The sequence below is a fragment of the Carcharodon carcharias genome, chromosome 3, assembly GCF_017639515.1.
Source record: "Carcharodon carcharias isolate sCarCar2 chromosome 3, sCarCar2.pri, whole genome shotgun sequence".
Lineage (NCBI taxonomy): Eukaryota > Metazoa > Chordata > Chondrichthyes > Lamniformes > Lamnidae > Carcharodon > Carcharodon carcharias.
In genome coordinates, this window is record NC_054469.1 from 111,500,946 (window position 1) to 111,561,893 (window position 60,948).

General features: G+C 39.3%; 1 protein-coding gene across 2 annotated transcripts; it reads left to right on the top strand.

The window, feature by feature from the left end:
- Positions 1-7,094: 7,094 nt before the first annotated feature.
- On the top strand, positions 7,095-60,472 carry col1a2 (collagen, type I, alpha 2). Of its 2 annotated transcripts, none has more exons than XM_041184438.1 (52): positions 7,095-7,285; positions 11,388-11,404; positions 11,511-11,531; positions 14,973-15,017; positions 15,312-15,389; positions 16,975-17,025; positions 19,348-19,392; positions 19,550-19,603; positions 19,711-19,764; positions 22,208-22,261; positions 22,432-22,485; positions 22,598-22,651; positions 25,866-25,910; positions 26,059-26,112; positions 26,561-26,605; positions 30,913-30,966; positions 32,292-32,390; positions 32,494-32,538; positions 32,647-32,745; positions 32,879-32,932; positions 33,039-33,146; positions 33,678-33,731; positions 33,887-33,985; positions 34,550-34,603; positions 35,957-36,055; positions 36,933-36,986; positions 39,599-39,652; positions 40,152-40,205; positions 41,361-41,414; positions 42,614-42,658; positions 42,755-42,853; positions 45,347-45,454; positions 46,567-46,620; positions 46,751-46,804; positions 47,020-47,073; positions 47,293-47,346; positions 47,454-47,561; positions 49,577-49,630; positions 49,804-49,857; positions 51,031-51,192; positions 51,312-51,419; positions 53,626-53,733; positions 53,849-53,902; positions 54,012-54,119; positions 54,233-54,286; positions 54,895-55,002; positions 55,116-55,169; positions 55,272-55,379; positions 56,706-56,955; positions 58,307-58,497; positions 58,625-58,864; positions 60,307-60,472. In XM_041184438.1, the coding sequence occupies exons 1-52, from the start codon at positions 7,204-7,206 to the stop codon at positions 60,451-60,453; spliced, it is 4,110 nt and encodes a 1,369-aa protein (XP_041040372.1). In that variant the 5' UTR covers positions 7,095-7,203; the 3' UTR covers positions 60,454-60,472. The 2 variants fall into 2 exon arrangements, with proteins under 2 accessions (XP_041040372.1, XP_041040371.1); XM_041184437.1 differs by lacking the exon at positions 34,550-34,603 and adding an exon at positions 34,644-34,697.
- The last annotated feature ends 476 nt before the right edge of the window (positions 60,473-60,948 follow it).

Here is a 60,948-nt window from a genome sequence, read left to right on the forward strand (position 1 = left end):
CATTCATTCAGATTAATAGTCATGCGATTCCCTGTAAAACAGGTGCTGCACGATTCAATTTCTAGACGCATTCAGTCTTGCCAACCCTGAATTGAAGTTCTTGTTAATGAGGGACTTGATTCTGTTAAGCAGTCAGAGCTAGCCCTGGAATCAAAGATGGTGGGAGATTTGTGGATTCAGATGTTGTCAGCAATGTCATGTAGATGAAAATTAAATAAATGGGTTCAGGAGGGAGCTTTTTGATAAACCCAAGATTACTATACAGGGCTAGGAGAATTAAACGATTGCAGGAAAAGTAGGAGGTGCTCACAGGGGAAAGAAAAAGAAATGATTAGTTAACTTAAAGCCACAAGAAGTGAAGGAGGATGAGAATGGATATTGTGGCAAGGTAGAAAAAGATTGAATGGTTTTGAAGGGGAGTAATGGGAGAAGTGGGCATGAAGTTGGGCGGTAATTCACAGACTTTAGGGAGGAAAGAAAGGTTGGAAATGAAACGATAATGAGTTGACAGAAAGACAGATGATGATTGCCAAGAAGAAGGTTGATATAAGAAGTCTTAAGACAGAACCTGAGGAGACAAAGCTATTGATGATATCAATGAGTGTTCAGCCAAGAGCAGTAATTATGTGATCAAAATTTGTGTTGGTGGAAACTGAAGGGTGCAGGAGGTAGACAAGGACCAATGAGGAGATGAGTGAGAAGCTGCAGAATGATATGGGGTTAGGGCAAGTAGATTGAAAAGACAGAAAGGAATCCAGAAAAGTGTGGGGGAAGGTTTGGGAAATGTTGCACTGAAGTGTCAGTCTAGACAATGGTTCTGGGGATGAAGATTTTTACATTGGGGTAGGCTGGAGATTGGCAGAGCCAGGAATGTCTGACAAATATTAGAAAAGTGCCCTGGCGTAAATTGCGTTCAGCTTCAGGACTTGGTGGAAAAACAGCTGGACTCACACTGGCAGCTACAAAGAAGTGGCAGGGTTCGAATGTGATGAAGTCACCCATCTTAAATTCCACAGCCTTCAGCTTTCCATCCATCTTGTATTGTGTGCCACTATTTAAAAGATAAAGTTTGCCCAGAGCTGCTCATTAAGGCAGGAGTACTTGGCTGAAGGGGCACCATGATTGTGATGACTTTAGGTCATATCTTGGGACTCACAGCAGATGTTGCAAAGGTAATTTCACTCATACTTAGGAAAGCTTCCATTACGTTTTGAAGCATCCTTAGAAAGCAATCCATTTTAACACAACTGCTGATTTAGGCAACGAGAGCTGCATAACAGTATTCCCACTTTAGATAATCTATATACTGGAGGAAGCAGAGCAGCAGTAGATTAATCAGATAACAAGAGAGGAGAACCAGACCATTCCAGAAATACCCATTCAGCAGAATCTATGGTTCAAGGAGTTTTGTTAGGGGGCTGCACTTCAGTTAGGATGCTTTGGAGGAGCTCTGTTCATTGCTGCATCTCGATCTGTAAACAAATCCACAGCACAGCATGCTCATATGGCAGCGAAAGAGACCAGTGCCCTCAACTTTTACACCATGAACTCACTCCTGGGAGACACAAGGGTAAGCAGATTCACCAGGATTGTTGGGATTATACTCAAACAGCATTATGTGCCGTTAATGTTTCTCAATTACCTCTATTCCATAAATGAGCAGCTCTTTTGAAATGACATGCAAACATTCTCATGTGTGAATTTACAACACGTTGGCAGCTGTCATCATGCTTTTACGTTTTTCCTGTCCAGTGTCTCAATTCAACAGCAATGGGTAAGGGCAGGAAGGCAGCTGGGCGCCAAAGAACATCTGCAACTTCCTTGGCATATGGGACCTCTTTGAAGGAAGTGCCAGTCCAATGAAGCACACATAAAGACAAGATTGCACAATAAGAAGTTTTAGTATCTGGATAGCAACAACTTGTATTTATCTAGATTTCTTAATGTAATAAAACGGATGCTCCATAGGAGCATTATAAAACAAAATTTGACACCAAACAATATAAGGAGATATTAGACCAAATGACCCAAAACTTTGTCAATGAGGCAGGTTTAATGAGTGTATCGAAGGAAGAAAGGCGGGTCAAGAGGCAGAGAAGTTTAGTGAGGGAATTCCAGAACTTAGGGCCCAGGCGCCTGAAGGCATGACCAGCAGGAGTGGGGTGATTAAATTTGGGGATGACGAAGAGGCCAGGGGCAAGGATTATAGGATCACAGACATCTCAGATGGTTTGGGGGCTGAAGGAGGTGGGAAGAGATGAGGTCGTGGACAGATTTGAAAACAAGGACAATTTTTTTAAATCAAGGTGTTGCTTAACTGGGATCCAAAGGAGGTCAGCAAACGTAGGTCGAATATGACTTACTGTGCATTAGGACATGAGCAGCAAAAATTTGAATGACCTTAAGTTTATGGAGGATAGAACATGGAAAACGTGAATGAGGGCTTCAGCAGGAGATGAGCTGAGGGAGGGATAGAATCAGGCTATATTACAGATATTAAGCTATATTGGTGATGGTGTGTTTTTGTGGTCAAAAGCTTGTTGCAGGGTCAAATATGGCCAAGGCTACAAGCAGTCAGGTTCGGCTACAGACAGTTGCCAGGAGAAGGATGAATTGGTTGGATAAAGAGCAGAGATTATGGCAGGGATCAAAGATGGGAAATATTTAGTTGGAGGAAATTTCTGTTCTCAAGCAGATCAAGAAGTCTCGCATAACCCTCTCTTCTAAATTGCGGTGTCATGTTGTGTGCTTCACTACTTTGCAATCAGGGAAAGACAAATGGTAAATGCTCAAGAATAACACTGTTAATAAAGAACTGAAAACAGATGTGTTGGTGCCAGCTACTGTGCTGTCAAGATGGATTCATTCAGCACACCTTTGCTAAGGGATAGAGTGTTATTAATTGGAAGATGCGACCCATAAAAAATCTGTCATCTCTCAGCAAGCTGCCTATGGCTTTCACGGTGCCAGCCTCTCTCCTGGTGACAGGTCATGTGACCTTTCTAGCCAGCTTCTTTGGTGCCTGTTCATTTATGTATATTGGACAGGCTCCCCTAGCACCTAGAGTGGGGAAGTAGTTTGCTGAAAAGTCCCCTCAGCACTCAGTAGTCCTGTGACAAGACCCAGATCCCTTGGTTCCATGGGAGTCACAGTACCATAGCGCAGCTAAGCACCATTGACATGCCTAGAACTAAGGTATTACTTAGGCACAGCCCTCGGATAGGTGTAAGAACAACACAGGCAGGTACAATGGGTAGGCTCAGTTGTAAGAGAAAGTATTTTCTGTAAGTATCACTGTACACAATAAAATCACGGCACTATGAAGGCCAATTTTGGTGCTTCCTGAATTGGGCTGCCCACAGATCAGTGAAAGGACAGATCTGATAATATCCATTAGGTCCTACAGATGTTGACATCAACTTGAAGATTTCAAGGTTACTTTACATTGTTTTCTTCAAACGGTCCTCCAAGATCTGAGATAGAGTATTCACTATCAAGGGATTGACTGGGGTCAGCAGAGACTTGATACAGAAGCCAAAAGAGAAAATGTTGGAAATGTTCAGCAGGTCTGGTAGCTGTGGACAGAGAAACAGAGTTAGTGGACGGAATTTTACAGCCCTGGCCTGGCTTGGCTGGAGTGGGGCCGAAAAATGTGACGAGCTACTCAAAACTCCATTGACTTCGGCGGGAACAGAAGATCCCGCTGGCTGGAGGGGCAGTAAAATTCTGCCCAATGTTTCAGGTCATGACCTTTCACCAGAACTGGGAGAAATTAGAAAGGTAGTTGGTGAACTGAAAAAAAAATCAAAAGGGAAGATGTGTGATAGGGCAGAAGACGGGACACATTAAAAGACAGAAGAATTGGAGATGCACGGCCAATTGGAACAAAAATGAGACAGGTGAAGAAAGAAAAGATGTGTCCAGAGGAGATGAGAATGGCAAAATAATGATCAGCTGCTGTCTGAAAGCAAAAAAGGGAAAATAATAAGCGTAAGGCTGACCCATGTAAAGGAAAGGAAGCAAAATGGGGGAGCAGAGATTATGGCCTGAAGTCACTGAACACAATGTTGAGTCCAGAAGGCTGCAAAAGATGAAGCGCTGTTCCTGGAGCTTTGGGCTTCATTGGAACATCAGAGAAGTCAACATGAGAGCCAGGTGGAGGATTAAAATGGCAACCCAGTGGAAGCTGGCAGGATGGGGTTTTTACTGTTTGTGAATGTTTTACACCAAGTAGAATTCGACCCCTTTTCAGCATTGATCTTGAGCCAGTGTTAAGATACATTCGATTAACGTGATGTAATAAAATGTATATGCTACCATTAAATTCAGAATCGTTGACAGTGGCACACTTACAAATGTCACTGTTAACAATAGGACAAATCAAAAATAGGCTTGTTGAAGTTCTTATTGATCAGAATTTTGCATCCAAGATCTGTTCGACTTTCAAGAGTATTTACATAATACGATCACCAACAGTCTTAGCTTCATCACGTTCTTCTTCAAGTCAACTGATGTTTTTGAAATGAGCTGTTTCATGCAAAATGGAAGTCGCTTCCTTGTATTTTTTTGCGGAGAGCGGTAGGAGAGGTAGCTTGTCTTTCCCTGTGGATCATAGTCATTTTAAAAGCATGTCCAGATGTGCATAAAGAATGAAATGCTGACTCGGGTACGACTGAAAAAAAACAGCCGATATTCCCATTGTCTCCAGGATTCGAGCACATTACACCGTCTATTTAAGAAATAACCGTAATTAAAACAATGTGATCTTGCTGTCGGTTAAAGTTGAAATCAGTGAAAGCGAATATGCCTCCACGACCCAATTTCACATCTGGCTAACATCTCTGCATTTCTTTTCAGAAGTGATAAGAAACCTGCTCTGCAAGAAGAGGTGTTGGGGCCGTCTGCTGCTTCTTTATTTGTCTGGACATGACTTTTCTTGTCCTGTTTCTCCTTTTTTTAAGTGAAATAAGAGCACAGATTTTTTTGTTCCCTTTAGGCGCTAGTCTGTGTTAAGAATTGGCTGATAATACCGGGCATCTCCAAATCAAAGCCACCCTGCTTTCCTCCAACTGAGAAAGTTTCTAAAGCCAATTATAGATTTTGTAGCACTTTTATCTCTTTCTTGTCGCAATTCGAATTAGAAACGTCGTTCCGGAGATGTACAAAATGGTATCGATACATAATGTGCTATTGTAAAATTACTAAGTTATTCGGTTACGCAGCATTTTTGTTTGACGTGTGAGTGCTTTGCCTGACTTACGTACAATTCAATAGACACAAAAGGAATTTGAATATGTGGCATCTTTCGCAGCCTTTAGCTCCAGATAAGAGGGCAGTGTCTGGTCATCTGGGGAGAACCTCAGCCACGATTACAGCTAACACTGCAGTTTAAATTTAGCCCCCATGCCAAACAGTTCGCAGTGTCATTAGTGGCTTTCTGCAGAATATATGTGACATTATGAAATGAATTTACATAGCTAAAGAAATCAGCACGAAGTAAGCAGTGGACAGGGTACATGTTTATATAATTTTGGACATTCGCTATCTTCAGAAAATATATGAAAACCTGTTGTAATACAGCACCACCCCCGCCCACCCTTCCCCCTCACCAGTACAATTGCCTTCATATGATGAAACTTGAATTTGGAACTGTAATGACAATTCCATCATTTTTTTAAAGAAACTGACACAATTAAATGCATTTCCGCTAAGCCACGAGTACAGTTTAGATGAAGCCTGGTGGGTTCTGATGCGAACGAAAATCTTTTGGTTTACGAATGATAAGACTTGCAATATCACTATAGCGAGGCCAGCTCTGAATGGCGTTAAGTTTCGAATGAAAAGGATGAACCAACAAGTTTAACATTGTGTTAAAAGTTTTGTCAGCTTTTCAGAAGACATTTGTAGTGAAGCTTACTGAATGAATCGTTTCGTTTACAGAGGCAGTGTTACTTAATCGTTTGACGTTAATAACATTTCGTACGGGGGCGGGGGAACGAAATGTTTCTCATTCCTATTGTAGCTGATGGGGGCACTTAATGTTCATTTTGTGTCTGTTCATTACTGTCGTGTGTAATCTTACCATTGGATTGCTGCAAATCATGATAAAATGACATGGATGTAAATTAAATGCAGATTCAAACAAAAATATTCGTGTGTGTATTTTTATAACAGATGGTACCATGCATGTTTAATTCTGTCACATTTGGTTTATTGTAAAGGGATACACTTATTTTGATGTCCCATATCCTTCAGAATGGCTCTCAAGTTATATCCTTTGTGATAGTGAGCGAAGGAGTGCATCTGTCTCTACGGTGCATCTAAATAAATCTTTAGGTTGGTGGCTGCTTTGCAATGGGTTGATCTGTAATTTTCAGCTCCTGCCGTTAAACAGTTTGTATGCAATCGTTATTGATAAGCAGCTAATGAAAACGTTTAGGAAATAAAACAGGCAGAGTGCTGTTAAAGCTGCGTGGGTTGAGACAGCGGAGCAGCGTGAACTCTTGGGGAAAGGGCGTGGAGCTCAAATTGTCATCCTCTGATTTCGCTGTACTTTCCTCCCATTGAAATCAGTGTCGAAGCTCCGACTAAATCCACTGGAATTTAATGATTGCCAAGCAGTTACCACAAATACTCGTTCTTTCCGATGCAAGTTACTGAGACGATCGTTAGGCTTTGCTGCTGAAAAGATCTAATTTGTGCCCAAAGGAAACTATTGAAATGCTCTGTTCCTCGAGTTCGCAGACAAACTTGCACTTTTTCTCCCTCTAATCCTGCTTTGTTAGTGTTAGCACTTTGCTGACACGATAGCCATCAAAGTGGGGCACATATTAAATACCCCAGCCAGTTCGCGAAGACTGACCCGACAAAGCAGAGGGCTGGATTTAATTAAGTGTTTCTGGATTCGTCATTGCGATGATGCTGTGCCAGTATTCCTCTGGCGCAGGCTGGGCGCATTGGAACATGCTCCTCCAATGGACCTGTTGGGGTTGAAAGCATTGGGCCGTAGGGTTTCTATTGGTTAAGGGGATGTCCTGACACGCAGACAGGGATCCTCCTGTACTATAAGAAGGGTACATCACGCTGAAGATACGGCAGGAGGGTTCTGTAAAGTCTGGAGCTATCATCACCTCTGTTTTATGCTTGCTGGGTAAAAAGGCTGGGCTATTTTTCACAAGGAGTCTGCATGTCTAACATTTAGACATGCTCAGCTTTGTGGATACACGGATTTTGTTGCTGCTTGCAGTAACGACGTTCGTTGCAAGAGGCCAATATGAAGATGAATGTAAGTGCCCCTTTTAAATCTGACAATGTGATGTATATGTTTGTTTGGACGCTGCAGCCCAGTAAGATAAGGCATGCCAGATTCTTTCAGAAACCCTAAGTTCAAACGTATGGAAAAGTATAGCAGCGAAACAAGAAAATAAAGTATAAATCATATTTTGTGACCCGTTATAAATCCAGTAATTTCTTTAAACAAGTAAGGCAATACAATAGCAATCGCACCTTGCTTATTTGGTAAAATATATACATATCTATTTGCTTAAAATTACTGTGTATTTAACTACTTAAAAGGGTGTGATCGCACAAGCGTTGAACTTTTAGCGAAAACTAGTGCGGGTGAATTTAATACGTTCCATCTGTAAATTGGGCGCCAGTTTAAACTATCCTGTTTCATTAAGCACAGATGATACAATAATCCGTGGTCAACCTTCAGATACAAAAATAACAATAAATAGGAAAGTATCTAGTCTGGGAGGGGGATCTTGTGTAAATTGATTTAAGTTATGTTTTCCATCACAATGCTGGGCAGGGCGGAGAGGGGGTGGCGAGTACTTTGCGATGTCGCCACCTTGCGGTAGCGCTTCCACTTTAACTCGGCGCTTTACCTTATTGTTCTGTCGAGGCAGACTTTAGTAAAGACCAATTTACTATATTCTATAAATAGTTTTTAAGGATATCTGTTCCGATTTCTGATATCCTTGCTTTCACTGGAGAGTCGACAAGGGGTTCTAAGTGCTAATTTCACAAATAAGTGAATGTTTCGCACGCCTGGGTTTTTTTAATACCCACCTAATGTGCTCTTTGGAGAAAATGCAGTGCAACTTAGAAGGTGCCCACATGAAGGGCAGTTTCTGAAACCTTAAGTTTACTTATGTTAAACCCAAAGAAGGCGTGGTCTTTTTGAGCAGGGGAGTTGGGGAAAATGTGGGAGAGATCAGCAGGATGGATCATTGGCAGGAATGAGGATACATCTGCAGAATCTCGGTACAGCCCCAAAAGAATTCCCACAAGTAACAAACTGGGAACATATGTGGTGACGTTAATAACAAATGCGTTTCGGATCATTTAACGTATTTGACGGATTGTATACATCGCCTACAAAGTGATTTAGTTATACATATATATGTCTGCAATGTACACGTACATAGACCACACCTCTCTATACCTTCACGCATACAAGCATATGTAGATCTGAAACCAACACAAGAACTGTGGAGCCCCCTACTGCTAATTCGAAGTAGGTGCCGATTTGACCATGGCGAAACCTGGGTTTGGAGAGATTAGTCTTCATTTCCGCAAAAGGAAAGTAGCTAGTACAGCTAGGACACAGATACAACATTACAATTTAAATTGATTTTTGACATTTTTCACGCAATCATTCTTTCCATTTTATTTTGTTTAAGGAGTTTCTTACACGGCAGTTATAATTTTTGGGCCTTTTTTGAGGTGCTGCAAGGCGGCTGGATTGTTTTGCACATCACAAAGTGATATTATTAAATCACATTATTATCACTTATTAAAGTGATATTAATTTGCATCTACTGGAAGTTCAAAACTTAGCTGTGCCTAACTTGTACTCATGTAAGGGCATATTGTTAATTAAGTAATTTCTATCTATTTGTAACGCGCCCAGTATTATAAATATCACGGGTTGACGTTTCGAGTCCTCATGACCCTTCGACAGAACTGTTCTGTCGAAGTTCTGTCGAAGGGTCATGAGGACTCGAAACGTCAACTCTTCTTCTCTGCCGATGCTGCCAGACCTGCTGAGTTTTTCCAGGTAATTCTGTTTTTGTTTTTGTTTTGGATTTCCAGCATCCGCAGTTTTTTTGTTTTTATAAATATCACGCATCATCATAAACATGGGAAAAATACTTTTAAATATCACCCGTCTGCCGTGATACAAGTGTATAATCTTATACTCAAATAGCATTGCCACCAACAAGCTAGCAAACGTTGACTTTAAAATGCCAAGTAAGCTTGTACTGTTAAGCTTTTTTTGTGAATAACTTTGTTTCAGTGCATTGAAAGCATTTGTGTGAATATATATATATATATGACTTGTGGTTTGTGGCTCCTTGCCATCATCTCCTTGTTGCAGCAGGTCTAGCTAACGGTGTAGGGTGAATCAAAGTACAGGAAATTAAGAGCAAGGAGGTGTTGAAACCTCAGCCTGGTTGGCCAGTTTTGTGTGACAGCAGCCTGATGACATCATTGGAGAGTAGGCAAGGTGGCTGCAAAGTCATGGGGGAGGAAATGTCGTCTTAGTGTCAACCTTGATCCTAACACCACTAGCCTTAGTTGGTCCTCCAGACCACACACTTTTCTCTGTTCTGCTTTCATCTGAGTCATTGGACAATTAATGTTAATATATAACAGGACTCCAAACTGAAAGCTGATAAGATAATTATCTACATTAAAGAGATTTACATACTGTTCTTAATGTATAAATACTATGAAACAATTCTGCAAATCTAATTAAACCGCAATTAATAAGGATAATGAATGATTATGACATCAATTTAAAATTCCTTCGCATTTTTATAATAAATATTTGAAGATTAATGCACACTGACCAATATAAAACATTTGCATCACTAAAATTGGCATTTGAGAGAATTTTTAAAACAAGTACAACATCTTAAAACATTTCTTTGTGTATTTCCAAAAGTAGAGGCCTCGTGACAGTTTTAAAGTGAAGAGTTTTTACTTTATATTCATTAATTTCAAGACCAAGTTAGTATGTAACTAATTGCTGATAAATAAATGGATTAGATAGGAATTTTTTTAAATGTTTAAATTCTAAAAAAACTCTGCAAATGTGGTACAAAGCATACCCATCGATTGGTACAGTGACAACAATGGACATCTGCTTCATTCCCCTTTAGCTGAATATGAGTTTTTCTTCTAACTTAAAGGGGTCATCACTATTTGTGACAGATCTGGATCCTATATTAATAAAAAAACTAACAGAAAACTGTTGAGCAGTAAGTCCAGTTCAGTTGAGGAAGGGGATAAATAAGACCTACTTTTAGCTGGTACAGGTGGTTGAGCATTATGAATTCCTAAAACAGCCCAAAGAACAATCACTACATGTGATTGTACAGTGACATGCATTTTTGTTCTTAAATCCACATGACATGATAGGATAAATTGTTTTTAGTTCAATTAGCAGTAAGAATTCTATGTGATCTTAGTTTGGATAGTCTCCACCTTGTTGTCAGAATGCAAAGAGCACAATTGTTGTATTTTTCCAATAAATGGCAACCTTGCTTATCAAAGTCTCAAGCAAAATGAGCTATAGACGATGAGGATTCATTTCTTACAGTGGGTGTTGGGATTCAGCCACATTGTTGCTGTACATCCAGCTCTGATGTGCCTGACCTGGGAGAACTTGATGCTGGGTGCCTGAAATGAGAATGTGTTCTATTTGTCTATGAATACAAAATTCAACATAAAAAAGCAATATCACATTTCTGAAAAATTACATATGATTCAAAGAAATCATTTATCACAATTATGAAGTGTATTAGTTACTAAGAGTTAAATTTACTTTAGTCATATTTTGCTTTGTAAGCTCCTGGGAAAAGTCTTGGGACATTTTATTACGTTAAAGACGCTATATAAATATAAGCTGTCATCATTATTGTTGTCCAAATCACAGCTGGAAATTCACGCACTGCCCATTGCGGTTTATTTATTGCTGAAAAATATTTAAGGTGTTAAATGTCCTGACCAATGGAAAAAAAGACATTTTTATTTACTGAGCCTGAATCCTCATCTTTATTTTATACATTTCGAAAAACATCACAGACACCCTTTCAAATATGGGAGAACATTTTATTGTTATTTTTAGCAAAATCACAAATCAGGTGTAGAATGCCATTACAATTTCACTACAAATAGTGAACAGACAAAACATTCTGCCATTTTCACTGTATATATTGACTATTACTTACTGAATCAAACAGGAAAGGTTTACACCAGTTTACAATGTTGTTTTATATGTGGAATGTTGTGTATGCACAATGTATTGTTAACTCTACAGTTACATATATAGTAAATTCATAACTAATATCTTATTTTCTGCTCTTTTTCCACAGACGCATATGAAACCGAAGTAAGTATTGACAGTCATTATGCTGTTACTGTTAGAAATTCCATTGTATTTTGTTTTTGTCTAGATAAGATAATTAAATAATTTTGTCTTCTCTTGCTTGTTGCAGGCCTACCAAGATGAATTAACAGTATGTAAAATTATATTATTTTTTTCTTTGTGTGACTGTGGGCTCTGCGGCATGGGGTATTTCTACATACTACTGAAATTAAAAATACAGTGAGACAACCTGGAATAGTCCCAACCCATTCCCAGAAGACATTTGACCACAGTTTAATGCTAATTGGACAAAGCCCCTCAGACACTATAAGAACATTTCACATATCCATTGGAAATTGCCACATCAATGCATAATATAAATATGATTCACAGGTGACGCTCATGGTAACACCATACCTAATGTAATCTGTGTCACTCCTGAGTTACACACGTCCACACTCACATGGCATACATAACATTCCTTAGGTTTTATAGCTTGTTGCCTGCATTGTGTGTCCACCAACTTGATAAAAAACAAAGATACAACAAAAAATAAAATGATAATAAGTCAGCATCCTTATAGACACGAATGTTGGTGGCCCACTAATGTTTGAGGTGTGCTGCAGGTGAGATGAGACAGTTGAGTTCAGTTTGTCCCATTTCTCCCTTCCTGTTCCATTTCACACTCCTTACCCTTTTTGTATTCATTCATATGGGATGTGGGCATTATCCGTAAGGCCAGCATTTATTGCACATCCTTAATTGTGCTTGAGAGGGTGGTTGTAAGCCACCTTCTTGAATACAATTAAGTGTTTGCTGGACCATTTCAGAGGACAGTTAAGAACCAACCTCGTTTTGAAAGCTGACCCATGGTATCAGCCGCACTGGACTTCTGTTCAATGAAAGATTTAAAGTGTGATTTTTAAATGCTTTTATTTGCTGGCTTTTGCCTCTTCACATTTCCTATGGAACCTCTCTCTGTGGGCAGCTGCCATCACACTTCCTTCTCCAGTTTTGATTTCAAGATGAAAGCAAAATACTGTGAATGCTGGAAATCTGAAGCAAAAATAAAAAAATTGCTGGAAAATCTCAATAGGTCTGACAGCATCTGTGGAGAGGAAGACAGATTTAACATTTCAAATCTGTATGACTCTAATTCAGAACTAAAGAGAAGTAGAAATGTGGCAAAATATATACTGTTTAAGGGGAGTGGGACAGGTGAAGCTGGATAGAAGGCCAGTGGTACGTGGAGGCAAAGGTGAGATTGCAAAAGATGTCGTATCTCTACTTTGCCTCCACCTACTACTGGCCTTCTATCCAGCTTCACCTGTCCCACCCCCTTTAAACAGTATTTCACCACATTTCTACTCCCCTTTAGCTCTGAAGAATCATATGGGCTCAAAACGTTAACTCTGTCTTTCTCTCCAAAGATGCTGTCAGACCTGCTGAGTTTTTCCAGCAATTTTTGTTTTTGTTTGATTTCAGGATGGTCTGAAGCACAGATATTTGCATGAATGCCTTGCAGGGGTTGCAGACCAACTGGATGATGTTACTTTGTTTTCCTGCATCCGTGAAATAAAACTCCTTGTTTAAATATAATGTTTTATTGAGCAGCTTGGCTGAGCACCGACAGCTCACCAAATCAAAGAGGCTCTGAAACAGAATTTAGGTGATGGATCAAGCTGATATGCTGCATACTCCTTCTCTATTCCTTCTACATGTGTTGTGTAGTAAGCAAGCAGCAGTATCAAGCAGCCCTGAATAAACATTTGGCTGCGATGCTACTGTGAAGCACGCATACAAAGAACTACATTATCACACTTATCCTATTTGCTTACCTTTTAATTAGGCAGCTTTTCATTCTCTCACTTGTCACAGTATCTTCATACACTGACTGGGAGAGACAAGGGGCAAAGTTGAAAAGGGAGATTGGAAGCAGCATTCTGTTGTAAAGTATGTGCTTTTTTTATATAGGTGAAGGAAACAAGTTTGCATAAAAATTGCATTGTCTTTGAATGTCTTTCAACATGCGACATTTTCAGTGCATACAGTGAGAGCTTCACATGTATACATTCTAAAATAATGATCCATCCTTGATTTAAAAATATTGATGTTAATTCTCTTTTCCCAGACTCTCTGAGCAAGCCCTTTGCAAATTACTTTTGTTTCAGCCTTGGTTCAGTGGTAGCATTTTTGCCTCCAAAGCAGAAGGCTGTAAATTAAAGCTCCACTCCAGGGCCTCAATTTTTAGGATAGCGGGGTCTTGTTTCCTACCACCTGAGCTGTCACATTCCCACAGACTCCAACTGCCCCGCAACCAATTTGCGCTCCAGTGAACATTAAGTGGCTACAGACGGGACTTCCGCTCCTCATTCGGGAAGAAGTCCTGCCTTAGAGAGCTGCCGGCCAATCTAATTGGCCAGCTGCTCTCCAGCCCTTGCAGTGGGGACTAAGGCCGGAATTTTCCAGCCTCTCACACCGGCTGGATCTTCCATTCCTGTCGATGGGAATGGAGATTTCAATGGCTCGCCAGCCCTGCTGTGGAGGGGCTGGAAAATTCTGGCGTAAATCCAGGAACTGGAGGCCCAAGTAAGTTCAGGGGATCCCATGACGGGGAGGGTTGGGAAGGCCTGAGGGGAGGGTGCGTGTAGGGGTTGCGATCAGGGTCTTGGGGGAGGGGATGGAGATCCAGAGGCCACCAGGCAAGTGGGGGGCACCTGACTTCAGAAGGGGGCTTCTGATGGAGGCGATCCTCCCCCACCACCTGCCCTGGCTGTAACTTTGATGTGTTTCGGGCATCACCCACGCGGAGGTTCAATCATTCGCCAGCCTGAAAATTGAAGCTGGATGGGAAATGGCCCTTAAGTGGCCACTAATTGGCCACTTAAGGGCTTCAATTAGGGCAAGGGCAGGCTTCCTGCCCAAGACCTTGCCCACCCCAACATAAAATTGCTGTGTGGTCGAGGCAGATGGAAACCCAGAGGGAATCCTTTCCCTTCAATTTCACGCTCCCCGCCCGCCACCTAAAAACCCGCTGATGGGGGGTAACACAAAATTCGGGTCCAGAGGTTTTAGCACATGATCCAAGCTGGAACTTCAGAGGTGGATCGAAGGAGTGATGGACTGTCAGAGATGCTGTCTTCTGAATATTGTTAAACTTAGGCCCACCTGCCTTCCCAAATGAACATAAAGGATACTATGGCATTATTCAAAGAAAATCTGAGGAATTTCCCAAGTGTCCTTGCCAACATTTATCCCTCAAATAATATTATCAAAAATAGATTGCCTGATCATTTATCTCGCTGTTGCTTGTGGGAGCTTTCTATGACTGCCATGTTTCCCTAATTACGACAGTAAAGCACTTCATTGTTAGGGATGTCCTGAGATTATGAAAGGTCGCTATTATAAATATAAATACTTCTTTCCATCTATCTTCTTAAACTTACCTATGATAAGATCTTTTCACACATTAGTCTAGAGGCAGTGTGAAATATCAATCTTGTAATCATTTGGTAGTTTCATATAAACTGGAACATTTGGAATTATGTTACAGCTTTGTATATCTAACCTAATTCAAATATTTATGTCTTAGGGACCACAAGGACCCCCTGGCAATCGAGGTCCATCAGGAGACAGGGTATTTATGTTTGAATTGGATGAGTTTACACAAACTAGACTTTTTTTATAATTAAAACTTTAAGTTAACCTGTTTTGGTGAAAATGTTGCTGCCATAGAATATTGTCTAATTTTTCTAGCATTGCTTTGTTTATAATATTGAATTGATTAATTTATATGAATTTAAACTAATATTAAAATGGGTAGTCACATTGTCTATCTATTATATTGATTGAAGTATCAAACCTAAATATTTCCATTTTTTTAAAAATTGCCCATGGTGCATAGTCACAATCGATATTTTTTCTATCATAGGGCCCTCCAGGACAAGACGGTAATGATGGATCACCAGGCACACCAGGCCTTCCAGGACCACCAGGCTCACCTGGCATTGTAAGTTATCAATGCAAACTTAGCTGATGCTGTTAGTTATTAGACCAGTAATTTACACCAATCTCAGCTGCCACTAATTAATATATGTAAAGAGCACCAAGTAACAATAAGCATTTAGTCCATCTCTCATTGTTCTCCCTTCTACCAATAGCAATAAAAAATATACTTAGTATATTCACCCCTGCAGTTGTTGTTCCCGTACAGTTAGCTTAGTAAAATTACATGGTTTAAATCAGAACCTATTGATAACAAAAAAAAACTGGGGTATACTTACTATTATCCAGTGCTTTATCCAGGCCCTAACTCTTCTATCTTCTAAAGACAGTGTCAGAAGGATAATGCAAAATAGGAACATCACAGCCAAACCTAACCCTGCCTTCACCCAGTATTCGTACAGGCATATCTTTATATCTGGAGGGGGTGGCCATGCAAGCAGTGGAGTTGGGGGAAGTGAGGTGGGAGGGTGCAGACAGAAGCTACTGAAAAGGAGCTAGAGTCTAATTGATTTGTTTTCTCTTGATTAATTTGTGGACTCTAGAACTAGTTTGTGTGCTCCCCCATATTCGCCTTAACTGAGTTCAACAGAGTCCAGGAATTGATGGGACTGGGATTTTTTTGGTCCCACCAGTGGTGAGACTGGAAATTCCCACCAGAAGTCAGTGGAATTTTGGCTGCCTCACCAGATTTTCTGCCCCAACCGCAACAGGTTCCACCGCAGATGGGACGAAAAACCCCGGCGTGGGATTTTCCTACTCCATGTAGCAACAATATGGAATAATTTTCAGAGAAGCCTGTTTTATTTTATTTTGAATGATAGCTATTGAATATGTAAAGATTAACTATAAGAAAAATAAGAACAGTGAAGAATGTAAAAATATAGTTTAATATTTCTGTCCTTTTTCATTACCTCATTCCCACTCCTGTCTTTGTAGACAACTGGTCAACAGGGATGTTAGCTTTACACTGTAAAAGAGTTTTGTGTAGGTTTTATTTTATTCTTTTATGGGGTGTGGGCATCGCTGGCTAGATCAGCATTTATTGCCCATTCCTAATTGCCCTTGAGAAGGTTGTGGTGAGCTACCTTCTCGAACTGCTGCAGTCCATGTGGTGCAGGTACACCCACAGAGCTTTTAGGGAGGGAGCTCCAGGGTTTTGATCCAGAAACAGTGATGGAACAGTGAAGGAACAGTGATATATTTCCAATTCAGGATGTTTTGTGGCTTGGAGGAAAACTTGCAGATGGTGGTGTTTGCATGTGTCTGCTGCTCTGGTCCTTCAAGTTGGTAGATGGAAGGTGCTGTTGAAGGAGCCTTGGTAAGTTGTTGCAGTGCATCTTGTAGATGGTGCACACTGCTGCCACTGATGCTGGTAGAGGGAGTGAATGAAGGAGGTTACTATAATTTATCTATCTATTAACATGGCTCTTAACATGAACAAACTGTACATACATGCGTGTGTTTGCAAAATTCTTCAATCAGTGTACCATTGGTGCTTTTAAGATAACAAATATTTCCACGACTACATATAAGTTAATAAGCAGTTAAGGCCTCTCTTAAAGTAAAAATGTGTCTTTTTCTTTCCTCAGAGCTTTGCTGCTCAGTACGTTAAACAGGATGAGATGGCGCCAGGAATTGTGGTATGCATTTAGGATCCCTTTCTCAATCATTTCACAACACAGTAGGGTAAATTTCAAGATCCAATCCCCCCCAGCACGGAAGCCACATTTGAAGAGATTGTGCAGCTTAAAGTTGCAAGATTGTAGCTATGATTATTCAGTTTACATTCCCAGCAAATGTGGCTGATCACTTGGATTGTGGGATTACAGAAATAGCCTTTATATAATGTTGTTTCTGAATGTTCTTATTTTATTTGAATGTCCTGAAAATAAACCAGATATTATTTGAAAGCAATCCTTTAAAAAAACTGAAACCGTACGCTACCTTTAAAATGTGCAAATGATATAAATTTGTTTTTATAAGAAAGAGTTAGAAACCCCAAAATATATATAAAAGAAGAATATAGGTGAAAGAGTGAACTTAAGCCTTTGAAGCTGTTAAACTACCTTGTAATTACAAAGATCATAGTTGCCCCATGTTGTATCTAGGAACTATTTCTGTGCCGGATGTTCCATATAACTAAGTCACTTTATACTTAATCTTTAGATGTTGTTTTAATGTAAGGGAACATTTCAGGATTAACTATTCCCCAGGCTATTTATTTCAAGGCATGAAGTAAAGGTCTTTGGAAGATGCCACCATTCTTACTCCTGTATCTTCCCAGCATGCATATCCACCATTTTGATCTCTACTCGTATTGAGTGCCTCTCCATATAGTTAGTCCAATGATATGGGTTACAGATATTTCCAATCCATATAAGTGTTCCAATGATATGGGTTACAGATGTCACCAAACAGCTCAATAATATGATACAGAATTCAGAGTTTGAAACGAGTTGGATACTACTTCAGCGGTACCTGAGCAAAGGGAATACTGGATTTTCACAGCTCTGAATACAAGAAGAAATCCAAATTTCAAGTTTCCACTAACTGAAAATATAATAATAATCTATATAGAAATTCCCATTTTTTTGAAATTATATCGGTGCTGACGGTGTATTGCTAAATCTCTCCAATTACCTATAACATGACAAACCCTGTAATTCCCCTCCAAAATAAAACAGAAGACAATGGCCAATAAAAAAAAATTGAGTACTTTCACTTTTTCTGTTTTTCTCCAGTAAGGTTAGTTTAGGAGAATGACATAATTTAAATCAACACTTGTCAATGGTAAAGAATTCACTGGCAAAATAAAGATAAATAAGGTGACTATGAATGAAAATATCTCATGTAGCTTGTTCTCTAATTGTTAGCAGAAGATTTTGCTTCTATTCTAATCAGCAACTCTTATTGCAACAGTGAAAGAATTTTTGATCATTATAATTAGAGAACAGCTGAAAACGTTTTCCTTTTTCACTTTATTTTGGGCAGTTCCTTTCTCAAATGAACATTTATTTTGATATACACTTACCATTGTGAGCTTGGGTTAGTTGGCAGCTGCCTCTGTCAGAATGCCTGAGATCCATTCCAGTATTTCAGCAAAAATCTATGCTCAGACTTGGTGCAGTACTGATGGAATGCTATATTGCTGAAGATGCTGCGCTTCAGATGACCCATCTGCATGTTTCTTTGGTTCAGTCAGGTGTTAAAATTGCATGGCACTATTTAAAGAAGAACAGAGTGCCCTTCCAGTTACCTGAACAACATTTTCTTTCAACCAACACCATCAAAAACAGATAAACTGGTTATTCATCTCACTTTTTGGTGAGAATAATTGGCTGTGACTTTTCTCCATATAAAAACTCATTGCACTTCAAAGTAATTTATTGTGAGGCTCCTTGCGACACTTGTGAAGCATGATAAAATCATATATAAATCCAAATTTTCATATTTACCTTTAATTGGTAGAGAATTAAATATGTAAACAGATTAAATTGTTTGAAACATGAACAGGTTAACCTATTATTAACATAAAAGCAAAATACTGTGGATGCTGGAAATCTGAACTAAAAGCAGAAAATGGTAGACTTAGCAGGCCTGGCAGCAACCATGGAGAGAGAAACAAAGTTAACGTTTCAAGTCTGTGACCTTCCATAAGAATCCATATCCGCTAGGATACTTTCAATTTAGTTATATGATCATCTAAATTCACATTCACTTATAGTTTAGAGTTTGTGGATTAATTTTTTGTTAGGTGCCATCTGTTTATAAAGTCTAAGCCTAAAGACAGTCAAAAACATACCGTTGTGGATTATTTGCAAGTGAATTATATCATCAGTCACTCCAATCTTATCTGCCTTGTCTCCAGCTGTACTGTATTTATGTTTCAAAAGATTGTTTTGCTGCTTTGATAATGATTAGCATTTTGTGCACTAATTCCAGTTTGATCTATTTTTCTTCAGGGACCAATGGGACCAAAAGGCCCACAAGGAGCCTCTGGTGCTCCTGTAAGTTTTACAGTTTTTTGATATTTTGCACTTGCCCATTTATAATTGAAACTATGCAACACATTGTACTACCTCCATTTGAACTTGCCATGTTTAACAATTATTTTAGATACCTCAGACTTAAAAACTTGAGTCAAATGCGTGTGTTTATTTTCAGGGTTCCCCTGGCCCCTCAGGAATTCCAGGCATTGGAGGTGAATCTGGTGCAACTGTAAGTACACTTAAAATCAGCAGTTTCATTTTGTGGCAAAATTAAGTAATTGTGTATCTTTTTTATTTCACATTGATTTTCATTATCTTTCTGTCTCTATTCATTAGGGTCCACTCGGTCCTCGTGGTCCCCAAGGTGTACCTGGAAAACCTGGTGAAGATGTAAGTATAGATTATGGAGGAATAAAATAGGAACCATGACAATATTTTTAAATGTTGTCAGTTCCTTGAATCATAATAACTATATGTATCAAACAGATAATATCCCTCATTGGGATGTTTCACGTTGTACCTCACCCTATCTGAAACTGATTGTCAATTACTCTTTATTGCCAAGCAAAAGCAAAGTCTAGAGAAAATAAATTAGAGTTAAGTTCTGAATAATTGAAAGTAATGTCTACAAACTAGAGCTAGGTATTTGGATAATTCTTAACTGCAAATTGAGAATGTCATATAGCTCCTCACTATGCTAAGGTATTTGTTGAGCTCCAAGTCCAAAATTGAGGTGAGTGAATATATAGGGTGAAGATATTTCAGAACCATCAGAGTTCAGAAATTAGTCCTATCACAGTGCCTTTTCTTTATAATAAATTGCATACTTCAAAGAATTATCTAGTTTTCAAGTTGCCCTCGGTTTTTGGCTTGTTCCATAAATAGCCATCATCAACCTCTAGTGTGTCCTTTTCTCTTTTGTGCCAAAGATAAAGAGCTTGCACTGGAATACAAGGAAGGATCAAGGTGACTCATAGGAAGATAAATTGACAGTATTACTAATACATAGGGCAGAATTTTCCATTCGGCGTGTGGGTGCGCACCTGACACACCAGAGCGTTAAATGACACACGTTGATGTTGGGCGTGCATCCTGACGTCATCGCGAAGTTGCGTGGTATCCCGTTCAGTGGGCGCGTGCCAGAGTCGGTTGCACACCTGCCAATAATTGATAGGCCTATTAAGGCCATTAACTAGGTAATGAACTTGAATTTTACGCTGCCCATCCAACCTTACAGCTGGCGGGCAGGTAAAAAGGCCGAGCTTTACGTTTTTTAGGAAACCTCGCCCACCAGCAGGATGAGGTTTGCTAAAGCTTTTACAAATTGAATAAAAGCTTTTTTTTGAAAATAAAAACATGTCCCATTTCATGTGACACAATCACATAAGGGGACATGTTTCATTAAATTTTTATTGCATTTATTTTTTTTTAAAAAGCGCTTCAATCCCCCGAGGCAGCTCCTTGCCTCAGGGAGATTGAAGCGCTCTTTTACGCGCATGCATGGAGGAGCGCTGGACCCGACTCTGCCTCCTCCCCCTGCCCACACAGGTAGCGCTACCACTCCCAATCCACACAGGGCAGCTCTTAATTGGCCTGCCCACGTGAAATCGCATGCGGAGCCCCTGCTCGCTTCCTCCGAGCCTGCGCGATAAATGGAAAATCCTAGCCATATATAATTTTTTCCCTTTTGTGATTGACAAGCATCTGACTTCTTAGAATCTGATTAAATACTTCCCATGATAGTCAGAACGAACATCCTTGATCGCCTTTTGACTGTTAAATGCTATTGGGTCCTATCCTTTGTGAAACAATTACCTTGCTGTAATTTGTGTCTCTGGGTGTTTTAAGATCAAATCCAATTTCAGCTATTACTTCAAAACACAGGTGGAATTTTACGCTGGTGGGATTTTACAGTATTTATGGACTTTTGAACGGCCCGCCACATTTTAGGGCCCCAGCCCTGCCGTGATGGGACCATAAAATTCCGCCCACAATGTGAATTGTGTATTCAGTGGCAGAAGCTGTTAAATACGTCAATGGCAATGCATAAAGCCTCACTGGTATCGCCATTGGAAAACTTAGAACAACGTGCCAACATGCATATCTAACTCTTCAAATTTTTACTCAGTTGAACAAATAATGCCATAGATATGAACTAAAGAAGAATGCTATGTATTTCATAATGTAATATGAATTGCTAGTCTAAAACGAACACCAATAATGATGGGAAAACCCTGGATTTTTGTCCACGTTCCGAAGAAAGACTTTGCTCATGTTACCCTGACCAAGACAATAGCTAATCACCTGTTCCCAGTTCCTGTTGGTTTCTGTAAGCAGCATAATGCTCATGGGCACATGATGAATTCAAGTCAACTTTCCCATTACAGGGAAACAACTTTAGTTCTTCTCTGCAAATGAATCAGGGTGAAATCAGAAATAACATAGTGTTAATCTGAGCTCTATCTGGCCAGGGTATAGTTTTAGCAATCTACCCCATTGTGCCTCCAGAAAAAGATAAATTCAGCTATCATTTGATTTGGAGACCAGTATGCATTTGAATCTGCCATGTTGGATTTTGGTATACTGTACTGAAAATCTATTCACCTTATGGATATTAAACAGTTTGGAAATGTTGTATGCATGAACATCCTACTTACGTTAATAATTTTTAATGTATCAGAAGTAAATACATTAATGATATAATTTAGCAGGTAGAAGAATAGAGCATGTCTCACATACCTGAATAATAATATAATCTATCTTATATCATCAATATTTGTGCATCTCTTTAATTAATGCTCTATTTGTACTAAGTATGATTTTTCTTTAATAGGGTAGCAATGGCAAACCTGGCAAACCTGGTGACCGTGGTATTGTTGGACCTCAGGTAAGAGATGTTATACTAACATCTGGTTTTGTGCTATCTAACTTGAATGCACCAATCTTTCAGCTGAATGCAAATATTTATTTTATACTTTCTTTATAAAGCAGCCATAACAACAATGCCAAATCTTTCCATTTTGCTGATTCAGTTGTGTTTCTGCTTCCTTTTCATAGGGTACTCGTGGTTTCCCTGGAACTCCTGGTCTCTCTGGCAGGAAAGGACACCGAGTGAGTTAGACATTTTATTTTTGACACTTTTGATCTATTTTTTCTGCTGCAGTAAGTAATTAGGGCTATACTGTTTAACTGACATTATTTATTATCTTTTATTTCATAATAGGGTTTCAATGGCTTGGATGGTGTAAAGGGAGAGCCGGGTGCTGGTGGTGAAAAGGTAAGACATACAGCAGTGATCTGAAGACTGAACTGTTAAACATTAGTTTGGGGGGTATATTATATATGCAGTAAATAAAAGAAAATTTTTGTATCTACTGCTACTTTTCAACTTATAAGCAATATACTTAGGTTTCATACCAGAAAATTAAATAGAAACCTTTAACGTTTTCTAATTATGTTCAGATTTAGAGAACTTCAAATTTTTCTGTGTTAAGCATGTTTTGCCATTTGCTTGTTTTAGGTGTCATTTCTGAATATTAGAATTTTAATGAAAACCACACATGAGTACAAAACTGAATTTGCCATATCGTACTCATCCTGGGGAAAGATTTCACTGGGAAATTGGAATGTCCAGGACCGGAAAATACAATTGCAATCCATGTAAGGGATCCCTGAGATCCCTTGTAAAATGTAGGTTTAGAATTCTGTTACGTACACCAACAATGGAAATCTTCCTGCACTCACCTTTCAGCTAAAACCGTCAAAGACAGTTTCCATGTCATTTTAATCTCATTGTGCCTGCATTGTTCACAGCAGCCCTCTTCCACATCATAATACTGACACATCTACACCTATGTTGCTGTATGGATTTTCCTGGAAATCAAAGCTCTTAGTTTAGGCCTTTTAAGTGATTCTTTCTCCTATATGTCTGAGATATATCTTTTTAGTCAATATAGTTAGCATTGCTATTGTACTATGACCAGCTAGCCTCTCGTAAACCACAGCAAGCTATGAAGCAACAGCAGTGTCCCATTAAATGTGTGTCATACTGAATTATGCCATAAAATAATGAAAGTCAGAAGCAGTCACTTGCAGCTAACATCATCACAAAGTTCATAAAGCACCTGATTTAGCAGATTTGCTCTTTACATTCCAGGCCAGTTCTGGAATTAAAGAATGCATAGTTCTCACATGTAACGAAGCCCATGAGGGCTATATAAGACTGATTATTATCAAGCTATTGTCATGCAAATGAAACAGGGATAAATAACTATGATTTTGCCTAATATTTTTATCTCTCAGGAATTGGAGCCTGGTTGGAGGATTTCAGAAACAATGTGCATACAAAAAAAATAGTTAGAATGAAATATTATGTGGCTGTGACACGTACAAAAGAATACAGTACCAAGTGTGCTCAGAAGCTGCTGAGGCTGTTCAGTTACTCACCACAGTTGTGAGTTGATATGCCAAATGTTCTTGATCCAGACCATATATAAAAATTTACATCGTTTCATGAGGGCAATGACTCATTCTTTGTCAAAAATAAACACGTTTTAGCTTCATAGCTATGCATACCCCTGTACAGAAATGAGAAATAGATTTATAACTTTAGTGCCATTAATTGTTTCCATGGCAAAACATGATAAAATATAGAAACAAATGTTAAGTGTTTCATCATATCTTTAAGAGAAGAAAAGCTGCTTTGGGGTTTTGAAACTGCAGTAAACAGTCAAGTGCCAGACTTCCTTGCAAAGTACCTGGACACATTTTAAGTAGATATTCAAGTTCACCATAAAACAGCCAAAACAGTTCTCCAACAGACATGCCAGATGTTGTTTCCAACATAACTCTCTGGGGGAGTCTTCCCAGCCCTACAGATTTGGGTTACCTGTCAGCCAATTTGGGGGAAAGGTGATGGCACTCCCCTCCCAACCCACCACCACCTGGTTTCTTACCAGTGGCGGATGGGCCCCCCATTGAGGTCAGAGCCCATAATTGAACTCGAGACGGTAAAAGCCATTGAAGCCTCCTCTCAATCGCCCCAGCACAAAGGGGCTCCCTCTGCACAATGTCAGCCTGACAGTTGTGTAATTGCATGATTTTTAATGTTTCATAATGCTCCATTAGAGGCACCCTCAAGGTCTCCTGTCTGCCTCAGCAACACCTACCTGTTCCATTGTGGCTACCGGCGAGACATTATTGCAGGCCTCCTGATTGAACCTTCCACTTCCCTGGTCTGTCCACCATCCTTAATTGGATGGGGCTTCCAAAAGTGTCTTCTTAATTGCTTTCCTCCAGGAAGATTGTGACCAATGTCCTGCTGCAGTCGCTTCTAGATTCTTGATCCCAAATTGAGGCTGACTTTAGCATTGTGAACAAACCAGAAAAAATCATCCCTCTGTATTTAATGATTTATTTTAGATAAATTGATGTTATACAAATAGGAACATTCCACAAGAGCCAGAAATGCTTATTTTCCATTGTAAGCACATCTCAGAACAGGTTCAAAATTTGCATTTCATGATTCCATTGAACAATCCTTAGAGATTGGAGGTTTATCAAAGATCATGGCAGACAACGAGGATCTGTTATTATTTTTGCACTGAATCATGTTTCTGACAATCTGAAGAGGCAAGTGATTACTAAAACAACATCCAAGTATACCCTATATACTTTTTCTCTTTTGCTTGATAAGGGCAAATCTTCTGTTTCTCTCCCACCCTTATTTTTATCAGGCCTTATTGGTTAAGCCCAGAGTAACACATGGAAAAATTGGCACAATAGAGACAGGCCAGAGAAACTCACATCCATATACTCAAGTTTTCTAAAGATGATAGTATACACATTATGCAAAGTGAAAGTAGCAAATTGCATGTCAGACTTCTCTACTCCATTATATCCTGCTGTAATATTGCAGCAGATGTAAATTAAAGAATATTATTACCATTTAACATCACCTTGAGGAAATGATGTACAGTCCTACTCATTTTGATTTAAAGTTTCTTGATTTAAATAAAATGCCAATTCAGTTTTTAGTGCTAAATTTATAATTTACTGTGCTATTTACATCACTGTGTTCAAATTATTAGACATTTTGAACTTTTCCATCAAAAAAATGACTGACTTTGTCAGGATTGCAGTGTAAATGGACTACCTCTGCTACTAAACATGAGGAACATTGAGCTATCTTTAAGCTATAAACAGAGCTTATATTATTCATTACTAGAGTAGTTTTTCCACTACTTTCAGAACAGTGAGCAAGTGCATGTTTCAATGTCCAGAAGGAAGTACAGAGCAAAACCATTTGCTTTAAGCTAGCCAGGCATCAAGCAATAAAATATTTTGCACAAATTAAGCAATAGGATCTTCGTTATGAGGTAAGGTTAGAAAGCATCATTCATTCAGGTTTCATTGTTTCATGTGCTTCCTTGTGTTATTAATATTGTAAAAGGCAACAAATAAAATAAATATTGCTTTCATTTTTTTTCCAGGGTGAAACTGGTAACCCAGGATCAAACGGTAGCCCTGGACTCGCGGTACGTGTTTCATCATTCAATATTGAAAAATAGTTCTAATCACATACTGCATAATCCTTAATGATAATTTTGTAAACCATATCATATGCAACTTTTAATAATACATTCATTGAGCATAAGTAAACATACCTTTTTCTTTTGCTAACAGGGCCTTCGTGGTAGTCCAGGTGAGAGAGGCCGTGGTGGAGCTGCTGGCACAGCTGTAAGTTTCAAGCTTTTAATATTTTCTCAGTTCCACTTGTTAGCGCTCCCAGCATAGAACCTCACTCAACTCAAGAGGCAGACCAGACAATTCGGCTTGATGGTCAGTACATCTAATTCACAACCCTCCTAATTCTTCACTTATTAATTGGCAAAACTGCCTTCGCAATGAATGAAATCCTGCTTTCAGGTCAGCAATAATATTTTTGAACATTATAAAATATATGCCATTAAATGTAGATCTCTAAGATAATTTTTAAAATATTGAGAATGATTAAATGCGCTTTGCCTCTTTGTAATGTTATATTGTAATCCATTCTAACATTTTCATAACAGCTTTTATTTCAATATTTACGCTGATGATCAATTTGATGCCTATTGATAGTTTGTCTTGTAAGATTCTTAGATTTTGGTAATTGTACTAATACAACTTTTTTGCTTCCTTTAAGGGACCCCGAGGCAGTGATGGTCTGACTGGACCTGTCGGACCTCCTGTAAGTATGCCATTTGCATATTATTAATTGAAACTTCCATCATTTAATTGGAAAATGTGCAATTATTCACAAGTTTGAGTGATTCTGAAATCCCTCAGTGGACAGTCACAGTCTCTGGCAAAGCAAAGAGTAGCTACTGAGCAACACTGATAATATGGCTGATGACTCCAGTGCACAACCCAAATACTTGTTTGCAGTATCCATACAATGAAAGCCATGCTGTTATGCAAAATGTAATAGAGCAAATTTTCACTGCTGGACCACTCTGAAAAAGCCCTAGAGCCCTTGACAAAACTGTTTCAAAACTTGTGATAGTCTGCTGCATGCTGCACAACCTTGCCATGATGAGGGCACAAACCTTGCCACCAGCTACTGGCAGCCAGTTGAGGAGCAGAGCGATAAAGAGGAGGACCGGGAAAATGAGAAAGAAAAAGAAAAGGAAGGAGTAACGCAGTCATTTGCTGCTCAGGCTGTCATTGACTTATCTGAGTGCAATAATAGTAACTGCAGCCCAGTTCCCCATTCACCAACTATACCTTCTCTCTATCAATGACCATCACAGTGTCCACTGACCGCAATGATGGAATAAAAGTCATAGAATATATAAATAAATAGAGTCATAGAGATCTGCAGCACAGAAAAAGGCCCTTCAGCCCATCGAGTCTGTCATCACAATAAAAAGACAAATTTATATGTGAAATGACATAGCATACAAGTCAACTAATCTTCCTTGTGCCTTAGTGCCTGTCTTCTGTGTGTCTTTGCCTCTCCTAGGGCAAAATCTTTCCCCCATCAAGGGGGGAAGACCGGGAGCAGGTGTGAGCAGGTGGGTTCCCAATCGCCGCCTCCAGTTGGGGGCGCGCCGCCATTTTGGGTGGGCGGACTAATTAAGGCCCACCCAGCATGACGTCCGCCGGATAGCATGCGCTTCCTGTGCAGGCAGGAGAGTGATTCCCTTAGTCAGGAGTGCACCCTTTCATGCATACGCACGGAATAGCGCACAGATCTCCCTAAGGCTAAGTGCTGCCTCAAGAAAGCTCAGATTTTCAACTTTTAATAAAGGAGTTCAAAAATTTTCTTGCAATGTCCCCTCATGTGACACTGTCACATGAGTTGGGACACGTCCATAACTTTTATTTAAACCTTTCATTAAAATTTAAATACCCTCATGAAACCTCATCCCGCCAGTGAATGAGATTTCATGTTTCTTCACAAGCCCGCCTGGGCTCCTGGCCTGCCTGCCAACCTTAAGGGCAGGTCCATTAATGAGCTGAATTGGATTTCTAATGGCCTCAATAGGCTGTTGACAGGTTGGCGGGTATGCATCCAACTCGGCTATGACCCCTCCAACCTGAAAATGGAAATGATGCGAAGTGACATCGGGAGTTTCACCCGACATCACCCCAGATCATTTCATTCATCGCCGAGTGGGCCCTGCCCCCACTCGCCGACCAAAAGATCCTGCCCCTAGTGTTCCTACACAGTACTATCTCAATGGCTGCAGCATAGCTAGTGAAAGGCAACTGACAGACTGCACATGGCCTTACAGGACACCCTCGAGCAGCTCTGAGCCTTGAGAGCCTAGCTGCGGACTGCAACATCTTAGATGGATGGCATCAGTCTGGGCTGGCTGGCTGACTGGTAACAGGAAGGGCACTGGTGGTGTGTTGGAAATGAGACTGTCTTCCTGCGCGAGGAGACCAGGTTTATCCTTCTTGAAGCCACTGCCACTCTCCCGTGCCAATGCCTCAGTAATCCTAGTAATATGTTAGAGAACAGATTGCTGGACTTCTGTGAGATTCTGAAAACTCCTTTGAACATTATAGTCCATGAACATGATAGCAGCAAGCTGACCTTATATTACAGCAAGCTGAGCTTTCACTGCAACATCCAGACATTGAGTTCCTGTTGCTTCTTCTGGGAAGTTATGACATCAGCTATCAGATGCTGCATCATGGTTGCATCCACAAGCATTCTCATGGAGTTGGCACCACTTCCATGTTGGAAATGATTGGCTCCAAGCTCTGTGTAAAGCCCTGTGCCAAATTAGTGCCGGACTCCTTCATGCTTCTTGACATTGGCCACAGGGCTTCTAATAGACTTACAATGCACCAAGAATTTTGTTGTGTATGCCCATTCAGCATCCATCTATAGACTGCCCCATTGAAATACTCATCTGAGTCTTAGGCAGCAGAACTTGCCTACACCTCAGCCTTTGGTGAGCTGGCATGTGTGGTCTCCTTGTTCCCTCCCCTCTGCAGGTTACTCATGCCTAGTGTCATACCACATTCAGATCTCACCCCTATATTACTCTTTTGTTGCTGTCCTTTCAATGCCTGGTCAAGCTGAACTTCTTGGATAACTGATAGGAGAAAGACAGAATTGTAGAATTATTGTTCAGGTTTGGGGAAAAGTCTTTTTATATGTGGCTCCACCATCTTAGGTTATAGATCAGGAAAGAGTGTGGAATGATGAGGAGGATTGTGAGAGAAGGTGGATTAGGTATGAGGCTACTTTCATCTTCAATAGTTTCACCCCACCACTGGCCACGGCCACAGCAATCACTATTCCCATAATAGCCAGCATTACCTCCCCCATGGGGGTTAGGACAAGCAGGCCTACCTGTCCCTGCCTAGTTAACTCCTGCTGCCTCCAATTATCCGCTAGCTTGTCTTGCAAGGGAAAGGGAAGTGTGTCAATGAATGTGGTACAATCTATTTGGATAATGTAGCTGCCAGTGTATGAAAGGTGTGAGATCTGGTTTTGAAGCTTGCAACAGTGCTAAGTGTATGAAAGTGCAGTGGCACATGGGAATGTTGGGTATGAGTCCTGATTGATATAAATTGTTGATAGGAGAAGATTAGCCATGGTAAGTTAAGCAGTGTGAGAGGCTAGTGAGGAGTTGATGGGACATGGCATTTGAAGATGTATCCACTGACCTTGATCATTCATGAGAAGTCATTAAACTTCTTGCAGCACTGTATTCATATCCTAAGAGCTTGACTCCAGCCACTGACCTCTGTGGCTACCAGCTCCCACAGCCTTCTGTGAGTTGGTCTGGGGGACCACCTGGCCCTCTGTGGATAGATGACATCTCTCCTCTTCTGCACCTCCTTGACCAAGGCCTCCAATGCAGCCTTAAATCTTGCAGCCGCATTATTCTCCAATGTTCCCCAAGTCAGATCATTCCCTGCATGACTAACACTATCTGCCCCGGCCTTAAGACAGCTCTACTTTAAGAAGCACAAGATAGGTTTCAGCACTGCTGGCTAGCTTTAAGTGATGCTAGCCACTCATGATACTGGCCCCGCTGATGTATCCAGGCAACCAGTAGCATAATTTAGGTTGGCTGAATGGAGAAAGCATTGAAATGATCAGGTAGCACTGCACTGCGATCAACAGGTGCAGGTTAATCACCCATCAGGATCCCTATGTCTGTTTAGCTGCTATTAAATTGAACCTCCAATATCATCAGTGTATCAGTATATATTTTTGTACATTACTGCTAGTCTGGTACTACACATTAATAATGTGAAAAAATAATAAGTTAATTTATATTACATAACATAACATAACAACTAGGGGCAGGAGTAGGTAATTCAGCCCCTCAAGCCTGCCCTGCCATTCAATACCATCATGGCTGATCTCATTTTGGCCTCAACTCCAATTTCCTGCCCTTTCCCCATAACCTTTCAACCCGTCACTAATTAAAAATCTGTCTACCTCCTCCTTAAATTTATTCAGTGTCCTGGCATCCACTGCACTCTGAGGTAGTGAATTCCACAGATTCACGACCCTTTGAGAAAAGTAATTCCCCCTCATCTCTGATTTAAATCTACCACCCCTTAGCCTAAAACTGTGGCCTCTCATTCTAGAAAGCCCCACAAGGGGAAACATCCACTCCATGTCTACTTTGTCTGTCCCCTTTAACATCTTATATACCTCAATTTGATTTCTTCTCATCCTTCTAAACTCTAGCGAGTATAGTTCTAAACTGTTCAATCTCTTCATGACCTCCATGAAAGTTACTGTGTATGGTAGTACTCCTGTAAAGGTGGTATAATTTAACATTGGTAGACAGGTACAATACTACAATAGTATCTCTCCAGGTACTGATGCCTAATTTGTAATAAGCAGGTCCACTCTGATAACATTGAATTGATTTGGGTGGTGGTTTTTAACTATTTCCCCATTTAGTACAGTCTTCATTAGCATTAACATAAAAGTTGCCCCTGCAGGCTTTGATAAAGCACAGAAACACATGGTAAAAAGCAAACCATTAACATTTGCAATTTCTTTCTTCATAGGGACCCATAGGTGCAAATGGTCCCCCAGGCTTCCCAGGCAGCCCTGGATTCAAGGTAAGGTTTGTCATTTTTAATAACAAAATGTGAATGCAGTACAATATGAACAAGGTGAACATGTATTATCATAAAAATATCATTTTCAGTGTGGGATATTCTTGTATTTTTATGACCTTTTGTCTCTAACCATTAGGAATTATGAGAATGCTCTAAATAAGCTATTTACCAATTCATTGTAACCTGTCACAATTTATTATCACTAATTTTAAAATGCTTAAAGTACAACAATGACTCCCATTCACAAACCCGAGTTGTAACACAGGTGTTTCACAACCAATTGCAACAATTGTTTAGTTGTTTGAACATAATTCTACACAGGCCAAAATTTAACTTGTTGTTACACAAATGCCAAACTTATTGTATTCAACACTGTATCAAAGTAAATATTGTATTATCCTGTGAAATTACAGAAGTAAAAAAGTTCTGCAACTCTTATCAGGTCAAATTCTAGATAAAGCAGTGCAAACAAGAACAATCATTGAGTTCATTTTATCATTATTGAAGCCTCAAAGGGACTATTTTGACTTAGCCTCCACAAACCTAAGCATATGAGAGTTGGTAACTGTCACTAGGCATTTATTTATTAACTGGATTTCTTAACTGTATCCTATTATTTTTTTTTGTGCTTCTATTTGGACACTTCCAACATCACTAGAATTCAGAAACCCAGTGATATTAAAGGCACAAAACTCAAAATTTTACAACATACCTGAGAAAAAGGCGGGCAGAAATATGTTTATTATTCAAACTAAAATTATGCTGAGTTTTAATAACTAAGTTAATTGTCATGGCTATCTTAAGACATTCTGCCTACCAGAAGAATGTTGCATCCATAACTTATTTCAGACAGTAAAATAATTTACCATCAAAACCTCTCAGTTTGTTGGTTAAAAGCCTAAAAGATTCTCCAAAAGCCGAAAGTAAATCAGAACAATGAAGTTATAATTTATGTATTCCAGGAACCAAAAGGTTTTAAATTAAATATCCTCTCTTTGCTGTACCTCAATTGAAATTATTCAATAGTATTTGATTATTTTAGATAGGATCTACTCCAGCCTCCATTCCATTTGTCTGTGTCCTCATGGAAACAACAGAATTAAAAATAATTTGAATTAAAATAGTCCATGGCTAAACAGAATTAGACTTTCTCAGTTTGTAATGTCCAGTAATCATGTGTTGGTCAAGAAGATTATAAAGAAAGTTAGTTTGTACTAGATGTGCTTAGTACTGAGTTTTTAGTACCTTAATAAGTGCAACATATATGTGATAACAACCCATATTGAATAAATAATTTGATTTTCTTTTCCCCCTGTATAACATAGGGTGAGCTTGGACCGGTTGGTGCTCGTGGTCCATCTGGTGCTCAGGGCGCTAGAGGTGAGCCAGGTGCTGTAGGTCCAATTGGACCTGTGGGTCTTCCTGTAAGTACTTGTGGTGACAATATCATTATTGCATCTTGAGAAATGATTTTACCTAACTGGAAAAATTGCATCTACTATATTCATTATTTTATTCTAATCCTAGGGTAATGCAGGTGTAAACGGCCTTAATGGAGCAAAGGGTGCAATTGTAAGTATATATGGCACACCTATTCAGTGCTTTCAGAAACAGCCTCATAGATAAATCCACTTGTATTTTAAAATATCAAATGTTTGTCTTGTGTTTTTTTTCACATAGGGTGCTCCAGGTGTTGCTGGTGCTCCTGGTTTTCCAGGACCACGTGGTCTTGCTGGCCAACATGGAGCAATTGGTCCTGCGGGTCTCCGGGGGCTCTCTGTAAGTAAAAAATATAATCCTATAGTAAAGCAATTGCTAGAAATAATCCCCTCATCGGTTGCAACAACAGCATTTTACCAAAGTTATGACTAAAATTCTAATAATATTTTCCTTTTGTAAACTTTCCACACAGGGTGATCCAGGTGTTCAAGGTGTCAAGGGTGAGACCGGTCCCAAAGGCGAGCGTGTAAGTAATTTGTAATAGATGTGCATTTTATGTTTTAATTGTGTAATTTCTTTCCTATTTTTGATTACCTTTGCCCATGTCTTCACCTTTTTTGTTCCAAAACCAGGGTGATCCTGGCCCAACAGGTGTCACTGGTCCATCTGGTGAAGAAGGCAAGAAAGGGCCTCGTGGTGAATCTGGTGTTCAGGGACTTGCTGGGACTCCTGGTGAGAGGGTAAGATTAATTTTAAATGGTAAAAATTACATTGATATATTACTGAATTATATAGAGAGACCTTCAAATTTAAAAGAATAACTAATGGTAATATTTAGAGACATTACATGAAATACTTAGTTTCTAATTCTAAAGACCTAGCATGATAGTTCTGACTTAATGAATCTCAAATTATTAAGAGACTCAGTATACTCGCAAATTAATTTGTGTCTGAATACTATTCATCATTTAAACTTATTTGGATCATTTTCAACACATTCTAATGTGCTGATCACAAGAGTTTTTTTGAGGGACAATCCTATACATACAGAAAAGACCATAATAGCTTTGACTGCATAACATTAGTCCATATACTTTATAATATTTTTATGTAAATTGGTGGTATAGCAAACAACATTAATATAAATAGGAAAATATTAATTTTGTGTTACCATTCTTTACTGGTACTCCCCAGTAAGTTTAATACATTCACAGTTCATTGAGTCTCAGGGGTAAGTAGATTTTCATCCTTTTCTCTCATTTCATTTGCAGGGTTCCCCTGGCAACCGTGGTATCCCAGGCCGTGATGGACCAGCTGGTGGCATGGTAAAGTTTGCTTTGTTATGATTAATGCATCAAGTAAAAATTGAGAAATGTGTTTTTTTAAGGATCTGTAACATTTTCTCTGTATTAAATAAATGGAATGGTGCATTATATGTTACATTCAGAATGACACTACCTTATTTTTAATTCATTTCTAGGGTCTGCCTGGTAGACGTGGTGAAGCTGGTCCTGCTGGTCCCAAAGGGCCTCCTGGTGACGTTGGACGTCCTGGTGAAAGTGGTATGCCTGGTGCACGGGTATGTAAAATGGAAACAACTACAATAGTAATAGGCCTAGTTGTATTGCATGGAATTAAAAGTTTGTTGAGTGTCATTTATCATTTATTTATATACTTTTAGACTTGATATAATGTTTATATTTTCTTATTCAGATGTACTACTATAGTTTTAATGCAAATTAATTATAATCGACATTTTAGTAGAAGCTCCCAGAATTATGTTGCAGACAATAGAAATTATCACTTTATTAAAAAGTACCATGTAATTTAGTTATTTTAACTTACTTCCTGATTTTTAAAAATAAATATGTCCTCAAGAGAATGTCATGTCACTGATTTTATTTTTCTTATTTCTTAACTTGGAGCCGGTGTTCCATTGGTTTTTCTGGGCACTTTTAGGAGCAACACACTTTATTTTCACAGATGTGATTGTCATCACTCCGAATTAAAATTAATCCTTGAGATTTTTTTAAAGACTTTATGAAATGGAGTAGATTTCACTGAAAATACAAAATAAAGTTTCTTTGTTGTATACACGATAGAATGACAGCTAAATTTATTTTGCTTTCCCCAATATTTATAGGGTCATAGTGGACAACCTGGTAGAACTGGTGCTGTGGGAAATCAAGGTGTTTCAGTAAGTTTTCTCACCTTACAGTAATGTGTTATTTTTTCAGGGCATCGTAGGTAGTGCTGGCATTATAGGTGCTCCAGGCAAATCAGGTCCTGCTGTAAGTTGTTTTTGAGGTTTTCTGCTCCCCATTCTTGACAGCTTATTCAATCTAAAAGTAGGTTTGAATCAAGCATGGCAAATTGCATGGGGATAATACATTACCAATGTTGCAGAACATTTAAAAATGAAAAGGCTTCAATTGTTAGGTTTTGCTAATGATTAAAGTAACAACTCTTTAATTAAGAAGCAATTCAAATAATTTATTAATATAGGTACAGTAACTGCAAACACTGTGCCAAATAGTGATACTAACAATTACTTATTTATGGTGCAATAATATTGCATACTCATTATTATTTAACAAAAGTAACATGAAATAATATTTTCATTTAATATTGTACATGAAATTCACCCCCTACACAAAAGGTATACTTCACAATTAGCTACATTAACGCAAATATATAGTAATGTTACATCAGTTATTAATTACCTAAAATGAACCCATATACTTATTATAAAAACACATGTTTAAGCATAATGCATATATATTATGAAATTCAAAATAGTCTCTTAAATACAATATTGCAGTGACATATATATGGAGAAAGTATCCAAGACTGTTAGTACACAAGGAACTCAATGTACTAAAACAATATTCAGCTACACAAGAGGCAAAATGTCAGAAAAATCTGCCTGAGAAAATATGACATTTAGTTTTTAGAAAGGAGCTTCCATGTGGCAACATTTTGAATGTTAGATTAGAACCCCAATTACACATTGAACACAAAATTAAGGGTATCAGCCATCTCACTGCAATTATAGCAGTTTATTTGAATTAGTTGCATTTTATATATTACTGTCTAGTGATAACTGGAGCGTTATTAAGATTATAATATCCTGATTTAAATCCCAACATTTCAGACCAATACATAGGTTAGTAGATTAAAGGTATAAATCCTACTGCAATTTACATATCACTGGATATAATATCATAGTATAATATAATAAGTAGTGATTCTCAATTGATTTTAATTTTGTGTTGTCCAAACCACAATTTTCTTCAATGTAGAATGTGATCCTTAAAATACTAAAGCGTACTAATGTGTGAGGTTCGTGCATTGTACCTTATGCCAACTACTATGGAATTACAAATGAATAACAAATGCAGAGTATTCACTCAAATGTTTTTGCAATTAGTAATAACATGCATGGAAGTAAAATAATAAACCAAAGCGCAATTAATTGACCTTTATGCAAAAATAATCTACAGTAACTTGTGAAGAGCATTGTTTCATTGTCTAAGATTGTACATTTTAGGGCCCAGCTGGTGAAGAAGGTCGTACTGGTCCCCCTGGTGCTGCTGGCCCAAGAGGTCAGGCTGGTATGATGGGCTTCCCTGGTCCAAAGGGTGCTACTGTAAGTGATACAATTACATTTTTATCAGTAAATAAATTCTAAATTACAAAATATTTTGTTTTAACATGTTCTGACTAGCCTTTACGGTTGGTCTTTAAATATCATTTTTCTAAACTGAAATTGCTTAGATGATTTTTAAATAAGTTTTTCCTTAAAAACTTTTGATATTTTATGAACTTAAACATATATATTACAGACAATTTCGCGGCGTGTTCTGAATTTTAGCTTTGATGCTCAAAAGACAGCTTTAGTTAGACAAATATAAGTGATTGGAGGCTGATTCCACAACTAAATAGATGCAAAAGATGTTGACTGGGATTTTCCAGCCCCGCCCTAACAAGACCTGGCACTGGGAATGTGGTGGTCTGGCCAAGAATCCATTGATTTTCACTGGGACCAGAAGATCCTGGTGGTCGGCAGGGCCAGAAAATCCCAGCTGTTGTTTCTCTTTGGTGACTGATACATTTGATTCGTCAGTGGTTTAGATTGTGCCTGAGTGATATATCCATGCCAGCTCCCAGCATTTACATAACTAAAATCATCTCAAAAAGCTGAATGGCAGAATTGGCAGCCCAGGCAATATAGATCCAGGGGGCAAATATATGGATGCCAGCTCTCACAGTCTCGGTGCCAGAAACCATAAATGTGAAAGCACCTTTAGCTTCTGCTGCACTAGTTCTGCAGCCAAGTATTGTCTGGTATTAAGCCCACAAATTTTGGTTCAGAAACAAACCTTGTTAATCAGGTTAAATAAAATATAAGCTAGTTTGAATTAATTTAGATGAGTTCAAACAATATTTTACAAAACTCCAAAGGTGAAAAAGCTTGTAATGGGGTCATAACTTATTCTTATTAATATATCTGTTTTATTTTCCAGGGTGTACCTGGTAAGCCTGGTGACAGAGGAAGTGTTGGCCCTGCTGGTCCAAGGGTATGTTCAATGCCATTAGTTCTTCTGTATAAGTTTCAACACTATTGCTTATTTAATGCTCCATATAAAGTCAATTCATAATAAACTCAAGGATTTTCCCAGAGACCCCTACCTGAGGACCAAATGGGGCTTCAAACTCCCACTTGCTGGGAGCAAGACAGTGAAGAAACCTTCCCAGAGGCGGCATCCTAATTGCCTGCCTCTGTGTTCACTGTCCAGTTAAGGACTGTGGGCAGCCAATCAGAGGGCAGGTAGCAGTAGATCTGGGCAACCCCACTAGGAAAGATGGGCACTGCTGAGAAATGTTGGAGACCACAAGGCACCAAAATTTAAATGAAAATTTCAGAGGGGCCAAGCCTGTAAGTCTGTTAACGCAGAGGAGAAACCACTCCAGCTAGGCATTTAGCCTTTCCTGCTGGCAGCCCCCTCACTGGGGCCGGGGGCCATTGGCTCTGATGGCCCCCGACTGCTCCAGGGTGTGTCTCTTTCACGAAGCTGGTGGCCTCCGCAAGTGGTGGTGGGACGTTCTGCCACCAGCAGTACTGCAAAATCAGTCCTAATTGGGACCTTGTTTGTAAATTGGGTACCAGCCTCTGTTCAGAGAGCAGCCAATCAGGCCTGTGAAACCTCCCGAGTGGGGATGAGCGTGTAACTTCCCCTCGCAGCCACCCCGCTATTTTCTCAGATCCCCCATCTCTTAGCCCGTCATCACGGGGCGAGAAAATTCAGCCCAATCTACTTCGTCACTTAAAGTAAGAGTGTGCTTTTTTAGAACCATTTAAGTATTGGAGCTGCTGTTGTGATATAAGCAGAAAAACAACTTTTTTGCATAATGTTCCCCTGTCCATTTTTAACAGAGGGTTAAACAATCTTAAATGAAAGAGTTAAATCCTGCAGTAAAATAGCACAGAACCATTGAAAGGAACTTGTAAGTGTTCAACTGCTAATATTTATAATAGTACTTTTCAGCCTTTAATGCCTGATCCATGTGGACTATGTAACAAATTCCACTAACATTCATGACTTTCACTTAAAGATAAATTAACTGCATGCACTAGAAATGCAAATACAGGAATTATTATACGTTGATTTCAGTGGAAAATAAAATTGAGCAGGCTGTAAAGCAAACAGGCAATTCTGGTACACAGGTCAGTGTACATTACCTCCATCTCCCACAGCATTGAAATTCTCCAATGAAATATTAGCATTCAAATTTTAATGTGTCTTCTGAAATTCCTTTCTCCACTGTTTTATGGAGACATCAACTGATTTATTTCAAATAGGTTCATGGCTTTACTAAAATGGTGGAGGGAGGAATTAGCATTCATATGCAATATTTCATCATATAATTCAAGGCTGTGGTCCTATTAGTCTAAAAAGGTGAACTCTGCCTCAGCATTAAGCCACTCAGACAACCAAAAGATGTTATTTTCAAAAACAGGTAACTAGACAATACACCATATTAAAAGCTAAAGTGAACCTTCAAGAGGAATGTACTTAAGAAGAAGTGTAAGAATATTGATTGCAATCAAACAGCAGTTCTGTAAGACAACCTGGTAAAAAAAATTATATGCAAGGGGCTTACATTTTAGGAGCCTATCTTTCTTCAATTACTCACAAGAATTATGCACATTATGTGGGAACTTAAGAAAAGAAATGATTGAATGCAAATGGGCGGGAGGTTACCAAATACAAGAGAATTTTAAATTTGACCAGAAATGGATTTTGAAAAAGCAGTGAATCCATTACATCCACCTAAGGCCACAATCCCAAGGCCCCAAACATTTTCATGTTCTGGCCTTATTTGAACTATACAAGCGAGTTGCAGGAATGAAATGGGCACAGGTTTCAGACCTTGGAAAATTGCCAGCTTCCACCCAGTGTGGTCCTCCTGATTTTACATAATTTTAAAATAAAAAGTAACTTTTCTTGCCCTTTCTATGAACCACTGGTTAGGCCCCTCAATGTCTGGTAGAGCTCTAATTAGTGTGTACACTTCATCAACATTTATATTAGTATTACAGTCAGAAAACCGGATTTACACCTTGAAATAACCAGTTTTGGATAAGAGAGGCAGGACACCTATTTCAAGATCTGCCTAAAGATTGAACCAGCTGGACAAATTGTTGTCCAAAATATTCTTCAGGTTTTCCTCTGCTCGTCACTTGTTTCCCAGGCAAGGAAGGGACAGGCACTGGTTGAAAATCGCTCCCCAATGTGAGAGAGAAAGCAATTATTGTTAATATTTTTGATCAATTTCTCTTCTTAATTAAAGTTTCTTTGAAAAATACACAAAAAGCAAAAGCTAAAATAAAAAATGTCATTTACTATATTTAGAAAAATGCATAAATCTGTAGATGATTCTCCATTTTTGGAAAAAGACATAGCAATAATTCCTGATTCTCCAATAAAGTCAGTATTAGAGCAGCAGTGCACTGTATAGGATATAGAGTCACAAGAGTTTCCAAAAATGGCAAACATAAAATGTAAGTTAGCTGTTTGTTCTGAATGGTAAGATCAGTAAGAGGAATACAGACATGATAGTAAGTCATGTTTGTTGATGTAAGTAATATCACAGACAGGATTTTTTTTCTGACTCCTTTGTTTTTCAGGGTGTACCTGGCAAGGATGGTGAAGTTGGAGCACAAGGTCCTCCTGGTGTTGTTGTAAGTAAATAATTACAAACATAAAACTATATGACAGGTTTTGGGTATGAAACTAGGCCTTAAAATGATGTTGTATGGATATTAATTGATGAATGCTTAATACTTTGTAATTCCTTTTTCTTTACTTTAAAAAAGGCTTTAACCAACTTAAAATAAGTGGGACATTAAATAATGGAGAGAAATTGGATATGGTGTCTTATATTAAAGTGCTTGTATGTTTAGTTTTTATAAAGGCTGTTATTTGAAATCTGCAAAATGTTTTCTTCATGCAATTTTATACTGGTGGGTGTTACATTGCAGCTAAACTAATAATAAATGTATGTAACTGACTTTTAAGATTTATGCGATTGGAAGTTTTAAATGACAATATTATTGCTGAATAAATTAATTTACTTCTTTTGATTACCATAAATATTGTATATACAAATTTGACAAGTTAGATATACTTATCACTCAGTAATTTGGTCAGATAAACAACTTTAGTGTTGTTATTATTTAGGGTCCTACGGGTGCAAGAGGTGAAACTGGTCCATCTGGTGGTTCTGGCTTCCAGGTATGTATCTGAAATTGAGTATCCTTTTTATACTAGATACAATAGGATAAGCTTGTTGAATTATCATACTTTCCTATTGAACAACAGAGTAAAATGAGACATTTAAATAGATAAAGCAATCCTGAACATTTTACTATACAAACAGATTGCAATTGGTGTACTAGTCTAAATTTAAAGTAAGTGGGTTTTGTACAAATAATGGATGTTCATGCATTTTGTGCTAATGTGTGTCTTACTGATAACACACAGTTTAATTTCAGTGCAAATATGTCCACTTGTATTTAATCATCTTTTCCAAATTTTATATTATGGCTGACTGGGAGCTGTTACAGTCACTTATTTCTACTGTGTTAGAATTACCTTGCAAACACTGAATTAAGGAAATTACAAATATTCCATTGCTGCTGGAGGTAAAAGAAACCAATACTGGATTTGAACCTACAGCAAGTGGTTGCAGGCTGCAGTTAGCCAACTGTGACCTTTTCTATCTATCTGAAGCTCCTTTAAACCCATTAATTAAATCTTAGTTCCCCAGGGATGTAGTATTTTGTGTTTTGCCAATAAAATAAAACATGTATATAATTGTCCTTCTTACATTAAAGCAATTTGTTTTTGAAATGATAATACAGGGGCATTTGCTAGCTATTAAATATGGCTGAGGATTGAATAGCTGAGATTGATAAGATATTCTCTTAGCTAAAAAGATACATTTAAAAGATCTCCCATTTCATTAACTCTAATCATAAGCAACATGTGCTAATTTCAAGACTTAAGGGTAAAATTAGTGTTAATGATATTAATGTACAAACATTTAACATACTCATAATAATAAATGGATTAATTTCTCTGTAAATATTAGAAGGAAGAAATTGGTATAAACAGGTTAAGTAAATCCTGCAGTAACATGTCCAGCAAAAATTTCTGCAATTTATGTAAAGCTTTTAAAATTTGGTGTAATTACTGAGAAGAATTTAGTATGAAGTAATTTTGCAAAATGTTTTTTTTAATTCTTGGACAATTAAAGGTTTTATAAATGTTATAAATTATACTACTTGTCTTGTCTGCCAGCTGCACATTTTCACAAATAATGTCTCTTTTATCTGGTATTGTAATCACAATGTGCTAATGTAAAGCATTTTATTTCTGTCATTATAGGGATCCCCTGGTCTTCCTGGTGCAGCTGGAGAACCTGGTAAACCAGGTAATCAGGTAAGGCAGCCAATTATCTGTCCATTCCAGGAGAGACAAAATGTGAGAAATAATTTGAGTGATCTATATGTTTGAACTTGAATAATCTGAAATGTCTGTACAAAGATATGCCAATATGAACTTTGAAATAACGATACTACCCCTACCTAGTTTATTGAGCAGACATTGGGCAGAACAAACCCGCCCAATGGATTTCACTGGATGTCAGTAGCATTTTAATGTTCGGACCTCTTTAAAATATTGTTTCTATACAAACATGTATAGAAAAAACTTATCTGGGTAATTTTTTGAAGAGCCTTAAATGGTATCGTTAAGGGCTAATGGTCTGGTCGCTTTACAGCAAGTTGTATTGGGTGGTGGTGGCATAACACATGCTATGTGTTGCACTATTGAAAGTGCATCAGATTCCTATATATGTCATCAGACCCCAATTTGCATAAATTAATGAGATTCCTGTCTACTTCAGGCAGGTATGGCGGCCCACACCAAAATCTTGACAGGCCAGAGATTAGCAGGATAAATGCTACCACCACATCTACACAGAGAAGCAGAGCTACACTGAGAACAACATTTGCCTAATTACCTCCAATAGCTTGATTTAGTTAACAAACAATGCACCAATAAATCACCTTTACTGCTAGTCTTTAGTCTTTATAAACTGAACAAAGTTGAAGGACAACTATGCTTTCAAGTTTATATATTTATCCTGACATAAACTGTAGCAGCATTCATCCTACTGACATTTCAAGTATATTAATCTTCATTGAAAGTATTTGGGATAGATTTTCATCTTCAGCAGCTGGGTGATAACTTGATGAGGCATATCGCATGCCCTTTATAGAACTCATCTGATTTCCATTGCATTAATTTCAACTAAATTAAAATCGGGTGGTTTATGTAATGGGCAGACAGTCCACTTGGCTGGTTACAACCAGACAATAAAGATGGAAATTTACCCCATATTTTCAGCATTAATTCCAGCTTTTTGAGCTGTGCGTGATGAAATCATAAGACCAAAGGGTTTAAGGATTTATTACAATAATACTCAGAAAAATCTTCACCATCATGGTGAAATTTAAGATATTGCTTATTTTGTTACAATTTGTACTTTATAATGCATTGCGATGTCAAAATATCGTACTTTATAATGCATTGCGATGTCAAAATATCTTACTTATTACCATGTCATTTCTCCACAGGGTATCCGAGGTGATAGTGGTAGCCCAGGTATCGGGGGCCCAAAAGTAAGTTTAAGTTTCTACTGAACTTTAGAACTTTCAGTTTGTTTAATTTCATAAGATCATGATTAAAGCATTGTGGTTCATATTTTCCTTTTTTAGGGTGAACGAGGTCTCCCAGGTGAACGAGGTTCTAGAGGTGCCCAAGGTCTTGCTGGTTCTCGTGGTCCCACTGGTGCTCCTGGTACTGATGGTGGAAAGGTATGCTGAAAGCAAACAACTCTGTTGAACAAACAATGCCATTTTAAAAGTTCTTTGAAAACTAGGAAGGTGCTTGGTTGATACCTTGAAATCTAATTACAGACATCACAAATGTGCAATTGATATTACCCAAACTCGCTCAACAGCTAATTAGTGAATTCCTGGTAGCTTTATTTTGAAATTCTAACAGAACATTGCCACACATTGAGTGTTTGCCTCCTAACTAGGATCAATTATAAAGTTCTATTGTAGTTTGTTTTACTTTGAAAATTATAATATTTAGTTTAAATAAATCATAATATAGATCATTATCAAACCATAATAACCTGGGGTAAGTAAATCACTTATATTTTCCCTTCTGTCTAAAAGTCATATTAAATATATTCAAAGTCAGTATTTGCAAAGGATTGCAAAAGGCAATTTATATGTATACTTTTAACATGCACAAACATTATGCAGCATTAAATCGTTCTCTAATACCTAATTAGATGTCGCTGTATTTTACACAAACCTAGATATTTGATTATATTCTATCAAGTTTAGGTCAATTGTGAATTCACAAGAGTAAAATTAGGTCAGTGAAGGGCCATCAAAGCAAAAGGTTCGTGCCCAAAGCCAGGGCCATGAGGATGAAAGGTCACACTCATAGCCGATACCAATTCTCTGGAGGGGTTTTTCTCCTCTACTGGCCTCAGACATCTTTGTTTACTATATTTCATTTACACTTCTGAGGGCCCTCGTGGTCCCCCATCTCCATCAGCAGTGCCCACTTCTTTCAGTAGGGTTGCTGGCCGTCCACAGGTGCTGGCCTTCTGATTGGCCCTGCAGCTTCAGAAACCCGCCTTCTATTCTTACCTGAAGTCACCACCCAGAAGATCATGCGGGAGTGTGAATTATAGACTGGTGTGGGATTAGGACCTGGAGCTGGAGCCAACACCTGAAAATAATTTATCACTGGATTGATTTGATCAAGGAAATATTTACAAGGAAATATGTATCACACAATGTAAAGGACCATAAATAAAATGCATTAACGTAGAAGGTTAGACTTAGTGAAGTTTTGTTTTCCCAGTTTCACACCAATATTATACTTGTTTAGTACAAATCAGATATTAAAGCCCAAACTGTCTCCTAAATGAGAGTGTGGAAACTCTCCCAGTGTGCCTCACTCCACTTTGTTCCGGTGTCAGCTAGCCCCTGATGTTGGATTTTGATCACATTCCCATTGTAACTGCTGTGTCAATATGAAGTAGAAGCACTTTGCACTGGGGATGCACCTATAATCCCCAGGGGGAATCAAATAAAAACCATTTGCACATGATATTTTCTTCCTCATTACTGATAATATCTTCTCACAATTTAACTATTAAGTTCTTAAAACATTTTTAGAGTAGCTGACAGGAATATTTCTAGGAGACTAATTATCAATATTCAGCCTATGCTTTGGTATCAACTCTTTGACCTTCTACAGTACTTCTTTGAAATCATTTGATCATATTTCAAATATGGATTCAAAGGGGGTCAAATTTGCATTCTCTAACTTTATTGGCCTAAGATCTTCAAATTTCATGCCCAAGTTGTGCTGGTAATATTCTGGATGTCATATTGACCTTTAGGGCAAAATTTTCCCAGCCCCTGGAGACAGGTCTGCAGGCGTGACGGAGAGTAAAATCAGAGATGAGGGCATTGGGTCAGTGCCCCAACACTTTCTCACCTCTGGGTGGTCATGCTGGAAGCGGGGTCAACACGGCACTGGCTACCTGCCAGGCAATGATGAATAGTCAAATGTTCTAATTAAGTGCCCAATGGAGGAATCAGTGGATACTTAGCCAGGATCTTCCTGGTATCAGAATGGACCGCCAATAAGTGGGGAGCCGGGCATCTCCAAGGAGACAATCTCCAGGTGGCAAGGCAGTGGGAGGGCCACCAAAGCAAGATGTTTATGCCCAAAACCAGGGCCGTGAGGATGAAAGGTCACACTCACAGCCGGCACAAGTCTTCGGGAGGGGTTTCCCTCCTCTACTGGCCTCAGGCCTCTTCATTTTCAGCATTTCATTCATGTTTCTGAGGATGCCTCCATCTTGAGGTATTCTCACGGTCCCCTATCTCCTTCAGCAATGCCAACTTCTCCCTGTGGGGCTGCTGACTGTCCACAACTGCTAGCCCTCTGGTTGGACCTGCAGCTTCAGAAACCTGCCTGCCATCCTTATTTGGAGGTCACAACCCAGAAGATCAGGCAGGAGTGAGAATCACAGACCAGTGTTGGACTAGACCTGGAGCTGGTGTCGACACTTGGAAATGGTCTATCAGCAGAAGATTTCGTCCTTAGCTGTCCAGAGAACACACTTGAATCTGGCATTAGTCTCCTTAAATATGTTGGGGTCTTATGCTGTTAACAGGATTTCTTAGAAAGGTATCAAAGGAGCTTTCAGTGTGGTATTGTATTAACTAACTCTCAGAAACCTTAAATAGTTGATTTTTATTCCTTATTAGGGTGAAGTTGGTCTTGCTGGTCTGCTTGGTTCAGCAGGTGCCCAAGGTGCTCAGGGTATGCCAGGTGAGAGAGGTGCTGCTGGTGCTATTGGCCCCAAAGGTGAAAAGGTAATTTGCTTTTTTATAATGTGAATCTATTTTTAATCTCTCTGAAGATGTCTCAATGATTTCCCTTTTTAAGGGCCCCTAGCTGATTTGTGGTGCAGGCTTCTGTAGGGCTCTCTCCTAATACAGTGCGCCACCACCAATCTGAATAAAAACTGTTGAAATTTACATGTGTTCTGTGCTTCATACAAGAAGCTTTATAATTATAGCTCTCACCATGGTGAGAATTTTATGTCCCGTGGGCGGGCGTGTGCCCAACCCGATCAAGCGTGAAATCGTGCGAGCGTCCCGACATCCACAAGCACTCGTGCGATATTTCGCTCGGCAGGTGTGTGCAAAAGTTGGAAGCACGCCTGCTGACAATTAAGAGGGCAATTAAGCCCACTAACGGCACAATTGTCTGCAATTTCTCGTGGCCTGTCCAACCTTATGGTTGACGGATGGGCCAATCGGCCAGGCGGCCTTTGCATTTTTCATGAAACCTCATCCAAGGGCGGAATGAAATCTCCGCTAGGAAATAAAATAAAAATAAATATCTGGGGATAGCATTTTTATGAAGTATGCTTTCCGGTGCTTGATTGTGATGCGTGGACATTTTTTTTTTGCAGCTTTTTACAGCTTTATTTCATTATTTGCAGGTTTGCAACTCCCTGAGGCAGCTGCCTGCCTTCAGGGAGCTCTCTCAAAGCAGCCACCCTCTTCCTGCCCCTATCCCTGCTGCGCTGAGCTTTTCAGCGCATGTTTCACGCCGTTAATTGGCCAGCCAGCATGAAATCGCGGTCGGGGGCCGATCGCGACAGCCGATTTCCCTGCCACTCCGGGGCCTGCCGATCGCATGCGCCCGACCACTGAAAAATTCAGGCCTATATGTTTCTATCAGTTAGTATTGATTATTTTTAATGATTTAAAGGATACATTGTGATGGAAGTGGAAACAGGGCTACTTCAGCTCATGGCCAGAGCAATAGGTTTTCTACAAAAAAGTATAAAATTGGTTTAAGTTTTAAGGTAATTCTTTGAAGAATTCATAGAGATATTAAGTAACAATATGGGTTGTTGTTTCTTATATATGCACCATCCTTTATGTAGTCTAACTCGTCATGCATATTTTTATAGGGTGAGGCAGGCCCAGCAGGTCCCCAAGGGAGTGCAGGTGTGGATGGCCCACGGGTAAGTGTTCCATAATTTTCTGCATAAAGTTAAGCTTTTAATACTGCTGCACCTGGAAGTACACATCAATGTAAGCTTGATCTTATAACCTTTAACCTTAACTTAACATTTTCATACTGCTATTTTATAGGGTGCTCCTGGTCCTGCTGGTGCTCCTGGTCCCAGTGGCCCTCCTGGTGATAGGGTAAGTTTCTGAAAGGTCACATGCACAATTATCAGAATTGCTGTTCTTTCTATTAATATCACCATCACTAATTTCATTGTTTATCTTTTATTACTGACATAAATATCACCATTGTTCTAATTAGTGTTACAACTCAGATTTCCTTCTCATAATAGTTTTCATCTCTATAACTCTTTACTACCATCATCAACTGACTTACATTTTTTTTTCCTCAGGGTGAATCTGGTTCCTCTGGCCACCCTGGTCCAGCTGGTCCTCGTGGTGCACCAGTAAGTAGAAAAAATGGGAAAAAGTGGTAAAATGAATTTAGACTGAGTTCCTGTATTGTTTTCTTTTATGTTCTTCTAAATATCTTATCAATTATCGATAATGCAATGAATGAAAAGTCTGTTGTGATTAACAGTAATAGTAATGACATTTCATTCAGGCTATTATTTGAGAAGGAGCATGGACAATAAGATCATTTGGTTTGATTTTCCTCTGCCTAGGGTGAACGTGGTGAAGCTGGTCGTACTGGTTCTGCTGGATTTGCTGGTCCACCTGTAAGTTTCAATACTTTCTTTTATTTTATTTTATTTTAATTATTTTCATTTCATTAGAACTATTTGCCCATTTAAAAAAAAAATCGTACTCTTTTCTTCTTATGTAGGGTGCAGATGGACACTCTGGAGCCAAAGGTGAGAAAGGTGTCAATGGTGTCAAAGGAGAGGTTGGCACTGCCGGTGCTGCTGGTCTACCTGGTCCCGCTGGTGCTGTGGTAAGTACCCTAACATAAAGTCATTAGAGTAAAGAATAATTCTACCTCAGTTCATTGACAGTTAATTTTCTCTTCATACATTTAGATCATGGTTTAAGACAGTAGAAATCATCTGACATAAAAATGGTCAGTGATGTGGCTTAATGCATCCCTGCCCAACTTTCTGCTGCCTCCCACTACTATTACTGTAACTAAAGCAGTGGTAAAACAGAGGAAAGTCCTGAGTGAACTGTCCAAACTCTAGGACAGCTCTGATCATCTTTAAGATATCCTTGACTGTGAGGATGAAATGTTAGCTGAGATTATGATCCTAAGGAGTAGTTTACATTGAGATAAATTGTTGAGATGCCGAAGGGTACAACTTACTTTAATGACAACATACTTGCGCAGCATATGATTTAGGTTGATACCCAGACAAACATTTAATTTTCTTATGCATGCCTCGAAACTCAATCTATGTCATTTACCCTGTGATAAGTAAGGAATAAGTAAGCAATATTGGTGACTGTAGGGGAGCCCTTGGTAATGCATGGCGTAGCCGTGTGAAGGCTGTCAATACTACATTCATCCAGAGAGGCTAGGATTTCCTCTCCAGCGCTATTATTAGCAGAGGTGGAGTGGGCAGGAATTCCACCTGCCTGTTGGACTCAGTGCTGACTCCAGTGAACTTTCTGCAGTTAGCTGAATGGAAATATTTTAGGGGGTCTCCCTATGGCACTGACAGGTATTCTTGGGAACTCATCACTGGGACATGGCAGGAAACAATTGTTGCTGTAGAATTGCAGTACCTGAAGCAGTTTAAAGAACCAAGCAATATTCCCAACTATTATTGTGCAGCTGTCTCCACTCAGAAATACAAATTTCATTACTAAAGAATATAAGATTGAACATCCTTCTCTCCATTAAAGTTCCTGCTGTGGCCATTTAAACATTTTTGCTCATTACTTACACCTTAGCTTGTCTGTTATTAATACAAAAGTATCATAAGCTATGATGGTAGAAGGTGCAAATGCAACTAAACTTCCAACCTTGCTTTCCTTACAATCAACAATGATACAGCACACAGGCTTAATATAATCGTGCTGTGGAAGTTCCCCGGGAGGTGACATTTACTTATATAATTCTAAGCTGTTGACAGCAAACTAGCTGCATATTTAGTCAATAAATCCCCTTGCAGTTCATATGGAGCGTTACATTGTGCATACGGAAACAAATGGCAAGAAGCATGCAGCAACTGCTGTACCTTTGGGAAATATGTTGCCTTATTGGTGCTGCCGGTCAATTGAGAAAGGAATTACATTATTGGCATGGCAGAATAAAATATCTGCCATGGCTGTGATGGATCTGAACGTAGAAAGTTAGTTCACACTGAATATATCTGCAGTGCTTGCCTGGAATGCCTCTAAGGCACAGTAATTCCAGTGACCTTTGCTGTCACTGGCGTGCTGTGTCAAGATGTACTGTTAGCCTTCATTCAACGGATGATTGAGATCTCTAAGAACCTTGCAACTTAGTTCCAGCTCTACAAGGAACAATATACTTGATGCTTCAGGTTCTGCCTCCTGCATTAACTTACTACAGAAGCTGCCCACTGTCATTTTAAGCTGCTTCTCCTGTGATGTAAATGGAACACTGAATATAATTCCACTTATTGCTTCAATGCTTTCAAAATCATTGCTCATTTGTCCAATCTGCTTTTTTCTGAGCAGAGCAATTACAAAAATCAGCATTCAATCCACCACATATGCAAAGCAATAACATTGCGAAAATGCACAAATTGGATTTGAATTGCCATTATGCAATCATTACATGTTAAACAATGTTACCACAAGGAATCAACAAGATAATGCCTACTGGTCACTTCATGCTGGGAGTCATATTGTAACATACAATGAAGATAGGTAATATGTGCTCTCTGCAGCACTCAGGAAATGATTTGCTTGTAACTATCTTGTGCATTATTAGTTATCACAGCAGCCAATTCTGTGCTCAGTTATTTGCATTTCTCTCCTTAGGGTCCTGCTGGAGCTGCTGGCCTGCAAGGACCTGTTGGTTCTATTGGTCCACCAGTAAGTTGAATAATAATTGTACTACAAATACTGCATTGAGTCAAACGGATCTATAGAGTTTAGAAATATAAGATTTCATAGAAAACCTAAGACCTAATGCTGTTCCTAATTCCGATGATCAACCTGAGAAAGGTGGCTTGGAATACTTCCAATAACTGCTTTACTTTGTCTAGGGTATGACAGGATTCCCAGGTCCAGCTGGTAGATCAGGCGCTCCAGGTCCAGCAGTAAGTATATTTTTCCAGCAGTGAGTAATTAACTTTGACACTGTGATGAAACTGATGCAGAGCATTCAAGTGGCTCAAGTTAATGTTAGCAATAATATATGTCTTCTGGTGCATAGGGCAATATTTGTTTCTTCAAACAGTAATAACTTTAGGGTTTGGTGCGATGAATAGCAGATGTAGACTGAAGGTTCATGTTGCAAGGTCAAAACCAGTATCCATTATACCTCAGTACATGAATGGTAATTCTGTGTTTAATTAATAAAGATTGGATCTGAGAATAATTAGGAAAGATAAGTTGATTGACTATTTCACTATTTGCAGCTATCCCAACGTTGTGTTCAGTTAATTCACCAGTATCTCAACTCTCAACCAATAGGGATAGAATAACAGTCACAGAGATATTTGTTATAGAACTTTTCCTACCTCTCGTGAATTTTATTTTGGGCTAGACTGCTAGCTTAATTATCAAGAAAAGTAGCTATCATGTCAGGGTGGAGGAAGGAAGAAAAAGAACAGGAGGAGCAGGTGCCAATATCATGTTTCTTGTCAAAAAATGAAATGCTGCAGACGCTTGAAATCTGAAACAAAATCAGAAAATGCTGGACATACTCGGTAGTTAGGCAGTATCAGTGGAAAAAAGAAAGGTAGGATTAACATTTCAGCTCCATGAGTCTTTGTCATTTATGATGAAGGGGTAAACCTGAAACATTAGGCCTTTCTTCCTTTTTTCACAGATGTTGTCTGATCTGTTCAATGTTTCCTGTATGTGCCCCTTTTTTTAATTTCATGGTTCTTGTTCCCTGCTTTAATTATTCCTTTTGTTAAATAATCATGGAGTTGACCATGCAAATTTAAGATTGTTTTAAGACCACATTGTAAAGATCGCTAGCATTTATCTTTTGACATTATCTTGTCCATAGAGACATCTATCTGAATATATCCCACCAAAGCTCATACAATAGCAGAGGAGACCATGTGTGATTTTTGGCATGCATATTCTGAGTATACATCATGTAGTAGACCTTTGGAGACTTGTTCTGGCAACAAAGAAAAAGCATGCTTTATACAGTTTTTATTAAGGAATTAACAATAGAAAAGTTGTTATATCAGGAGGCATTAGAAGGTGTAATCAAGAATATAAATATTGGTGATTAATGTATTGTACTTTCATAGGGTTCTCAAGGTCCACAAGGCCCCGGTGGTCCATTTGGCAATTCTGGCCCACAAGGTCCAAGAGGTGATTCAGGTGCACAAGGTCGTTCAGGTTCATCAGGTTCTCCTGGCCCAATTGGTGCACCTGGAGACAGGGGTCCATCTGGTGAATCAGGCCCTGTTGTAAGTTACTTTGAACTAGTAGTAAAATAACTTTATAATTGGTGTATAACTTTATAATTTCCATTACTCCCTTCAATAAATATTTTTACTTATGCATTTACGTTAACATTTCTGTACAGGGTGCTCCAGGCCTTTCTGGTCCTTCAGGTTATCTTGGCATGACAGGTATAATTGGTCTTCCTGGTTCAAGAGGCGAACATGGTCTTCCAGGTATCTCCGGTGCAAATGTAAGTATAACAGTTTTATCAAACAGTATCTTCTGAAATAGTTAACAGTTAGTTAAGCAGTGCCATGGCTTGTTCATACCTTCCATGTACCTGCTTGGAATAAATACAAAATACTGTACTATTAGCTCAAACGAAACTTTCAGAAATATTGCATGAAGTGATAATATTTGAAAACTTGAACGTTGTTCAATATTTTTATTATTCAGAAACCTAGGTAAATGTTGAAAAGAGTAAGAAAGAAAATAAGTCAAGACTCCTCCATGTTGCAGACCAATTGGAAGAAGCATTGAGAGTGGCAAGGGTGCTGAATGTACTCTGGGTGGAGGACTTTAACATCCATCACCAAGAGTGATAGGGGAGCACCACTACCGACCCAGCTGTCTGAGTCCTGAAGGTGTATAAAATTATGAGGGCATAGATAGGGTAGACAGGAAGGAACTTCTTCCCTTGGTGGAGAGATCAATAACCAGGGGGCATAGATTTAAGGTAAGGGGCAGGAGGTTTAGAGGGAATGTGTGGAAGAATTTTTTCACCCAGAGAGTGGTGGGAATCTGGAACTCACTGCCTGAAAGGGTGCTAGAGGCACAAATCCTCATAACATTTAAGGAGTATTTGGATGTGTACTTTGATGCCATGGCATACAAGGCTATGGGCCTAGTGCTGGAAAATGGGATTAGAATAATTAGGTTCTTGTTTGACCAGCACAGACTCGATGGGCCAAAGGGCCTTTTTCTGTGCAGTAGACTTCTGTGACTCTATGCGCAGAATTTTCTGCCTGTCAGGTGGGCAGGCCCAACCTAATTGCTGGCGGGCACGGAACCAATCGTCGCCGGCAAAGCGGGCCGTGCCACCATTTTACATGGGCAGGCCTAATGTAACGTCTGCCAGGAAGCGCTATGTACTTCCTGTGTGAGCGGGGGGGAAATCCCTAATAGCGAGATGCGCACGAAACAGCGCACATCTCCCTGAGGCTAAGTTCAGCCTCAGAGAGATCGCTCCGACTTTTAAAACTATTAAACATTGAGAAAAGAAAAATCCCTTACACGTCCCCTCATGTGATGTCACATGAGTTGGGACATGTTCATAATTTACAGAATAACTTTATTACAATTTTTAAAACTTTGCATGAAACCTCATCCCGCCACTAGATGAGGTTTCATGTTTTCTCTATTTGCCACCGGAGCTCCTGGCCTGCCCACCAACCTTATGTTTGGACGGGCAGGTCCTTTAATTGGTAAATGATCCTCTCAATGGCCTCAAGTGACCATTGACAGGTTGACGGGCCCGCAGCTGATTTTGCTGCGCCCCCGCCTTCCTGAAAATTTAAATAGGGCAGGGTGACATTGGGAGTTACGCCCGATGTCATCCCTCATCATTTTACGCATCGGCAAGCGGGCCCCACACCCTGCTTGCCGACTGGCAAATGCAGCTTTCTGATTCTTAAATGGTTAACTTGGGAATATGGGATTTCATGTGGCCCTAATGGGTAACTTATGAATCTGCAGCTCTGATTTTCTCTCTATTCATTTGAATGGATAGAAAATCAGGGCCGCAGGCCTGGAATTCCTTGAAAAATACTCCTTGCGTTCCTCTCTGGGAATTCCTAAATATGAAATCACCCTTTATGGTTACTCCTTCTAGAACATGTATTTCAGATATGTTACTGTTACTGTAATTATCCAGAACAGAAGGCCCACATTTTTAAAATTGTTTTGAACCATTCTTGTATAAGTCAATAAATCAATCTGAAGTCTCAATATTAAAGGTCAGTGTAGCTTATTCAGATGCTTCCAATATCTGTAGCATTGGAATTTGTAATTAAAAGGTGTATAAAAACAATATTCCACAAATTTAGCAATCAAGGGATAGGTTTTTTAGTACAATGCATATTCAGGCTTTCACTAATAGGCATTAGCAGTAGGCAGCTATTTCTAAAATTTATCCCTTTAAGATACAAAATTTCATTGAGGTGCTACTGGTCTCTCATTATAACTTTAACAGAGGACTGACAAGAGCCCATAGGAAAGTGTGTAATCAGCTGTTCAGCCATTTCCCTCAAATTTCTTGTGGGAGGTATGCAGAATTTCGATAGAATTAAGTGCTGGAATACTGTTTATGTTTATGAAGTATTTCAATTTCCATGTGAGATGGTCTTGCCAAGACATTTCTTCTACATTTAACTTATTTCTCTGTTATTTATTTCTAGGGTCTACCTGGTCCAACGGGTCCTATAGGAGCTCCTGGATCCCGTGGTCCAGCTGGTGCTGTTGGTCCTGGTGGGCTGACTGGTCAGCATGGTGAATCTGGTCGTGATGTAAGTGAATGAATAGGTCACTACTGTCAATGTTATTATTATGCATGTGATATCCTAAACAAGTAAACTATACATCATTAAATGGTCTTTTCTCTTCCTTTCATTTGCTTTTAAGGGAAACCCTGGTAGCGATGGTCCTCCTGGACGTGCTGGAATCCCCGGACCTAAGGTCTGTGCACCCTAACTTCTATCCTCAATAACGTTATAGGTCTTTGGCCTAATACCACATTAATACTTCTTCAATGATTAACTGGGTTTTTTGTTTCACTTGTTTTCAGGGCGAACGTGGTGATCCTGGTAGGCTTGGCTCATCTGGTTCGGCTGGTCAACCTGGTGCCCATGGTCACGCAGGCCCTGCTGGAAAGGCTGGCAATCGTGGTGAGGCTGTAAGTCTACAATTTTATTTTGCTTTCAGACAAGGACATGTGTAATAGTAGATTTATGTCTTACATTTTGTAATTTATAAATAAAAATAATCTTTTGTTTCCTTTTACATAAGGGTCCTTCAGGTTCAACTGGTGCTGTTGGTCAAATGGGTCCAAGAGGTCTTGCTGTGAGTACATGTTCAAGCAGCTGTAATATTATTCATATTGAGAGGGAGAAAGGTTAGATGATTTAGGCTTAATATGCCTCCCCCGATTCCTAGAGAAGTCACAGGTGCTCTGGAGAGGAAAAAGGTTGAGAACCCACTATGTTGGGTCTTAATTGCATGGGGTTTTCTGGAGCTTTTCCAGAGGAGCAGAGCAGGATCTGCATCCATGATAAGTCACAGTTCCAACAGTGACATGATCATGATGTGGGAATGGGCATTTCCAGCTTTCCCACCTCATTGTTTTCTGCAATCTTCAAAATATATCCACTGCCACTGGGCTTTGCACCAGAATTTCTCTCAAGCTACAGGAATTAGCAAGGTAACAAGGCCCAGAAGGGCCAACAGGTGAGTGCTCTTTGTACTGCTGCTACGATTGGATTTTGCCTCAGGAGCTTCTTTCTGCTGTTCTCTAGCAGCAGAGCCTGACAGCTAGGCACAGAAATATTGCTTCTGTTTTCGCCCACTACTTCTAGAATTAGGGCCCGAGTGGGGGCCTTTCTTTGTCATTTTGTTCTAGCTCTTTCCCATGTGATATCATCAGTGAAGTAAATCTTTTCTCCATTTTGTAGGGGCCACAAGGTCCACGTGGAGAAAAGGGTGAAACTGGCTTTGCAGGTGTCAGAGGCCTGAAAGGATTAAGAGGACCTGGTGGTTTACAGGGTCTTCATGGCCTTTCTGTAAGTAATTTCTATGATTCTTGAATCTTTCCCCTATCGCAACCCCTGCCCCAACGCTTCACTTTTTTCCAACATTCTCAGTACCAAACTGGTTGAATTCCTTTCCTTTATAGGGTATTTCTGGTGAACCTGGTGGTCATGGCTCTGCTGGTCCTTCTGGCCCAAGGGTAAGTAAATAAATACCTACTTCAGAATTCTACTGACCAGTCATTTTCAATTGAGAGCAGTACACTAATAATGAAATAAACTGTTGTATTCATTCCATACAGGGTCCTGCTGGTCCTTCTGGTCCTTCTGGTAAAGATGGTGCAGCTGGACATGCTGGTCCTATGGGTCCTGTTGGTCATCGTGGACGTCCTGGTGATCATGGTCCTATGGTAAGTTGAAATTTTATAAATTTGAATAAGTTCCTTGTAAATTCCCTACTGGATTCCTTTGTGACTATCTTTTATTGATGGCCTCTAGAAATGCTCTTTCTCACAAAGGGAAACTTTCTTCCTGTGTCCACTCTGCCAAAACCTTTCATAACTTTAAGTACCTCTAGAACGTCACCCCGAGCCTTCCTTTTTCAAGAGAAAAGGAACAGAGTCATCAATCTGATCTGCACACCCATGCATTTCTGGCATTGGAGGAGGATGGTGTGGTCAACCATTAAAGGCCTCAGACAGATCAAGAAGTGCGAAGAGGGATGGTTTACCTCTTTCACTGTCACCCAGAATGTCATTTGTAACTTTGATAAGAGCTGTTTTGGTACTGTCGTAGAGGCAGAAACTTGATTGGAGTGATTCAAACATGGAGTTCCAGGAAAGAGGATAGAGGCAACAACACAACCAGAGACTTTGGAGAGGAAAGAGAGGTTGGAAAAGGGGTGGTAGATGCAAGGATGGTGGGGTGAATGGCCTGTTTTGTGAGGAGAGGGGTGCTGATGGAAGATTTAAAGGAGAGCAACAACCCCTGAAAAGAGAGAACCATTAAGAACATCGGCTATTTGCATATCCCACTGGCACTTGCAAATCAAGCCTAAAATTTCTGTTTGTTCAAGGTAGAGTAGGCACTCTCTCCCCTATTACGACACACTTGACTGACATCTGTCCAGAGGACATAGGCAAAGATTAACAAGGCTAAGGCATGAGAATCCTGAGTTTTACCCTTGGGTATTGATGGAGCTTCACCAACTAAAATCATAGTTTGTCAGGACTGAGCCCCCCCATCCATCACTCCATCCACAGATCATGGCTTGCAGGGTAAACTAAGATTGGAGAAGGAGGATTTTCAGCTTCCAATAAACTAGGTTGACAATAATGATGCCCGTGAATACTGTGGCTTTGCCTTGTTCAGGTATTTAAATACCAAGGTATCCACAGAAAGCTGAACTTCTATTAGCAGACATGTCATCATGGAACCACCTGGACCCAACAGGGACTACTCACCTCTCTCCCTCTACTTTCCACCCCAAAGGAGGCAATTACTAGTTGGTAATTAGACAACTGACAAGTATGAGTTTCAGTTAATTCTAAATTCTTCTATTGCTGAACATAGAAAGCAACATTTCTCTAAATAAATGAAAATTATCTAAATGAATTATCTAAACCTTTGTGAGGAGAATTGTATGATGATGGTAGAGAATTGCATACAAGTAATTTGTCACATAAGAGGAGTCAACTGAAAAAAGGAAAATTACTTCTAAACCTTGCCTTTTTTAGGGTCCTCCTGGTCCACCAGGCCCTCCTGGCCTCCCAGGTGTTGCTGGTGGTAACTATGAAGTGAGCTACGATCTTGAGTATTACAGGGCCGATCAACCAGCTGCAGTAAGAGAGAAGGATCTTGAAGTTGATGCCAAACTGAAAGTTTTGACCAATCAGATTGAGAATATCCGCAGCCCCGAAGGCTCAAAGAAAAATCCTGCTCGCTCCTGTCGTGACCTGAGACTCAGCCACCCAGAATGGAAGACCGGTATGTTCATGTACAAAATTACTACATGGCTATCAGTGTTTTTCAATTTTAAAAATTCACTAAAAACACCATATAGGAGGCTGCGTAAAGACCAAGAAGGTCATAGGGTTAATCTTTGATCTGTGCTGAATGAACTAATTCAGCCCCTGGGGAAAAATTACGATTGGCTCCTGTCTTCATCCTAAGGAGGAGAAAAAAATAGCCAACATTCTAATTCTCAATTCAGTGAACCCTGCTGGAAAACTGGATAAAGACGTAGACATCCGATGAGGGGTTAATTAAGTTTCACTAGGATGTCTCCAACTTTGAGAACAATCATTACGTAGCTCGCACATGGTTAATGGCCAGTTGAGCAAGATGCCAGGGGACTGCCAACACCTATGAAATCAGAATAAAGAAATACATAGGCCTGAATTTTTCAGACGACAGACAGGTTCAGCAGGAGTGGGCAGGGGTGGTCGCAGAGCCGATCGCTGCCTGCGATAAGCTCCGCGCCGCCATTTTACGCCGGCAGGCCAATTAATGACCGCCCAGCGTAAAATGCAAGCAGTAGCGCTCAGTGCAAAAGAGCCCTTCAATCTCCCTGAGGCACAAAGCTGCCTCAGGGAGATTGAAGGGCTTTTGAAATTATTAAATAAAAGGTTTAAAACTTTATTTAAACATGTGCCCTCATGTGACTGTGTCACATAAAATGGGACATGTTTTTATATTTCTGAAATTTTTTTTTATTTATTTGATGAAAGCTTTTGGAAACCTTGTCCTCCTTGTGGATGAGGTTTCCTAAAAAATACAAAGGCCGCTTGCCTTCTTGCCTGCCCGCTAACCGTAAGGTTGGATGGGCAGCGTTAACGATTATTTCAATTACTTTACTAATGGCCATAATAGGCCATTTACATATTGGCGGTCAAGCAGCCGACTCCAGCGTGCGCCCGCCAAAAGAAACATCACAACTCAGCGCGATGACATTGGGACGCATGCCTGACATCATCACACGTCATTTTACGCATCGGCATGTCGGGCCCAACCCCGTATACTGACTAAAAAATCCTGCCCATAAAGTAAAATACATTTAACCGTCAATACTATCTCCTTCAAAGGGAATTACAAATAGAAATTATTTTGTGTTTATTCTCAATTAATACAGAAATCAAATTAAACATTTTGGATTTTTTCACTTTATTGCATTCTACAACTTTTAGTTTACAAACTGTGAATTTCAGATCCACTTATGAAAAGTATATTTCAGATTTGTGCACTTGCTTTGTAAGTTTTCTTATAGAGGTCCAGCTCTGACCTGAATTGCTCTGGCAACAAGAAACTATGCGTTATCATTGTATGCTCCCAAATTTAGGTTACTATTGGATCGATCCCAATCAAGGATGTATCATGGATGCCATCAGAGTTTACTGCGACTTTGTATCAGGCGAGACTTGTGTACATGCCAACCCAGACATCATTGAGCGCAAGAACTGGTGGAATAACAAGACTCCCAAAGAACAGAAACACATATGGTTTGGTGAAACCATCAATGATGGTGTCCAAGTAAGTCCAACTCAGATGTTTATTGTGAAGGGTCTTTCTACCCTTGTCAACAAAATCTATGCAGCATATAGTACAATACTTGAAATATTGGGAGATAGTTATCTTACCTTGAATCTCTTTGTTCTAGTTCGCTTACAATGATGAACACATTACCCCATTTATTATGGGTACCCAGCTGACCTTCCTGCATCTCCTCTCCAATGAAGCCACACAGAATATCACCTACCATTGTAAGAACAGTGTAGCATACATGGATGAGGCTGGAAACCTGAAAAAGTCAGTTATTCTGCTTGGTTCCAATGATGTTGAACTCCGAGCTGAAGGTAACAGCAGATTCACTTACAGCGTTCTGGAAGACGGATGCACAGTAAGTCTTTGTTACTTGTTTTAACACTAATCATGTCCAATTACACTGATTGTGCACATTGAGAGAAACATGCAGCTATCAAATATATTATCTGCTTGCACACATTTTTTCTTAACTGGAAGCAGAATAGTAAAGCACCAGAGATCTCAATGAAACAAATTATAAACTCTAATCTGAATTTTTTCTGTGGTGGATATTTTTGCAATACCCCTAACCAATGGTCCCAATAAGCTGCAAGCATTAGTGGCAACACAGCAGCCTCGAAGCTACCGCACAGATTCTATTCCAGGCTACATGTCGCGTGTGTGTGGCTTAATTGAACCTTTGTTGAAAAAACTGGCCATGCACAGAGATTTTACAGGGAACATGACATGTAACTCTGAATTCCCAGAAAATATTCTCAAAGTAGAATTCTGCTTTTTATATTCCATTATATACCTTTTATTTTTCTTTCATATTTAAATCTTTCTTTTCAGTAATTTAATTGTACAAAGAAAATTTGGCCCTTAAAGCCATATCTATTTCATTGTAATCTCAACCATATTCCAACCTTCTCGCTATATCCATCTCTCACTTTTGTTCATTTCATCCATTTCACATTAACCTAACCACTTCCAGTAATGACCATGCCTTAAATTTTATTTCTATCATATCATCTCATTGCTCCTAGCTTTTTTAATCCTATAATCATGGAAATTGAGATATGTTGCCTGAGATTGGCTGTGACACTGTAAAATGAAAATCAGATTATGAGAATTTTGTACATTTGTTAAATATATCCTGTAAAACAAAGCATCCTAATCACATAAAGAAACTGCAACATATAAAACAGTGTCCATGAGCAAACCTTGTGCTTATCTTAGCAAAATGCTGATACCAATGACCATAAACACATTAATAAAAAAAAGCCACACATATGTTTGAAACATTTGATAGTTCTGGAGCATGAAGACAATTATAGGAGAGTTCAGTAGCTTCTGGAAGAATATTTTAAATAGCATGCCCTCTTTCTATCCCTTTATGGATATTGAATAAGGAACCGTATGAATTAAAGCAGATTGTGTCATTACATGGTGCTCTGCCAAAAATAAGATTAATTTTGAGTGTGAATCTGACATTTTGGCTGTGATCTTTTATGGCAGAAATTGATGGACAAGGGCCAAGGTGAGCATCAAACCACTCTGACCTCGACAACAGAGGCCTGGCCAATTTTAACTCCTGGGCCTCATCTCAGTTATTTGTTATAAACTGGCAGGAAATGGCAGCAGGGCAGGAGCGAAATCTCAGATGGGCAGCAATAAAATTGCTCCTTTAGTGACCTGTTTAGCTTAGAATGAAATAAAATCTAATTTTCTCAATCGCAACCCACATCACATTTATGTTTTTAAAAAAGGAAATGCATTGTCTCAAAATAACCCTTCATTCTGTTTTACTTGTAACAGAGACATACTGGTGAATGGAGTAAGACAGTCATTGAATACAGAACACAGAGAACATCTCGCTTGCCATTTGTGGACATTGCACCTATGGATATTGGTGGCCCTGAACAAGAATTTGGTTTGGACATTGGCCCAGTCTGTTTCAAATAAATGAACTTGAGCTAACTTAGAATATTCTCCGCATTTTTTCTTTTATTTTTTACTGAATGCTGACTCATTCCATGTCTTCTGCTCATCCACTTGCTTAAGTTCTGGGCTTAAAGAGAAGTAGGAAATCCAAAAAAAGGAACATTTTTTTCTCCATGCAATTTTAATGCAGTTCCCAACAACTTGGAAATTTCAAGAGATTTTTGCAGGTGAAATCTTGCCCTGAAGGTTTAAATCACGAATAATGGAAAGTAAATAAAAGAAAGTGAAAATGAGTGTCATCTGTAGTCTTGAATATTTTTCAAAGAGGAAGTTTAAAACCACAGCTTCCCAAGGTTTAAACTACCTCATATACTTATTTTAAAGTATTAAACACATAATTTCTTTCTCAAAATTAACTGTGGTACTTGGGTTTCAAGTCATTTTGTAAAGGTGCTAAGTGGTATTGAATTGTGGAGATACCGTACTTGAAGTACTGACTGTGGTGCTAACTGAATG

What these genes read in the sequence shown, in the direction of transcription:
- col1a2 (XM_041184438.1), top strand. Translation starts at nt 7,204, where the DNA reads ATGCTCAGCTTTGTGGATACACGGATTTTGTTGCTGCTTGCAGTAACG. An exon ending in GTGGAGCTGCTGGCACAGCT is followed by an intron (nt 26,113 to 26,560) that starts GTAAGTTTCAAG and finishes GCTTCCTTTAAG; the next exon opens with GGACCCCGAGGCAGTGATGG. An exon ending in GTGGCCCTCCTGGTGATAGG is followed by an intron (nt 46,805 to 47,019) that starts GTAAGTTTCTGA and finishes TTTTTTCCTCAG; the next exon opens with GGTGAATCTGGTTCCTCTGG.